Below are 72,089 nucleotides of genomic sequence, written 5' to 3'. Positions count from 1 at the left end.
CAACAAAACACAGTAAGTCCAAATGGAAAACAAATACACTTGCACTGATCTGAAACATTCTCTCCCAGTGAACTTGACTGACCAGGGAACAAAGACAGACTGGTGCCACTCATCAAGCAGAAGCCACTGATCAAAAGAAGGCACTAATTGACCACACCTGGCTTGGTGGCCTGAGTGGTGTAGTATAGTGTGTTGACAGCAAGGCTTATGCAGGCCAACCTACTCTGTCCCTGGCATGTGCGAGGTGCTTGTAGATCTGTGAGGTGCTTGTAGATCTGCTGTATTGGGTTTTTTAACTAGTTTGAAGTGTTGGTGCCGTGCTGTGACAGCTTGAAGCAGGGATGGCTCCCCACAAACCCAATTGTGATGAAAAATATTTATGAAATAAATAAATGAAATATATATATATATATATATATATATATATATATATATATATATATATATATGTGTATATATATATATATATATGTGTGTGTGTGTGTGTGTGTGTGTGTGTGTGTGTGTGTGTGAAAGACAACTGACTTTTATGTAAACCATACTATATGGACAGTTTGTTCTGCATGTCACTATGCTGGAAAGTGTCCTAATCGGGAGATAAGCCCTGGGGGTCCCTGGAGGGGTGGAGGTTGTGGATTGGCAGGCAAGGAGTGTGTGTGCAAAGTTTGGCATTGAGTAATATGCTGGCTGTGTACACATGTTCACAGCGGCGTCAGTTCAGGAAAGGCTAAGGTATGGCAACATGACTGGTGTCTTGCAAGACACCAATCATGTTGCCATACCTTAGCAACAGGCATGATGAAAAGTACATTTAATTATTTCCCCCCTGTAGCCAAGGTATGGCAGCTGCCATAGCTTGCCATACCCAATTGACGCCCCTGCATGTTCACCTCCAGTAGGTTGGGAAAGTAGCCTGCCACCCTGTGGAAATAGGCTTGAACTGCAAGATAGGACCCTAAAACAAATAAAATGGAATAAAAAAGCATCCGTAAGACGGATGGGCGAACAAGTGGTGTCCATACGTAGATGGGGTCCCAGAGGACATGTAGAGCCCACCCCCTTATTTTTCACGCCCCCAGGGAACACACAGCGGGGTTTGGAAATTTGTCGTGTACACCAGCCCTAGGACCTCGGCTTCGTGGACCGATTTAACGATAGGGGTAACAATAATAATAATAATAATAATAATGTGGGTAAACATACAGTGACAGGCAGGTACCATGTGTCTTTCTGTTCTGGACTTCCCAGGTTGGTGACAGCTCCCCCATACAACCCACACACCACTCCTAGCTGGGACACAGAGACCACAATGGTTTGATAATGACATGAACACAGTGAATGAACATCTGTGTGTGTGTGTGTGTGTGTGTGTGTGTGTGTGTGTGTGTGTGTGTGTGTGTGTGTGTGTGTGTGTGTGTGTGTGTGTGTGTGTGTGTGTGTGCTCGTGTGTGCGTACGTGGTGTGCGCGTTAAAGGTACACAGGTTTTCCTTTTGTCTTGCAGTGAAGGGAATTTGGACTGTGGACATTACAAAAGGACTTGGCAATCACTTTACATGATGACGAACATCATGACTGTTTGTTGTTGTGATTGGACTCGGAACATCTCAAATTTTACTCCTAAAGTATTGGAACTTTGCTTGGAAGAATTATAACAAATGCAAGTAATTGCAACTGTATTTACAAAAATTGTAACCGAATAGCATAGCAGTCCAATTAATTGAAGGACAGTAAGCGTTAAATATGTTTACAAAAGTTGCATCTGTATAAAAAAAAAACTGACCACTGTCTGTGAGTTGATTAACTTCATTCTGCTAAAAAGAGGTTCAGTTACACAGAAATGTGTTCATTGTTAAAGCAGAAATAGAATGCACCGAAAGACAGTGTTAAATCAGTAGGGCTTGGTGCTTAATACATAATGGTATGACAATCCTTCTGTCAAACTTTACCCCCTGCTCTGTGACCACTGGTCAATGACACTGATAATCAGCTGTTGACTGCAACCAGGTTGTTATCACTGTCTTTGGTCTAACCTATTGGAACCAATAAGAGGTTTGTTTGTACATTGGTGTTACATAAAAGATAGGAGTACGCACACAAATCCAAACCCCATAAGGGGCAGGTGCTGGGCCTTAAGGCCTCTCCATACTTCGACCGAAATGTTCAGTGAGTTGTGTTTTCCGACGTGCAAATTTCCGAACTCTCGTTCGGTCCAATGCTTTTCAGAAGTCCAGAGGGATATAATTTTATGGTAGAAAAGGACCTTATGACCGAAAACGGCGGTTTCGGACAAAGTATGGAGAGGCCTTTAAAAAATAAGTTGACACTGGAGCTCTGCAGTGTGTTGTTTTGTTTGTTTGTCTCGTACAGTGGTGTCATAGCCGGAACAAAACTATAACCAAAAGGTCCTAAGCTGAGGCTCAATCTATCCAGCAACAACTTGGATACAGTATCATAATGTCCTTGACAAAGGGAATGAACTCCTCATTATAAATCATTCTGGATTCTCACATAAAGTTAGGCAAATTGCATTTGCATTTAACCTTTGGCTGTGAAAATACACCCTGTCTTGACATGACACTATAGCTGTCGTCACACACTGCAGTGCACAAGAGAGATACATGTAACCAAATATAATAACCAAGGTAAACAAGTATCACTTGGACATTATGTAAATCAATGTTTGGTCAACAGATCCCTTATCTACCGTATATCTTGGTTTGTGGGTGTGGTTTGTCTGTGTGTGTGTGTGTGTGTGTGTGTGTGTGTGTGTGTGTGTGTGCGTGCGTGCGTGCGTGCGTGCGTGCGTGCGTGCGTGCGTGCGTGCGTGTGGGCGTGCACGTCGTACCTTCACCCCTGTGGCCAGGTCCGCGGAACATATGAGCTCTGTGAGGCTCATGCTTTTAGCTATGAAGCCTGGTTGTTTCTCTTTTACCTAGAAAGAAAGAAAGAAAGAAAGAAAGAAAGAAAGAAAGAAAGAAAGAAAGTAAAACATAGTACTAATCACCAGTTGGTTCCTTATTTTAAGCTCTTATAGCAGTTATGCAGACTGCAGACTTGCAGTCAATCTGAGTTTTTGTATTCCAAAATCTTGTGTCATCATCAATGATACCTACCTGGTTTTTGAGGTGCTGTCTCATTAGAGGGGACTGAATGAAATAACGAACTCTCTCCATCGTCAAGTCTCTGTTCTGGTCCAGTGTCAGGTCATAGCTATGGAAAATGGAATAATTAATGGCTTGTTTAATTAAAGTTTGGTGAACTGCTGATGTGTATTTTCTAAGCTGTCAATATCAAATAAGACTGTCAATATACTGTAAAGCTCAGAGAAAAGACAGAATTGGAGGCACAGGTCTGCTGGGATGAAAGTTATTTAACTTCTCGACAAAGTTAAAAATAGGAAATGGTTATTGTGTCTTTTAATCAATGACTCTTTTGACTGTCCAAATCGGTATTTAAAAAAATATATTTGGGGGATATTATTATTGGCTTAATGGACTGGAGCTTAGTAGTGTGATGCGTGCCAAGTAAGTAATGGATCCAGAAGATCCACCACCACAATTACAACACAACTGCTTGCATGCACATGATGTTTGTATAATGGAATATTCTTTTAAGGTTTAAAGCTAACTTAATTTTTTGATCAGTGGTGTAAAATAACTAAGTACATTTACTTTGTACTTAAGTACAATTTTGAGGTATTTGTACTTTACGTGATTATTTCCTATTTCCAATACTTTTAATTATAAACACTATAATTATTTGATAACTAGTTACTTTGCATATTTTGATTATTTTACAAAAACATATATTAACCACTTCAGCTCTTATATGGCTACATTTCGGCCATTTGAAAATAGCCGATCTACAAGCTCACAATTGTCACGATGCAATGCATTGTGAGCTTGCATATCTGCTATTTTAGATTTAGGCCTATTAGATTTATTATAACCTAAACCTATATACATATACACACACACACACACACACACACACACCCACACACACACACACACACACACACACACACATTTATTTATTTATTATTATTATTATTATTATTATTCATTTGAAAACTTGTGACATGGGACATACTGCATAATGAGTACTTTCTACTATACTGTTGTACTTTGTTTTAGCCAAGTACATTTTTAATACCAAATATCTACTTGTAACAGAGTAGGCCTACAGCTACATCTACATGCAGTATTTATTGATACTTTTACTTTTAAGTAAAATATTTTAGTACTTTTTCCACCACTGCAACACAGCTGCTTTGCATGCACATTATACGTTTGTCACCAGCATTTACTGATGGAATAGTAATAATACTTGAGCTAATTTAATTTTGCAATGCGTATCGGTGAACTGTACCGTCATGAAACTACCTTTTCCTATGCAAACTTCTAATAAAGTCTTCAATCAATCAATCAATCAATCAATCAAGGTACAGTAAAAGTACAGTAAGGAGCAAAGTACAGTAGAGTAAAGGTACAGTCAAGAGGAAGCATAATAATAACCTGCTGGTGTGAAACAGCTCACATCGTGAAATATCTTCACGTAGTTGATCTTTTTCTTGCCAGAATTCCCCATCCAGATATCTGGACAGAGTGGTGGAAGCCTCTGTTGTTGTTTCTGATGTCGTCATCATGCCAGTGTATTGTCAAAAAGTACAGTAGAAAGAAACAGCGAGACGGAATGTGAATAGCTGTTGCCTGTGGGCTGCTGCATGCGACGCTTCCGTATTGATGTGACGTAGTTATTACTGATAGTGCTCTGTTTACGCAGCTGAGTCTCATATAGGCCTACAGTCTGTGTCACACACATCTGGATTTTGTTTTTTACACGCTTCGCTTATCAAGTCGCACTTAAAAAGTAAAGCAATATTTTCTGTTTAGTGGACTTCAAAATAAGTTCACCAATATTGACGAATAATAGTATTTTCTTATTCATAACAAACAAATTGAAAAAGCACTATAAAATTGTCGCTTCACTGTCCTCTAGAGACCCCCCAAATAAAATAAAAAACACCCTGTTCCCGACCGACCCACAGGTTGAGAACCCAAGCAGTGCTAACCTAATACAGAGTTGCTCCTGGTGGGGGCGCTGCTGGCTCCAGGCTTGCTGTCGTTCTTCTGCGTAGCGGAAGAACCATAACGGCAGACCGTTTCCGTATCCGCTCTCGACCCGATCCTGGGATTGTGTAAGTGTCCTTCTCGTGACCCGCCACAGAGGGCGCCATATACTTGCTTACCAGATACTCAATTCGTTCACGAGTCTTCCCCCCTCCTTCTGTCATTTGCTGTCAGCAAGCATGGCTTCTGCAGCGGTAGCTCTCGTACAGGGGGCGAGCAGGGGCTTGGGACTTGAATTTTGTAAACACATTTTAAGAAACAAAAGTGCCGCTGCTGTCGTCGCGACGTGTCGGGCCCCAGAAGGAGCGACAGAGCTGCTGGGGTTGGCCGCCCAACACCCGCACAGGGTGACGGTTCTGAGAGTGGACGTGAACAGAGAGGAGGAGATCAGAGGCGCCGCAGAGGAGGTCAAGCAGAGGTTCGGTAAAGTGGATCTGATCATTAATGCCTCGGCGATGCTTCATCCCTCCGGTAAAGGAGAGACTAGTTTGAGAGATGTCTCTGCCCAGGTGAGATCAGTTTGGAGATATTTTACACATTGTTTTAACGGTGTTATTAACCCAGAGAGTGTGTACATAATAAGACTGACAGGATTTTACTGTAGACATTGATTGAGGATATAAAGCATGACAATCTGGTCTTCTGTCTAGCTCTATGGAAAATGTCTTCACTCAATTTAGTAGACCTTGTATCTGAAATGTAGACTACTGTCCTGTACTATTCTTATGCAATCTTCTAATAAAGTATTCAATCAATCAATCAATCAATCAATCAAGCTTGATTGGTTGACATCAGTCCTTTTCAGAACACCCAGCCATTCATTCATTTTAATGTATATATTGTCATTTATAAATTCATATCTTGTAAGTTAACTCTGCATTTAAATCTGATATACTGTAAGCTATTCTGATACATATTACTTGTGCATCTCCTCTGGCAGGGCATCATTTCCACTCTGACCACCAACACAGTGGGTCCACTGGTGATGGCCAAGTACTTCGCCCCCCTTCTCCAGAGAGGAGCAGGAGGGTTTGGTCTTCAACCTCCAGAGAAAGCCAAGCACCACAGCGGCATCATTGTCAACATCACAGCCAAAGTGGGCTCCATAGGTGATAATGGTACGGAACAGTCACAATGAAATAACTTGTTTAGTTCCTTTTAAAGAAGATTGGGCAATCCACCTCCTTTTTATGCGTTCTAGCGAAACAGACTTAGTGAAGATACAGAAAATACAACTTGGGGATTTGACCCTCGGCTAACAGAGATATGTAGGCTTCTGTTGGTCCAGAGATGAGGGGCCCTATCCCCTAATCATTTTTGCAATGTTTTACTATTTTGAAAAAAACGTTTTTAGTTAGTAGTTAAAACGTGTCGATGTGGATCGGCTATTTGAAGTATTAAAAATGTTATTCAAAATAGTAAATAGCTAACATGTTATGTTAAGTAACCACACAGCATGGATTTGAGTCATACTGTACATAATGTACCTGAAGTTGAAAAGGCCATGTTTATCTATATCTATATCTATATCACAACGCAATTGTTTGCTTCTCTATCTCTCAAAGTCCAAGGTCAGTGCCCAAAGATGCTAATATGTGCCCACTGCCCAAGCTATATACGGTACATTGTGTATAGATGTAATCAGTTACAGCTCCTCTCTTGTCCAGGTCTTGGTGGGTGGTACAGCTACAGAATGTCCAAAGCAGCTCTCAACATGGCCACCAGAAACCTGTCTATAGAGTTGGCACGCAGTCGACCAAAGGTAGTTTATCCAATCATCGTCTATCAAACATATCATTTTCCGAATGTCTGTCTGAGTGTCTGTCTGTCTGTCTGTCTGTCTGTCTGTCTGTCTGTCTGTCTGTCTGTCTGTCTGTCACAGCTTTTCTCCTCAGTGGCTGGAGCAATTGATCTGAAATCGCATCACCATTAGCATATGACCACACCTGACATAACTGTGAAGCCCGTTTGTCACTTTCACAAATCATATGCTGTATATTAGCTTTTTTTATGGTGTATCTACTATCTATTCTATCTATCTAGCATGAGGCAACATGTTGTGTGTGTGTGTGTGTGTGTGTGTGTGTGTGTGTGAGTGTGTGTGTGTGTGTGTGTGTGTGTGTGTGTGTGTGTGTGTGTGTGTGTGCAGGCGGGGTTGGGGGTTGTCTGGCCCTGTTACAGATGTTGTCCAAAAATCATGCAGATCGGTACACAGTATCTCTGTAACCATTAAACGAAACGGGTATTTCTTACATTGATGCTCCTACATACCGTATTATCATGCAAGCACCAGTTAAAGTTACTTTCCATCCCTCATATACTGTGTGCACAGTGCACATCATTTCGGATCTCATATCTTTGAACGGGTAAGGGCTAGTTATCATAAACATACACATTTGGGACTTGCTAAATTGAACACCAGCCTATCAGGCTACATTGAAAGCTACTTTCTATATGCAGTCTATATTGCCCTTGCTATTGGAGTGTTGGTGTGGTGATTATAATGGTTATAGTCGCTCAGTCAGTGGTTGACAGCTATGGGCCTTTCTGTATTGAGTTATGTTCTCCCCATGTTCAGTTGGGTTTCCTTCCACACCACAAGACAGGCATGTGAAGGACATACCAGCTTGTACTGGTTGGTCCCTTACTCCCTTGGGCTGCCCACTGCTCATAAAAGTTAGGATGGGCCCAACAAAGAGTCTGAATTATTGGCTCATATCTGGCTCATCAAAAATACACATAATTATAATTACAGATAGGATTTCTGATTGACTTGTTATCATTTGCCCTCATTTCTAGGTGGTGTGTGTGTCTTTACACCCGGGCACTGTCAACACAGACCTTTCCCGGCCGTACCACAGGAACGTTCCCAAGGACAAGCTCTTTAGCACCGAACACTCTGTTAACTTTCTGATGGGCATCATTGACACTCTGAACATAGAGAAGACGGGCAAGGCCTACAACTGGGATGGAACTGAACTGCCTTGGTAGATGGGTGGACAGACAGACAGACAGACAGACAGACAGGCAGAGAGATTGATGGATATTATGTCGATATTACATCATGGGAAATATATTTGATGTCTGGTGCTCTTTTGCTAAAAGTGATTTTATTATAATTTTTTGCTTCTAATCCTCAGTGCTTTAAGAACATGTTCTCAGCACTGTCAGGAATGTTCAATCTAGAAGCTGGTGCTGTAATGAGAAGTTGTGAAACACATAGACCGGGAGTGTCACTGCTACCTCACTATCAAATACCGGTAGGCATACAGATAGAAGAGATTGTTTTACTACCTCACACATAAACCCAGTGATTAGAATCATGTATAATTATGTGCAATTACAATTTCTATTAATTATACTTATACAATACACTGTTCCTTTGTACTGTGTGTGTGTGCTAATAGCATTCCTATTAAGTAAAAGCAAATATTGTTCCTTTGTGTAAGTGTGTCATATATAATCTGTGTCACTGCACTGAAGAGAACTTTTTACATTTCACTCATTAGTAGAAAGTTTTAATTGGTTGACAAACTCCAGGTGGGCCTCTTCCCCTGAAGCCATGGAGTTACCTGATCAGCTATTGGAGTGGTTCAATACTGTATGTTATGGAAATGCAGGACATTTATTAGAATGAATATTATATTAATAAAAGTGCCTTTTTCAGTAATAGTTTTGTCATGGAAATGGCAATGATATCCTATTTGAAACATTAAAATCAGTTAAATATATCTGATGCATTGACAAGGTGTCCATGTGCTATTCCTTATGGCATTGTGTTTGTGTGACTGTGTATAATGTGTTTAGGAGTACATGATAGTGACAAATACAAATTAAATTTCAATTCAATTCAAAGGTCCTACTTTTCAAGATTTTATAAATCCAACATTCTTACAGAACATAATATAAATCCCCCTTTTCTAGAGAATAATTAGCCCGGGAAAAATACCCACTTTTATCTGAAGTTGATGCCTCACACACCAGATACAAACATAAGAAACATACATACATCAATGCAGTAGCAGCACAAAGTGAAAAGGGTATCAGTTGTGTCACCAAGAAAGACAGCCTGCATTGGGGAGGAAAGAGTAGGATGGGTAGAGCAATGTACTAAAACAGCATGCTGCATGATGATTAGAGAGTCAGGTCCCTTCAGGACAATGTCAATTCAGTCCCAGACAGACGGTATCCTCAAATAGCATTCTTTATCTTCAACCAGCCTTAAAAATAGTGTGCTTCCTCAACAGTGTGTTTGGGAATTTGGACAGGGGTTGCAATGAGGTGTCTGTTGGGGGCTTCTAAGATCCAGGGACATGACACTGGTCCTGTATATGAATGGCACACCAATTGTGGGGAACTGCTAGGGTGAACATGCACACAGTCAATACTCATCACAAGACGAAAGAGCACAACACTCAGGAGAATATATCACACCTAACACATGCAAAATAAACTAGAAGGCAAAGCAGCAAACTAAAGACAAACATATATGGAAGCCAAAGGAGAATAACAAACAATCAACTAGAACTGTACTCTGACGAGGTGCTAATTTGGGCCTGGCCATGTATGGCCTACTTGTGCACCAGTATAGCGCGCCATGAGATGCGCTCACTACTGGCATCACCTGTGATTTGAGGTTTTGCAACAAGTCATATATAAGTTCCAAATGTCAGTGTGCCAACAATCTAGAGTTATGACAGTCCTGTAGAATATAATTAATTCAGTTTGTAAATTGAGCATCTGATAGGTTGAATGAATATGTCCATTATCTCTTTAAAATGCTTTGCAGTTCACAGCTGCAAAGTTAAGCCCATGGGATGCAACAAAAGGGAAGTGCTGTGATCACTTTCTTAAGAGCAAATGTATTTTTAACTGTAGGAATATATCTGTGGACTGTAGGTGCAATATGGATTCACAAAACATTCAGACCTTTCAATTTCTAACACATATTATTGTGTTAATATGCCAGTGGTTTCTGCTAACACTATACTGTTTGCTGCTGCTGCTGGACATGTATCGGCTCTATCATATATAGGCCTACCTAATAGTCAAGATTTACGGAAGGCCTATATGATTTGAGAAATGTACACTCACACTGGAAAAGCAAGCCCTGTGCCCAGTTTATTGTTCAAGATGATGATGTGACATCTAAAATGTAAATGGAAATAGACAACAAATAAATAGGCATAGATTGGTAACATGAATCAATGAACACTCGTTAAAGAACATTGACTTATCACAACAGACACCTAGTGGTCATGGAGGAAGCTGCCACCAGGTGAGGCAAAACACTGGTGAAATGTAGATGAACAATGCTTATATTATATTGTTGTATATTGTTGGGTGGAATTGGAGCATGCCGAAAATCCACACACTGATATTCCACAAATCGGTGCTGCATTTTTACAAGGCACTGGTCATGGCTTTTACCTGGTCTATGGGATCAAGTAGCAGCTTCTCTCAAAAGTGAGGGAAAGTACCATATCCAAACCTGAGGGTTATGCTTTGTACTCATTGTTTTTATAACAAAGGTACAGTACATACAGAATCCTAATAATTACACTTTGAACACACATATCTGTAGTAAGGCTTAATGTTTTCTTTTAGAATTTACCTTTGAGAGGAACTGCTAATGCATTCCATAGACAACCCGGAATTGAACTAGAGCTTGCAGATTGACTCCGGGTCAACAGGAAACATATCACAATTTCTCACAAAACAAACTATCCCTTTAACAGTACACCACATATCACTAAAATAAGCCTATAAAAATCTTAAAACAATCACTGACAACTTTGGTGTTTCCAGTAGTTTCGTTTTCACAGTTTAAACATAATTTCATGATATAATAAACCTTACATAATAATACTGCATATTATTAGTAGCAATAGCATGGCACTTTTCATAAAAGTAAAAGTCTTCCATAGAGGAGGAGAGCAGTACAGATACTTACATGGAGTCAATTACTTACGAATCATGTCTGAATGAAAATAGATCATCTCAAAAATAAAAAGAATAGGAAAATAGGAATAACAGTGAAAATTATTTGAGTGGGAACTTTAGCTGGAAAGAGTCTTATTATTTAGTGCATGCTCTCTCAAGTTTCCAAACATTATCACCCTTCAAATAAAACTTCTTCTATTTAGAAAGTATGCTGCACTTTGGTATTACAAACACATTCAAGACAAAAAAGGTGCCAGGCTCTAAGAATGGTCTGTCACTGTCAGTCGGTCGGTCTGTTTGTTGGTTGTTGGCCTGTCTGTTTCGTCCACCACTTTGGCCCCAAAAGAAGTTATCTGAAAAACTACTGTCTGGATTGCTATGGACTAATTTCTCTTTTGGGTCACAGTTTGGGAACCACTGGTGGAGGTCATATGGGGTGTAAGGAGCAGCTCAACCTCTAGGGGCTGCTAGTGGGGCTTGTAGACAGACTAGTAGTCTTGTTTCATACAATCATAATGTCATGTGGCACTTATTACATTAAAAGTAACACCTTTGTATGTTTTTCAATAAAAACCTGTTAACATTAACAAAAAAACTGTATGTGTTGTTATTAACCAAACACATAGACAGAGGTGCCTCCTGCAACTCTGGGCCTGCAATATTACAATCTATAGACCATGGTATATTTGACGAATAGCAACCCAGGATCCTCAAAGTGATTCACCCACAGAAAAAATAAGAATTACAAAAGCTCAAAGTCCCAGCATTGAATCTTTCAGGAAGGCACATTCTCCCTGAGTTTTAGCTCCTTGTCTGTCTGGCTGTTCGTCAAGGACGTGAACTTGGAGTCGGACTTAGCCCGCCAGCAGTTTCTGACCAGCATGCATGAGGCCAGGATGAAAGGGCTGGACATGAGGGACACACTGCTCAGCAAGAAGGCTGCCGTGTAGTCACCTGTTCTGTCCACTAACCAACCTAGAAGAGGGACAAAGGGTTTGGACAGGGAAGTGATGGAGAGAAGAGAGAGACAGAGGTTAGGTTAGGGTGAGAATGAACAAATTAAGAAAAAGAAGCAAGAAGAAGTGAGTGTTCTGTAACTTTCTGTCACTTTTATTGCTTTTTGACTAACAGTGAGGGTAGTCATTCACAAATGCACAGAACTGACCTCAAACATAATGAACTGCCCCCCCCCCCCCCCCCCCTAAAAAAGATACTTTTAAAAGTACCATAACAGCATCAATAGGCCTAGTGTAGATGTAATTTCATGAAGATGTCTATTCACAGCTATTCTATTCTATTCACATATATCGGACATACATAAATGGGAACATGTTTCTCATAAAGCCATATGTTTCGCATTTTCATTCAAAAGTTATTGAACTTCTGGAATAATTTAAGTCAATGTTGGCTAAACCTGTGCTGGTTGTAGGCCCAACTAAGTCATGGACGTTTGAATTTCATTTGTAAAATCAATGTTTTCAGATTTCAGCAGCACAGAGAAAAACAAGAACTCTGCAGGACAGACCTGTCAAAAAAACCTTACCTGCTATGGGAGGGCTGAGCAAGTAGGGGATGGCATGGAGGAAGTAGACCACACCCAGAGCAGAGGTCAGGTAGGTGGGACCCACCACATCAGAGGTCACCACGGGGATGAGGGCCACGTAGGCCCCGTCGAAGTAGCCATAGAGGACAGAGAAAGGCACCAGGAGAGAGAAAGAGCAGAGCAGAGGCATGAACAGGCAAGTCATTCCCTCCATGCCCACTGCCGCCATGTAGCTCACCACCCGATACTTCTGCAGACACCTATATGGAATGATTCAGAGTGAGAGGAATGTTTTAGAAGTGTGGTTTCAGAGATGGGTTCTTTTCTAGTGGCAATGATCACTGCACTGACTGCAGTATTTAAAGTAGGCAAAAAAAAACTTCTACCACTTTTTCGAGTCACGTGTTCAAATACTGGATTCTGATTGGCTAAATTCCGGAGGTTATGAGAGGACAACTGCCGCAAAGTTGTGTGCGGACTTGTCCGAGATCAATGCGCCTCAGTGTACATCCGGGGACTTCAGGAGGTAGTCGGAACACCTTTCCCCCAACCAACAAATGACGGTGGCAACGGTCCTATGTTTACTAACGTGCATGCTATAGTCGCCGATTTATTTGGATCCAATGCAATCCGCCAACTTTAAAGCCCCTTTTCTCTGAACCTATGCCTTTCTGGAAGCGAACAGCCTCTATTTACGGCCGGAACGGTACTTCTAACTGACGTTAGCTTAGCTGTAAGCTAAACGCATGGATTAGTATGGAGTTGGCGCCATCTGTTGGTGAGTAGAAGATGTTGTTTGTGGAACTATCTGCTGTCTCGCGGAAGTTTTATAGGCAATAATGATTGTAACTTAAGATCCTTGCAAGTTACAACTATGTGTTTTCTTTCATGTATACGGGAAAAAGTGGTAGAAAAGCTATTTACCACTCGGGGTCGGACATTATGCTCTCATAATGTCCTGAGTGAGGGTGTTATCGGACTCGGCTGCGCCTCGTCCGATAACACCCTCACTGCGGACATTATGAGAGCATAATGTCCTCTCACTCGGGGTAAATTGCTTACATAAAAGACATTACAAAATGTGATTGTTCTAATATAGTCAGACAACAACGAAGAATGACAGAATGGAAAATAGAAGCCCTGTGTGTTATTTGATACTGAGGGACTGAATTAAATTGTAAATGTAAATTAGAAAGTGAAGAAGCAATTGATTGCTACAGTATAAATTACAGTACAGTACGGACGTATGTCTGTATAACTGGAACTATCTGCATATTCAATAACTTCCCCTATGTGTAAACTCCCAACTCTTTTTAGACAATGCTAACCACTGGTTTAGACAGTTCTACTATATGGGACCCCCAAGCACCAGGAGATCAAAATAACCTCGAGAATGCATGAAAAGCTGCGAGACGATATTACATTTTCCATAATAAGAAAGGGCTTGTATAGTATATAGCATTACTTCTAACCTCAGTCAGTGCTGACCAATGTTCTGTTCAGCTTAAAGGAGTTCACCCCAAAATTACCTTTTTTTCTATTGATTACTCACGCCATGGAGACTTGAGTTCAATAATTAATATCTTTTTGTATTTGTCAAATTCAAAGACAAAAATGTGATTACAATAAACGTACCCCCATTGATTCCGGATGGGGACCCAAATGCAAAAAAAAAAGTTATTTTGGGGGTGAACTACTCCTTTAAGGTTCTGAAATGTGTGTTAGTGAGTGCAACACACAACATTGAACATGCATGCATGCATTACACGCGCACACACACATGTCGCGCGCACACGCGCGCGCGCACACACACACACACACACACACACACACACACACACACACACACACACACACACACACACACACACTCACACACACAGACACACACACACACACACACACACACACACACACACACACACACACACACACACACACACACACACACATGTAAGAGCAATGAGAACTACAAACACCCCCGTCTACATACTTCCTGTCTGCGATCCATCCAAAGGTGATATTTCCCACAATGCCACTGACTCCGAATATGGACATGAGGAAAGCAGCTTGCTGGTACTCTACCCCTACGCTCAGAGCATAAGGAACCAGGTAGACGATTGGAGCACTGCAGCCATACGCCAGGAACAGGAAGGACACCGACAGAAGCAGGAAGTCGGGCATTAGCAGAAAACCAAACTCTTCCATGGACCGTAGACTAAAACAGTCTCTTCTGCACAGAGCTTTTGTGTTCACTGAGGGCACGGGAGGAGCATCCGAGGTTAATTGTTTGACATTCATTAGTTTGGCTTCAGGAACTCTTGAGTCAGCTAGCTTAGTGTTGTTGATGTCGTCTGCTTGCATATTGTTCTCATTCATGCGTTCAACGACTTTCATGCCGTCATGCAAAGCGCTGTCTCCCAGTTTAGGCTCTGAGAGTTTGATCTCCGCTAAAAACCTCTCAGTTAGCTTGTTGTTGGTAAAGACCTCATTCTCTGCCAACAAAACCTCTGTTAGCTTTGGATCAGCTAGTTTTATGTTTGATAGCAGGGCCTCCGCTATCTTCACCTTAACCAGCTTGCTGTTTTTAAGCTTCCCGTTAGATACATGAAGCTTGGCAATCCCTGAGTTGTTAGTTTCCGTCTGTTTAGGTTCTGGCTGCTTACAACCAGCAGGTACTTTAGGATCCAGCGGTGCAGCAATGTAGCCCCCCTTCTCTACGTCTCCAACAGTCTCCTCTTGTTTCCTATTAGAATAGAATAGAATAGAATAGAATAGAATAGAATAGGTAAAGGTAGTATATGTCCAAATCATGGATTTTGACAAAAGATTTGAGTAATGTTCTGCAGTATTGTATTGTACTGTATAAAGCTGGTTGCACACTGCTGCATTTTTTTCTTTTTTTTTCCCGTTGCGTTTTGGAAATCCGAAATCCACAAAAAGGTTTTTCAGGCCAAGGAGAGAGAGAGAGAGCAAGGGACCGAGTGGCGACAGTTGCGAAAATCGGAATAAAACAACCCTGGTCCAAAAATAAATACGAAACGGGCGGCAGTGTGCAAACGTTATTGACATAACGTGAGGTAGATTTTTATTCATTTGCTTGCGCCGAAATTCGCTCCGATATTCGTCCGAAAAAAGGCAGCAGTGTGCAAAGACCTTTAATGTGTGAAACACAGACACCGCCATAGGACATATTTGCATCTGCCATATTGCTGATAAATTCTTTGTCCTGTGGGATTTACCTTTCTCCTCCTCCAGGACTCAGGGGCCTCATCAGAGCCCCACAGACACACAGGTTGGAGACGAAGCCCCCCAAGATGAGCAGTGCACCCCTCCAGGAGTACTGCTCTATCAGCAGCTGAACGGCAGGGGCCAAAATAAAAGTCCCAATGCCACTCCCTGGGTAGGAGATATGGAAGGAGAACATTTTGAGATAACATACAAAGGATCGACAGACTAATACGTTTATAATTATAAATGAACCAGGCCACAAGAAAATGTCAATAGAAGAATTGTTACCTGACATGGCAATGCCATATGCCACAGCTTTCCTCTCACTGAAGTACCTTCCTACCATGGCAATAGCTGGGGTGTAGCAGAGGGCAAAGCCCACACCTGTAAATGTTGGACAGACACGATGGTGATCCCAAAGGTGGGGGTTCCCTGCTTGCTCAACTGAAATGTATAGGGTTAAGTGTTATGTGTACCTGTAAGGACACCCAGGGAAACGTAGAGGTATTCTAGGCTGTTTGCAAATGAGCTGAGGACCAGGCCAGTTGAAGACAAAAGCCCTCCTAGGATCACCGTGGCTCTGCAGGACAGACGGTTTCCGATCATGCTGCCCAGCGGAGCTGGAATCACAGTAAGTATAGGTGGTTCCAGACAGCAAACAACAACACAGCTTCCCTCAACAACAACCTGTGAACATCTGGTTTACAACTGTTGCTCTGGGATACGACGTTAACTATCAGAGAAACAGCTGTTAGTTAGCTCGCTAGCTAGCTTGCATCCAAAACCATTTAGTCTAGCAAGCAGTGGGGCTCTAAGGATGGAATTATTATTCCATTCTTCCATCCAACACTTTGGTCCCAAACATTATATTTAGAATAATACTACCTGGGGTGACCTTTTGGATCCTATAGTGGAGTTTTTAGACACTATTAAGGCCTGTTCACACTTTTTCTGCCATCTCTTTTGGAAGTGTTGAAACAAAAAAATAAATAGCAGACAAATTTGGATTTTGATCACAATAAGCTGATAAATGGGCTCTCTCTCTTAATTGAATGAAATAGGTATCCCACCTGAACATTATTTCTGTTTTCTAAAGAGCTGGAGAGACGGGTATCCCAGTTACTGAACAAACATCTAATGATTACAAACAGAATGTGGAGCTTTCATGTTTTAATGAGAAAAGAAGAAAGGGTTTTGTTTTAAAATATCACTTAGGCTACAGCAACTTTAAATGACTTAATGCTATACAGCACAAATCCCCAAATAACTTCAAACAAGGTCCATAACCTCACCAAAATGTAGCTTGTTTGCAAAGGACTTATTTTTACTTTCAAGACAGCTGTTCCAAATTTACCCTCATAAGACATAACAAACCCATGTCTTTATACTCTGTCGTTGGGTAACACTTTATCCTTGTAATTGTAAATAGTTAATAGCTCATGAACAAAACCTGTTAACCATCCAAGGTCCCTCCCACAGAACCTCTGCCGCTTTGGCCTTTTTAAGACAAACAAACAAGTGAACAATTAATGACTTATTAAGCACTTTACCGTAAGTACGCTGGGATCAGCAGCATACAATGTATTAATATTGCTGCTATTGCTACTTTAATTTACTTTTAATTCCTTGTTATTGTTTATATGTTTATTATTACTGTTGCCACTATATACTGTATGTCTGAGGAACCATAACAAAATAATTGTACTCTAGGCCTACCTGTAAAGAAACCGTGACATTAAAGAAACGTTGAACCTTGAACCATGATGTGTTTAACATGACACTGTACATTCAAATAGATTTTGGTTGGATAGTCTATCAGTCTGCTCTGAAAAGTGATCACAAGCATATCCACCATGCACGTATTATATTTAAGTGCATATTAGACTAGACTATAGACTCAACCTTTATTTATCAATGTTTCCACACTGGACCATGATAGCTCAACCCAGGTAGATTGTTTGTTTACACTAATGGCAACAACGTGTCTAATGCCCCGTTTTCACTGAGTGTTGTAAAAAAACATCCGGATCAACTGAAAAAGCTGTGGGCTGAATACTGTAGTGTACAACTGTTACTTCAATGTGCAGCCCAGCCATAATAAATCCAACTGAATCAACGTAAGCTGATTATTTACAGTAACCAGAGTACAGTGTGCAGTAAACTCACACATTATCTTACAGTATACTTATCATAATTACATGTTACATAAAATAGAAGTCGTTTAAGGTTATTGATGATGTAATGGAACACAGGATGGATCATAGTCGAGGCTGTTGGTGATAAGGGAATGTGAGGCGTGAACTGTGAACATGTTTAACTGTGTGAAGATTATCATTTTTTGCTTTTTCTGCCTTTATTGATAGTCTGACAGGAAATGGGCGAGAGAGATGACACACAGCAAAGGCCGTCGTGATTGGGAGTCGAACCCGCAACACGCTGCCAGGCTGTAATAACCTAGTACTGCTATATTAGCCGTCCAGGCCGAATGGCAGTTACACTCTCCCCTACACTGGATATTGGAGACGGCAAATAGTGACCGAATTGTGGTGGCAGAAATGTATGGATCACCAAATATGTGTTTGGACCTCCATTCTACCTCATTTGAACTGGCTTTCACAGTGCACGCTAATTCAACTCAACTACAGCTGTCAATCTAACATGCTTACTTCTTAGTCTGTCAGCAAATCTGTATTTCTGTGACTGTTTCTATGTTGCCATTATCTTTAGTACATGTCCTTATAAGACCATGTTTAGAATAGCATCTCTGTTAGAAGAACTGTCTGAAAATGAGGCAGAGGAGGCTTGTGCCCCGAGCGGGCTGACTGGAGAGGCCAGGGGGCCTTCATGATCTGCAATGCTGAGACTCTTCATCCTATTCCTTGTGGAACATTATTTTTCCATCATAGAATCTGCATGGTTTAAAGCTGCCTTAACACGGTGTCCTACCTACCACAGAGCATGGTGGTACAGTCTACCAGACTGTGGATCCAGGCAGTCGTAGAGTAGTCTCTGTCAAAGTGCAGCTGGAACTCCACAAAGAAAATGGACACACATCTAGAAGGATGGAGAGAGAGGGACAGGGTGGCCTGGGGTTAAGACCTTTATTAATGCCATTGGGAATTCAGTTTCAGCTTCACCTCAGATGATAGGCCAATAGGCCCTCAAAGTGCAATGGGTTAAGATGTGTATGAGGATTAACTCATTCTCTATGATTTATACATTTTGGTAGCAAATTTGCAGACATGGTCAACGTGTCTGTTAGTGTTTTCAATGTATTTGCTATTACCTGTAATTATATATTTTTATTTTTATATACAGTACGGCCTGTTTCTGTACAGCACAACATAGAGAGAAAGAGTGCTGCCTGTGCGGCATGCAGTGGTGGGGTCTAACTGCTGATTGGGAAACCCGGTGAGAGAAACCATAGCATCATGAAACATTTTCTCATTCATAACGACGAATGGACTAATAATTCCATCCTTAGGCACATACTTAAGGTGACAGATGTCCCAGTTTGGTCGTGAATTGAATTCAAGTGTACTATAGTGTAGTATGTGACATACTACACTGTAGTACACTGCATTTTAATTGAACTACAAAAATGGATAAATGGAACACTGAGTATTTTACTGTGTACAGCATCTCCATCTGCCTCTGTGGTGCATGACAACTTTGTTTTTTTTACAACAAGGGTTCATATTTTAGATGTAATTAGAGTAAAGAAAAGATGAGAGTTAAAATGTTTTCATTTACTTCTTTCTAACGTTTTATCCATTTTAGAGAGTTTGATTTCAGTGTGTGGGGGCATGCGTGCAAGTGGCTAAATATGTATTTTTAGACACAGTAAACAAGCAAATTCTTTATTATTTACAGCAACACTACTAGCCCCCATAAGTCACACCTAACCATGAAAGGAAACCATGCAGTGCATGTTGGAGGGCTAATTGTGTCTAAAAATACATATTTGGCCACTTGTACGCATGCCCCCAACCACGGTAATCAACCTCGTTAAAATGGATAAAACGATAGAAAGAAGTAAATAAAACCATTTTAACACTCATCTTTTCTTTTCTCTATTTACAAAATATAAACCCTTGTTGTAAAAAAACAAAGTTGTCCTTTAAGTGGCTTCAGGGCTTCATGAAAGATTCATATACAGCAGACATGTGAAATACCATTCTTGTAAAACAGCCAGTGCTTTATCAATTTATGATGTCTGAGGATCTGCATATCCAACTGAAACAGAAACCTTGGACTCGCACATCATACCAATCTATGTACTTTGTTACCCAGATGGGGCATGATAATTACCTTTATGCCCCTGACCAAGAATTTCATGGTCAATTATGTAACACTACTAGAATATTTAACACTGCTAAGGCTTATGGCTTGTGTGACCAAAGCACATGTTGATGCTTAGGAATGCTAATTCTTTCACTTAAGCCAACCCAGAGTGAGAGAGAGCGAAAGAGCTAAATGATTTGTCAAGAAGGAACCAATACTGAATTGAAGAGCGTGCGTCATGCCAGGATTTATACATTCATGTAGCCGAACTCAGTATCATCTCCAAAGAAATCAGGCTTTGTTTGGGAAGAACAATGTGTAATTGCCAGCAGAGGCTGTTTGCTAGCGAGTACAGAGAGTGATATTTGGGGTAGCTTGAATGTTAGATAAGTGGCTTTGTGACGTTTGAAAGGTTGTTGGAGCAAATCCCCAGAACAGGGGGGAATTCCAGTGTGGAAGTGAAGGACAATTCATGCTTTTTCCTTGACAGCTGCATTTCAAAGTACCCTTTAGCACATCTCCAAAATAGGTGCTCAGAGGTGCAGTAACAAAACAGTGAGTTTGATACCGTAGCTCCCAGGTGTGACTGTATCTACTGAGGCAGAGAGAATTTACATTGGAAGTCACATTGCTACAAACATATTGTCCACTCACCTGGTAACGGCCCGTGTGCAGATGGTGACAAGGAAGCAGCCAGCTACGATCATCCATCCCCACCCTCCGTCTGGTGGGGCCACACCCCTCGAGGACCCTCTGTCTCCCTTCATCTTCTGCTCCATGGTAACCGCCATCACACCGACCAATCACAGGGCAGATCAGCATCAGTAGCTACACCCCTGGAAGCATAGAAACGTCAGGTCAGGGACTCAATCACTTCCTTCATTCCCGGTGCCAGACCAGACGTTCCTTGATAGTAACAGGGCTGTCTACTTAAGCCCCTTTTCCACTGGCCCAACACCACACCACTCCACACCACACCACCCACTTGTGCCAGGTTTTCCACTACAAGGACCTGGGTAGAGTGGTGTGAAAGTAGTACTAACCGTGGTACTAAAAAGTATCCAATCTAGAGTAGGTCTGAGCTAGGCCAAACAGGGCCAAACACTTCATAATGACTGATCACTCACTGACTTTTCATCACAGTTATAATCCATTATAGTGTATTATAATTTAGGATAGTTGTAATACAATTTTATATTGTATTATAATCACAGTTAAAAGGGTCAATTTGTTTCTTACCGATAGGGACTTTTGTGTATTGGAAAATGTAGATATTTTTTGTGGTGCGGTGTGGTGTGGTGTGGTGTAGTGTGGTGTGGTGTGGTGTGGTGTAGTGTGGTGTGGTGTGGTGCTAAAGCTGCAGTCGAAAAGGGGCTTTAGAATGTGCTATCCTCAAACTCACTCTAGCTCCTGCTATTTACCTAAAACACATTTAGCTGCAGTTGACAGTTTTTTGCCGCACAGCAACACCCCAGCATCCACCTGTTGGCTCTATTTCATGTTAGTTCCCTGGGAGGTTTGGAAATTGATCGCTCCCTGCTATTGGAAGTGATGGGAACTTAAATGCATCTCATAGATCATCTATAATATATTTCCTTAATGATGGTGTTGTGTTGTGTGACTGAAATGGCCATTTCACTCTAATGTGTGCCAGTGTGTTTGGATTTTGCCAGTACAATTTGGAGTCCCTAATTTAATCACACTGAATGCTTAAAGTGGACCATAACGGCATTGCCTTTGTTGACACGAGTTCCTAGATTTCTCCCATGTAAGTAATACAGTACTAAAACAATACTATTTCATACACTTTTTATAACCTGAGCATCATCACAGGTATATCTAATATCTATGTTTATACAGTATGTTTATCAATATAGATACATTATATTTTAGTGAAACACTTGATAGACTCCTCTTATTGTTACCATAATTTAACTTTACCATACCACTTGACAGTGAAATTAGTAAATGTGTGTGCATGTGTGGATTACATCATGTTGCTTTACTGAGGAAGCCATTTGTTATTTTGACAGCTCCTGCAGATCTGACACATAATAGTTTTGTTACTTAGTTTGGGATGTTTCTGTTAGTGCAGTAAAAATGTGCAGTAGAAATGTGTAGCAGGAGTCAGAATAACTGTACAATGTAACCTTGGAGTGGTGTTTACCGCCACACAATAAAAATCATAAAACAGGCCAGTCGGGTTACAAGGTGACACAGCAACTGGTTAGCACTTATCATCACATACGTAACCAACTACCGGTACATGTCTGAATCTGTCTCATCATAACCTGCGTTGCATGTTTAGACATGCATATATTGACTCAAAAAACAGTCAATTGGTCTCATCCAGTTCAAGTTCAAAGACTGTTGGCCCATTGTGCAGGGCTGTGACGATCATGACATTTTACTTGACGATTGTCATTCAAACAATTGAATCCTAGTGTTCGCACATAAATCCTTAGTCTAGTTGTGGGAAGAAAAGGATATCATCATCATCATGGCCCCAAATAACTTTTAAATATCTTGCAATTGGCGACGAGTCTCGACTCTTAATAAATCGGCAAGAGTGCCTCTCATTTTCAATACAAAGGCTAAGCTATATAAGCTCTCCATCATCAGCAATAGTAGTCAATGGTGCGTGTTCCCCACACTCCCAAGCCCCCACCGTTGCGCTTAGGTTCACCGGGAAAAACTCGGTCGCGAGAGGCGACATGGGTTCTGAAGGCAAAGGTGGAGTCAGTGACGTAGCGGCGGCTCCGGCAGAGAAGTATAGGTTCCACTTGCGCAAAGGCACGTCGCATCCGCATACGTCAGGGACGTTTACTTGAGAGACACGGAAGAAGGAGAGACTGTAAAGGATAAGTGATTGTCGTCTCAGGAAGGACAGACCTTTCAGGAAGAATGATATGTGACGTAGCACCGTTCGCGGCTGAGGCAGAAAAGCGGGGCAAAGAAGGTAAAAGAATGCATAAAGAGACAATAAATAGCGACGGTCCAAAAGCGAGAGGTATGATTGTGCTGTTGGTTAAATGGTTTTGGGAATTGGGCCGTGGGTCTGTGCTAACATAGCTGCAGTGTAGCAGCGGGATACAGTACACGGGGAGTGATTAACTTCTCAGGGAGTGGCTAACTTCTAAATTGTATATAAGGACAATTCAATTGTGTTTTTGACATTGAAACCGTAAACACAAATTGCACAGGGCAATGTACTATGGTCAAAACAGACTATATTTTTAATCATGTTATACTTCCCACTCAGTGGTATTGGTGTCTTAGGCTGCTCAACAGCGCCACTTGAAGGTATGTCACCCAGCGGTATTGCAGCTGTTGAGGCCAGGCCAGACAGACTCACTCGGTCAGATGTTGGAGTGGTAGGCACCGCTCAAAACATTTCACAAAGAGCAAAACTATCTCCACCATTTTTATGATTAGTTTTCTGAATATTTATAAAAAAAATTCAACAGATTCATTTATACAGATGAACGGAAACGATTCAGACGATTATGCAAAAATAACAGCGATTTAGACGATTATGTAATAAATAGTGACAGGCCTACCCATGTGGCACTGTTGTGTTGCCTCTGTAGTGTCAATAGCCTGAGCCAACGGAGGGCAGACAGCCTTCTAAGTAACAATAGAGCATGGCCCTTGGACCATCTGCTATGATAGCACTGGGTAAAGAAAAGACTTCTTGTTGGTGGTGGAAAGGGAACAAGTGTGTGTGTGTGTGTGTGTGTGTGTGTGTGTGTGTGTGTGTTTGTGTGTGTGTGTGTGTGTGTGTGTGTGTGTGTGTGTGTGTGAGTGTGTGTGTGTGTGTGTGTGTGTGTGTGTGTGGGTGTGTGTGTGTGTGTGCGCGCGCGCGCGCGCGTGTGTGTGTACAAGCGAGTGTGTGTGCGTGTGCATGCGTGTGTGTGTATATGTTAATGCTCGTATACATGCCTATGCCTATGTGTGTCTGGATCCTATCACCACAGATACACTATGTACAGAAAGCAAACAATGGCTGGGATTCACCAATCAGCACACAAGAGAGTTCTGGTGAGACAGCGGATGGATGCGGCCACTCAGCATGTTCAAACTACTTAGGGCACCTATGTCCATCAAAACATGCAGCAGTTATAACGTGTTGTTGTTCTGTTCATTTATTTATTAATTCATGAATTGAGTCAACAACTGGTGACACTTTTAAGATACACTTATTTTGATCCCATGCATATACTTTATTTATCCGATTGATCTCCTTGTTCAGTGTGGTAGACGTTGCAATAGTCCTCCATCCACTGCACATCCCTGACATTAGGCCTAACAAAAAAAAACTTTGGTTTCCGGTTGGCTGTCATTTTAGGGCTGAGTAGGTAGGGAATTTATTTTATTTTATTTTTTATTTTTATTTTTTTGTGGGCATGATGGATAGCAAGGAATTTTATTTTATTTCCTCATGGGAAGGATGGGTAGGTAGTTTTTTTTTTGTTTTGTTTTTCCCCTATGGTAATGATTGATATGCTAAATATTTAAAGTCGAACATGGCCAAAACAGACCCAGCCTGAGAGGCTAGAGGCTCGGTGGGCGTAGAGAGTATGTCGACTGAGATGTGGGTCCATGTATCCGCTCGGTCGTGTCTCCCTGCTGCAGATGAAAACTGACATCGGCACTGTTTCACCTCCTTAATTATGTCTGCAAACGTTTTAGTAGTCAATCGAATTATTTTAGGAGGTGGTTTGCACGGGCAGACGACAGACACTGTACACAGGTCCATGGCTGGAGGAGGACATGCATGTGCTGCTGTTGTTGTTGTGCGCCACCGTCTCCTCGCGATGACGCATGAATAGTAAAACAAAACATTTGCGCACATGATATTTTAGACAAAAGAAAACTTTGATTAAACTTCGTGAATGTGGTCGCACCAAATATATTTTTTGTAAGACGTTTTTGATCGACTCGTCGGATTTTGACTTAATTTTATTTATTTTTTTATTTTCACTCCAAATGCCAATAAAATCATCTGGGTCGCACGTATTTAATAGGGTCGGTCGCCAACCGGAAACCAACATATTATTTTGTTAGGCCTTAGTACTAGAAAGCAAGACAGTTCTTGTTGTGCAGGAATCCTCTAAAATGTATGAGCTCCTCTTGGGCAGTAGTAGCAGGAGGTAGCAAGTATGGAAAGTCAATGATTAGAGACATTGCTGACACCAAAATGTGGCTTAAAGAATTTAACCATTCTTTTTCACAAGCAAGGCCCATCCCCTTGTCCCCCATCATAGTATCCCTGGACCCAGACACTAATGTGATTTAAGCCTAACTGCAGAAATTGTGTTTGTTTCTGTTAGAAAGCACCTTGGATATGCATGATTAGCTAAAAGCTCACCTTTCACACCAGCTGTGCAATGTTTGCATTTCAGCAACTTGTCTAATAGCTATAAGCTCAGCAGAGCAATCAGCAGAATCAGAGTGTGGGGGACTAACAAAGCAAGGCTAATCAATGTTTTTCACTGAATTACAAAAAGTTTGAGAAATGAACACCATTAGGACTAAGGGGTCAAGGCAGTTCCAGATAATTGGTTCAAATGGGTTCACGATCTGAACTCTGTAACCATAACAATGCATAAGGACCCCTAATACATTACCTCACCAGCAGTGTTGCATTGGTCCGGTCACACGTTTACACGCCGTCCCGTATATATTTTCTGAGCAGTGTCACGCCTCCCACGTGCATGGACATGCAGAGATGCAAGACAACCCTCAAGTTACAATTGCGTCCACCCAAACATTCAATCACCAATGCAACACTGCTCACCAGTCACCATTGAGCAAGTGTATTCTTTCCTTGCACTTGTAAGCTGAATGAGAGAGGGTAATCTAAATACCTAAATGATAATGTTTAAGTAGGCAGCAATCAGATCTGTTCTGTGTCTATTCACAAAACCTTGAGGTTTGGAAAGGTTAAGTCATATGACATGACACAATTTACTATATCTTTCATGTTAATAGACAGACCAGGCTGCTTGTATGACTTGGTGAAGGCATCCAGAATCCACTGTAGGTCCTCTTCTGAAAGGGCCACAAAGGGCATTGTACTGCCGCACCATGATGGATATGGTGGTGGGTCGGCTTTTAGCTGTGGCAGCAGTCTCAGAATCTGGATGTAAGGCCAAAAGTTCTGCCCACCCTAAATGTATGTAGCAGAAACCTGTACCACATACAGATGGCACTGGCAAGCACTACTAGAGGCACATCATTAGAGGTGGATAGCCTCAGCTGGAAATATAGACCCGCCATTAGTCCTGGAGGTTAGCATCCCCACCATCACTGTCATCATCGGCCAACGCCAGGTCAGATGGACTGTGGCCATGTCATCCGTGGTAAGCCTGACTCTCACCTTCCAAAACAAGTCCTTCTGGCTTCTCATATGTCAGTGTGCCCCAGGAGGTCAAAAGAAAAGGCTTTTATGGACAAGAAAGCAAACATCAAAAAGTGCCACAAAGGAGGACAATCCTACTCGATGCCAAGTGACCGCCGATGATATTTTTCATAAACACCTTGTGTTTATACAAGGTTGATACATTTACTGTACATCTGTTTTTTAACAAGTCTTTCATTAGGACAAACGGTCAACTTAGTTAAGATAAGATAAACCTTTATTGATTGTAAAGAGTCAAGGACGAAACCAAGATAAACAACAATTAATTATTTATATAAATAAATAAATGCAATTAAAGAATAAATATATGCTGGGCCTGGCAATATGCACTGGACTTCTTAATGTACAGTCTATCTATAAATATAAATGTACAGTGAATACAGTATACGAATGAATATCTATCATATCTATCTCAATGAATAGTATATATGGATGTAGTTCATATGCCCCATGCCATGCAGTGGCTCATCTAGTATATGCCATACTGTACATTAAGGCTCAGTCCTTGCACAGCCGGCTCTTGTTCAAATTCAATCTGAGGCCCTTGCTGCATATCCTTCTGCATCTCTTTCCTGCTGATTCCTCTTCCTCTCCACTATCTCTATCACATAAAGGCATAAAGGCTGTAAAATGCAAAAAAAGGTATACAGTATATAGTATATGTGATCCTAGTATTATTATTATTGTGCCTTATTTTTTGCTGTTTCCTATTCCCCTCCACTGTCACATAAAGGTTTAAAATCACAGTACCACATGGGTCTATAACGCAAATCTTAATATGAATAATTAGATAGATATAAAACAATAAAATATATCATGTACAGTACATCATGTACAAAAGTACAATCAAGTTAATCAGTATACTCATAAAGTTAATCAGTGCAGTCATAAAGATCATCAACTATTTTTTGGCACAGCTTAAAGTGAGAAAGAAATATCTGTTTGCAAGTCTATTGGCTATAGTATTTTGAGTGACCTGTTGTGTATCATAATAACATACGGTAGTTTAATACAGGGGACAGCAACCTTTTGCCATGTCTTTATTTTCTAGAATCTAAATTTATTAGTCAGTCTGCCATGTCAACATACATTTTAATGACACACCATCAAACATTCAGACATGTTTTGATTGGCAGGACATTGTTATAACGATCATTAGACTCAATAATCAAAATAGTTTGAATGAATGTAGAATTATGTGCAGGATGCAATTTGCTGTAAATTAGCTGACTTCATTTTAACTGAAAACAAATATTTGATTTTAAAATAAAAATCCTCTCTCACATTTCTGCCAGTGTGACATGCCTGTTTTTTATGGTCTGTCAACATACATCAGTACTCATGAAGCATAGTTCTTTGTCCATACAAAAAATATGTTATAAAGTTTAATAGGCCTAAAAGTATTGCTCTCTCTCGCTCTTGCGACACTCCTGATTGGTACATTAAAACAGTATGGTCCTATAAAGCAACACGACAGAAAATCTAATAAAGAAATTGATAGAATATAAAACAATAAAATACATCTTGTACTGTACATCATGTACAAAAGTACAATCAAGTTAATCAGTGTACTCATAACATTAATCAGTGCAGTCATAAAGATCATCAATTAGTGTGGTTATCCCTATATAACCTGTAATTTAGTTATTATCTAGAACAAGTTTGACTAGACAAATAGGTTATAAGGTTTTGTACAGGTGTGCTCTGCGCTCTCTGTCTCTCTCTGTCTGCAAGTCTCTCTCATCTCTACTCTCTCTGAGTATGTGCTGTGCATTGATTGACCACAACACAACCACATCAATCAGCGTGAAGGATTTCCCTTCCTATTCTAAAGTAAACCACTCCAGCACATACTGTAACAGGGACCTGTTTTTGCCAAGAGGCCTAGGCCTACCTATTTGCTGAACGAATGAATTTATTTTGTGATAAAAGGAAAGAGTATACATCAGCACCTTCCACACATAGAGCAGACACAATATCACAGAGAATAAAAAACACAATAAAGCCCTAAGGCTTATTTCCATTATGGTCTTCTAATCTGATCTTCACTGTTGTCTACAGACTTTCGTTTAAACTAGGAGCCTGACTGTGTGTACTCCAAGCTAAATATTATAATAGCCTAGTCATAATATATTTTATTTGTATTGCTCATTTTTCACAAGGAATCTCAGAGTGCTACAAGCTGACAGTAACTCCACAAAATAAGTCACAAGCTCTATTTTAGCCAAGGGGTCAATAGAATCAGAATCATTAACTTTCAACACTTACCTGTACAACCATAAAGAATCTAAACATCTAACATCTTTTTTTTTTTTAAGAGTGACCAACACAGCATAGCCTATAGGTGCAACTGCAAAAGGTTACCATCAGAGTCCTAATAAAAGTGATGTTGTGCAGAAATGTTCAGACTTGCAATGACATGTCCTGTCCTGTCCAGTCCAGTCCAATCAGTTTAGTTTAGGCCTGGCAGCTGGCTGACTGTGTCACTATAGATTTCATATCCACATTCAGTGGGCAATGTCTGAGCTCCTTAGCCACCCACAGAATATAATTGGAATTAGAATTACCTTCTTAATATGTTGGGACACTGTTCCTTTTAAGACGATTCTAAGACATCTCCTAATTCTAAATGGGCCCCTGCATGGTTTGCAGCCTCTGCCTCTGCTCTGTTACTGGCCTATCAGAGCAGACCCACTGCTGAAAAGTGAAAACGCAGAGGATAACAAAGGAATGACAGACAAGACAAGAAGACATTGGGGAGTTAAGCCCAAAAAACTAGGCTATAGGGAACAAACAAAACACTGTATTTATTGACTCACATCAGCTTCCAGCAGCGCTCTCCACGTCCTTCTCAGCAGCCCGCAGTTAAACATTCAGGACGTAGAAGTTGCTCTGTTGTTGTTGTTGTTGTTGTTGTTGTTGTTGTTGTTGACGCTGTTGTCCTCACTGGCCCCATGCATCCTTGCGCGCTGTGAGAGTGAAGGCAGGGGAAGGAAGGGAACTCCACTCCACTTCACGCTCACGCCACAGCCTCCGGGCACAGAGAGAGAGAGAGAGAGAGAGAGAGGGAGGGAGTGAAGTGGAGGAGGAGAGAGAGAGAGAAGTGGAAGGATGACGAGAGGGGAATGGGGGTGGGCGCAAGGTTTTGCGTCGTTGACGCGCACCTGGTGACCCGAGCAGCCTGTCTATTGACAATGGGCAACATAACTTCGAGTTTCCACCGCATCCTGTCTCATAAAGGAAACATAAGGTGTTAATAACAGACAGTTGTAATAAATAACTGAACCAACAAGTCTGACTATAATTCTTCATTTGCAGCAATATAATAAGCTCAACACAACACTTCCTCCTCACAAGACTCCTAGTGAGCTTGTAGATCTGCTTTTTTTAATCTGTCACAATTAAACTATGGTGTCATTGTTGACGTTGCTATTTGCAGCCATAGCATATGCCATGATCCATATTATATTATAATTTTGTATTAGTCTATTATTGTTGTTATTAGATTATTAGCCTATTATTGATATTGTTTTTAGCCTATAATTATTCGGTGTAAAATCGCTTTCAAAGGTGGATATTGGAACAGCGCTTCAAACTGTCCAAACAAGCTCATGAAAGACATTCTTCTCATACCATCGGCCGCTCTCCACTGACTCTCTTCTCTTCCAAACACTTCTCCGAGCTATTTTCTATCTAACTTCTGTAGGTGTAGGCCTATGGTAGGCCTTCTATCTACCAATTAAATCAAATTCCATTTGTAATGTCGTTTGTTTCCTCTTGTGGGCCTGTCAAGCCCTTTGAGACTGTGTGATTAAAAGAGGGATGTACAAATACTTTGGAGTTGAGTTATTGTTGTCTGCAGCTGTCGTTTATCTTGATGCTTTTGGCATGCCTGCTGGGAATCCCTCTCTCCAGAGGTGCTTGGTCTCAGTGAGACATAATAATAGCCCTAATTATGTATATTAGCCTCAAACTATTTCCCAGTTACCCTATTGCTCCTCTGGATAACTTACCAACACAAGAACACAAAAACACAAAATCCATGCATACTCTCATTTGAACATTTTGGTTTTATTATTTTTTAGAAAAACAAAACAAAACCTTGTCACTTCAGTAGCCTACTGTACATACAAATTGCACTAGCCAGGCAGAAAGCCTTTAACAATCCATTCTTTTTTCAAGCCAGAGTTAAGCTGTAGCAGCACTGACAGTCACCGGCATTGGGTTTCCCAAAACTAACTTTCAGAGTACGATGCAATCTATAAAATCTACAAGCATATATGGATCTACAGTAGATATAATATTATAGAGAGGGGGAAAAAAACATTTGAATACCAGCGTATACATACTGTATGACATTAATTAGAAATACACCTGATTTCTAATGTGGAATTTACACCATAGATCCATTTTCATTCTACACTGGGATTGCATGATTTCACGAAAAAGTACGCAGAAAAATCTGAAGTTTTAATTTAACTCTTTTTTTTAGAGATGAATTAACACTACGGATTTACGATGTGTACTTTTCCTGACAAGTTGGTTGGGAAACCTGGCCGTGAATGGTTTTACAGCTTCAACAGACAGATTGCTGGTGTAGAATATATCATCTTATTTACATACAAAATCTCTGTACAATCAAATACACATAGAGATGAATGACTGTCTGCCATTTAAGCATTCCAGAATCGCTTCATGGAGGATGCGTGTTCACTACATGACTTTGACCAGTTTTAGCATGAGCAAGGCAATCTCACAAACAATTTACAACTTCAGGGTAAACGGTGAGACAGAACCACACGTGGAATCCCAAAACATCTGGATGAGATGCCCATTTTCAATGCTTTTACATGTGATCAATAAATCAATGTGTTCATCCTTAGAAGTCTCTGCATATTTGTTTTTTAAAACTTCACAACACAGTAAATAATTAGCATCCCACATTAGCTTTGTCAGTTTTGTTTGTGGAAGGTTGCTGAAACATCAACAAAAATAGTCAATGGAATTAAAAGTACTGCATAGACTGATCAAAATAGGGGATTATTATTAACTGGGAGAGAAAACATGCTTTTATCAACAGAGCTTCACAGGGCATTCATTTCCAATGTTGAATATCTCTACAGGAAATGAAACCCTCAACTCTGGCACTTAGTAACTCTACAGACTAAAATATACCATGACACCAACCCTAAGATCAAAGATTTGTCTTACATAAGTGAAGTAGAAGACGAGAGAAAAAGGGAGTTTGGGCCTATAGGAAGATGTCATAATTCTTCAACTGGTCAACATCCTGTTTGTCTGGTATAACAGGCTAATTGGGGGTGTATTTTAAGCTTAAGATCACAACACTTCAATCTTAAAATGGGCTTCAACACATTGGGATGAACTTTACAATCACAGCAATTAGTGTCCAAAAATACATTAATGTGAAAAATACACTTGCGACAGCGAGATAAAAGCCTATTAGTTTCTCAATACCTTCATGGTTAGCCTGATTCAGTGGTGTCAAACAAGATCAGCATAACCCATAAAAATTATAAAAATCCAGCTCAGCCAACAGTTGTACCAAAGGAGGGGTAACATGAACTACAACAATGACTATGGGAAGATTACTGGCCTTTGAAAAGAAAAACAGTACAGGAAAACATAAAAAAAAACATAAAAAAAAAAGATGGATAACTTTTTGGTGTTGCAATTGCTTCTTTCTCTTTTTAAGGCAGATCTAATTTAAGGTCAATGTTTGTTGAGCACCATGAGTGATCAGGACTGTAGCTTATTAATGCCCATAATATCCAGGTTTTAACATGTGTCTGAATTAGAGTGTACAAAATATTAGGGCTGCCTTCCCAACATTGCATTGCTTCACAGCTACTGTCCTCGGTAGGTGTGATCCATGGACAAGCATGCTCTACAGTTACAGAGAGAGGGAAAAAAAGGAAAACAAACTACTAGAATCTGAATCTTTTTGTACATATAAACACCATTTTACAAAAGCACATCAAGGATTTTGCAGGCAAGGAAAAAAATAAACATTTGAGTAGGCAGTAAATCCTAAATTTATACCCAGTTGTGATTAAAGTATAAACCAGGGTTAAAGGCAAACAAAGGGGGTTTTCAGACAAAGAGTGAAGTGGCATAAAGTCACCAATTATATCCTGGCTTTAAATCTACGTTTCACCCGATAGGTTGAGGCCATGTTATTGGGAAAGGTTGTGAAAGCTCCTCATTCCCATAGCAGAACAAATTAATTTCTAATTAAGTTTCACCACAGGTTCACAGGGAACACTTGCACACTGGTCTGTAGTTGGCATCTGGACAACCTACACTAACTAACCCAATAGGTAATACATGTAAAAGAGTGTATGAACTAGACAAACAACAAGAAAACCGTTCATACTCTATGTTAGTGTGCAATGGTGTTTAAGGCCTGCCATTTAAGCACTAAACAGTATATACTGTACCATTGTAATCTTTTATTACCCAATTCAGCCAATTGTATTGTATTTTGTACAATATATGTTGGACATTGCAGCAGTGGACTATGACATGTCAGACATATTAAAATGTAATTGAAACATTATTAAAACAACAGGGAGAGCCTGAAACCGTGCAGTAACCAATATTTTGCAAGTTTGAACCATGCAGCACTCAAACATGTAGCCAAAATATACAACTTAATCTCACATCAAAGTTTCCTTGGGCAAGATGCTGGACCCAACACCTCTGCACTTATTGTAAGCTGCTCTGAGTAACGAGCATCTACGACGACATGCCTAAGATGTAAAATGAACCAACAAAATACAACAAATTGAGAAATCCACATAGGGGAATTAATAAATGCAGAGTATTTTAAACCTGCTACCAAAGAGAAAAGAGGACATATTTGAGAGTCAGGCAGTGGTACATGGATGAGTGAGCACTTTGAACAGGGATTTATACTTGATCGCATGACAGTGTTGCACGTTGAAAATAGCTCATCTACTGTATAAGCTCACAAGCTTGTAGAGTATAATTTTCAGTGTGCAACACTGATGTACGACACATTGTAAAATAAGCATTATAGTTCAACTGTTGGGGGACAGTGTACACCACCACAGTGCAGAGATATAATAAAATGAATCACTAGTAGAAACCCAACAGCGGTTAAACTGAACGCTGCTTTTAGATCATTATCTCTTGAGGGATGAGTTTTTGACCTAAACCCTCTGTGGTCCCCATCGTCTTCCAACAGGAGGTGCCATTACACTGTTTGTATATAAAGTAAGGCGTTTAAACTTACTGAACAAATTAGAACAGGACTAGGCCCAAATAATCCCCTCTTATCTAAGCTCATGAAAACATGATGGTACTTGTGCATGCCTTTTTCTATTTTATTTTCTTCTTCTTCTATCCACAGTGCCTGGAGCTATTTTGGGGTCAGTTGTTTACTGGTCTAGTCTCAACATGGTCATAGCACCAGCAATTGGAAGACAATGAATTGGTCCCATAACTAAATGCAATATTTCACAGCCTGTGTGTGAGAGAGAGAGTACCGTTTGGCTGTTTGTTGTATTTTACATATCAGGGAGGGGAGGCAAACAAAGAGAAGGCCATTACGTTAGGAGGAGGGATAGCGAGAAAGACACAAATACCAAGTTTTTCCTCCTGACTGTGTTGAGGGAGGCAGGTATCAGAGGAATCTCTTGATGATTTGGCTTCAGTGCACACCTAAAAGCCACGCTGGCTGACTTTTAACAACGCTCTAGTTACTTATAATACAATCCTTGTGTAGTTATAACGTGGCAATTCCTTCAGAGACAGTGAACGTGTCGTCCTCACGTTATTTCTCACTGCCAGGATCCAGTTTGGAAGAACAGTGTTCCAGCAGGCCATAGACTTAAGGACCTGATGCTACAGTAGTTATTTACACAAACACACATGCACTCACACGCATCCACACATACAGTACACACAGTACCTATAAACTAAGACACAATGTCTCTCTGCCCGAGACGCTGAGTCGATTAAAGAACCATTCAACAAGTTGATTACAGGACGCCATAAATTAGTCATAACTATATTAAAAACTCTATTTTAGGGACAGTGGGGAAATTGTGGGAACGTAGTATATTAGAGATTCCTATTATTTACAATTCTTAAATTATTAAAATGGCTTTTCCCAGTTTCAGTGTTTCAGTGTTTTTCTCTTATGCGACCCCCAACCCTGCCTCAGTGTTCCTCTAGCAACTGTCCTAAAACGGACCAGGCAGCCGGATCGAGGGGTCGATAACGTTACAGCGCCAAGAGCCGACGACATAGCGGTTTTGATGGCCGATGACATCACAGCTCGCCAAGGGTTGATGACGTCATCGAGTAGTGTTTCCTTCACGGCTCCTCCGATGTCTTCAGCAGCTCCATCAACGCCCCCACTGCCCCAAAATAACCCTGAAGAGAACACACACACAGAGACAGTGTTTTCATGTCATTCAGCTGGTGAGAGCATGTATGATGCATGCTGTATATAATTCACTACTACTACTACTACTGCTACTACTACTAGTTTACTACAGTTTAGCAGAGTATAACACAGTCCCGTATTAGGAATGAGGTATTGTGCTGTCCTTTAGACCACTGTTTCACAAACACTGGGTCGGGACACATTTGTGGGTCACAGACCAACTTGTATGGGTCACGACTGGAGTAAAAATTCCATTTTCTTATAGATTTCAAAAGTTTTTTTTCTTTTATATAATTATTATTTAAAAAATAATATGGAAAAAGAAATACCATAAATAAAAAAGCTGATCTACAAGCTGATTAAGGTTATAATCTAGCCTGGTTTAGTATAATACAACCTAGTCCAACTCTAAATGTATATCCTCAGTACATGGATCGTATCCTTTTGAATAGTACTGTATTTTCCGGACTATAGGGCGCACCGGACTATAAGGCGCACTGTCAATGAATGGTCTATTTTCGAACAGTTTTCATATATAAGGCGCACATAATAGACGCTACCGTTGTGTTATGCATCCAACAGATGGAGCTGTGCAAAAGGGAATGTCAATGTCAATGAATGATCCATATATAAGGCGCACTGGACAATAAGGCGCACTGTCGTTTTTTGAGAAAATTAAAGGCTTTTAACACATTGGCTGCCCCTAGAAGGAGCCAGAGTTAGCCCCTCTGGATGCCCAGACCAGCCACCATTGTATTGCACACGGCCCTGCTGCGTCAATGCATGCGTCATGACGTCACTTGGTCACATGACCGCAGACAGGATGTTGTTGTGTAACATACTGTATAGGCCAGTGTTGATCATAGCTGTTGATTGCCGATCAAAAGTTGGTCATTTTGCCACAGTCTTCCACAGTTTTAGCCATAAAAAGAACATCAGAGATAAAGGGCGTTAAAGATGGGGAAATGCATTGGAGTATATGGAGAAAAACGGCTGCGCGATGCTCTCAGCGTCCATTCGAAGCAACCCGCGGTGAATGGGCTACATCCTGGCGTAGCCCCGACCTTACGGTGAGATTTAAAGTTGTTACTGTAAATACAGTAAACGCAGCAAACGCGTCGTGGGCCTCCAGCGACATCAAAGAGTTTGACGCGTGGGCACCCGCTGAGTTAAGTGCGCCTTATAGTCCGGAAAATACGGGTAGTCAAGATTTAGTGTAGTCTCTCCACAGAGTGTCAATTTATCTCTGACAGCGTGGTTACATTTGTACACTCTATAGCTTCCTTTCAAATCGAATACTAACCTCGTGTTCTAGGAAGAGGGCTCTGAGCTGTCCTTTGGACCAGAAGTCCATGGCATAGGCCAGTAGCTTGGTGGACACTGTGTTGATACGCAGGAAGTTCCCCACAAACACCACCCGCTCGATTTTCTGGTTGAAAGAGAGAGAGAAAAAAAAATTTCACACATACTGTATAACTATAATCCACGCTTTTTTCCCCCCAGGAAAGAAAAATAGATGAAAATGTCAATTATACACTTATATTTCAATGGGAAATATTCAGAACACACACACACACAACCAAAAAAGAAATAGGCAATCTAAAAGCTGGCAGATCTGCTATTTTTGCCGAATGCTCCCCCAGCACAAGGACGCTATGTAGTTAAATAAGCAATCTGAATACTTCTTCCACCACTGTTTCTGAAAGCTAAGCCCCGCAAAATCAACTTGAATGAAAACAAAACGTGCACAAAGGAATGCTCCGCTGGGATCAGCTCCAGGTCGCCAGTTGAGTTTTCAGAGCAATGTCGTAACGCAAGGCTAAATACAATGCTTAGGTTTGGAAACTATCAGCCCTTACTGCGTATTTACCATTTTGCTTCCCTCCCTCCACAATTCTACCACTGCATGACCTTAGTGCACTGTTTGGAAGGAGAAATTGGAATACTTCCACAAAACAATTAAGAGAAACGGAAAGATAAAGAGAAATTGAATGAAAAGTGTAGGAACTAACAAAAGCCTAGGATTAAATAAAATAAATAAACACATACAAATTTGATTATCACTATGAACATTTATTTTAAAATGTATTAACTCTTTGGTGCTGCAGAGGCGCTTTGAATAAAACCATCCTCTAAATGGTGGATACCATGTGAAACAAAGATCTGAGGCTGTGCTGATCACGCCATCATGGATAAGATGTAATACTCAATCACACCACAAGGTGGCAGTGGATTACCACTGAAAAGGTGACCACTGTGACACATACAGTCCAGGGTCACAATGTCCTTGAGAATTTAGTAGGAATCATATTGATATTAACTATCAATTTAATTTCAAAACGGTTTTGAGATCTATATACAATATCACTAGCTGATGGAGTGGTTCTGAACAGATTTTGGTGTAACTTTAGAGCTTGACTAGTGACAAGTTTTAGCTATCTTTTGGATAGTCAATGGCAGGGACCTTCAAAGGAGGTAATACAGAGGGGTCACCAAATTTCTATGTGATATGAACGTTTTTTTTTTTTTTTTTTTCTGTCAAACACGTCTATGAAGCTATATGATATCTATGAAGAAGTTTAATCAAAACATTTTACAAAATATATAGTGGGGGTCCCTGCTTCATCTCTCTCTCAGCTAATGGCCTGTAAAATGTTGAAGATCCATGGTCTATTGTATTCCAAAAATCTACTTAGCTGATGGAATAATCAGAGTAGCTGCAGAATGTTGTATAAACTACCACAAGAACCAAAAAGAAAATCTCTGCCTGTTTGACCATTGTTTAACAAACACATAGGGGACAACCGACAAAGAAACATCCAGCAGGAAAGGAACTATGTTAGCTAAGGACATGTATGTTATAGCTTGTAGTAACATGCACAGCCATTAAAGATCACAGTTTCACGGTGTACAGTTATAAAATAAAGAAGCACAGTTGTTAACACAAACTTTGATTGCGACATGTAAGTATATTTCTTGGGTGTGAGAGAAGGAGAGGTGTTAACAGAGAAGGTGAGAAAGTGAGGGGGAGAACTTAAACGTGAGTGTGCGACTGTGTGTGGATGGTTGCGCTCATCATCCACGGTGCAACTCTGCATGCTGTGATAGCCCTGTACAATGCTGCTTGATCGCCATGCCACAAGGCAACACTGTAAAGAAGCTCACAGCACACAGAAAGATTCCCGGGACTATAAACTAACCCTGGGGAGACATCAGCAACATGCAGATAAGACTGCCATCCGTCGAACATAGAATTGACTACCATCTAACAGTGAAAAGAAGGTACCACATGGGCACACATCTGTGTGTGTGACTTCACAGGATCAAATCTAAACAGGTGACAAGGTGGTCTAGGAGGGCACAGTATCATTTGGATTGCTAATTTAATTCAGAATTCCGCTGTGTAGTGACAGAGACAATCCTGTGATAGAGGGAATCTCAGGTTAACTTCAAATGACCCTGGGCAAGAGACAGAACTTCAACCTCAAGTCAGTGCAGGGACTACATTGCTAAAATGCAGGGAAGAAGCTCAAAGCATAAGAAGCTTGGTTGACAAGAGGACCTCCCCTTCCTCCAGGCTGTTTATGTACCTTTTAACAAAGCCAGAAACGTGCAGGGTTCCAGTTTGGCTTACGTCATCAATGACAAGCAAAACTAATTTGAAACAAAAGAAGGAGGAGTTGCTTCTTTGGTTTCAACTCAAATTCCTCAAGATTTGCATGAACTGATTATTAGAATTATTGTTAGACAAAGGTAAAAAATTCTAAATATAGATCAAAAGAGGAATGATACAGATCATAATCATTTGTGTGTGTGTGTGTAGGTGTGTGAGCCAGTACGTGAACAATATAAACAATATAAACATACAGGCTTGCTGATGTCTATGCTGTTAGTCACGCTTACTAGAAAGTCTCTATGGTATGTGCGGACCACACCGATTGCACATGAGTATTGTAAATCCTATATTAGTCATGCTGACAAGCCAAACATTTAGCCTGTGTGTGTGTGTGTGTGTGTGTGTGTGTGTGTGTGTGTGTGTGTGTGTGTGTGTGTGTTATATATCCCGCATCACTAGGACCCTTGTAGCTTGTGTGTGTGTCGATGCCTATTCAACCTGTCAAATTAGGGGTGATTACATTTGACAGCATTTGTCTTCACCTATACAGGTGTGTGTGTGTTTACCTCATTGACAGCACACATGCGTGCTATAGATCCTATGTTATTGGTGATGGTGACTAGCATCGCTCTGGCCAGGTCCTGTTTGCTGATGCTGTCTCTTTTCTCCTTACTCATCATGTGACCAAAGCTGTAAAACATCAAACACAACATCGACGTTGTCAACAAAGGTGGAGTCTTTTAATTTCAAAATAGGATAATTTGTTTTTACACTTACACTATCATTAAAGTATTATGACTGCTTACATAAATGTGTGTGTGTGTGTGTGTGTGTGTGTGTGTGTGTGTGTGTGTGTGTGTGTGTGTGCGTGTGTGTGTGTGTGTGTGATCTTATACTTTATATCATTGTATGTATTCATTGTGCATATAATACAGTAACATATTGCTAAGTGAGTTTCCATATGCCAATGATCAAATCATAAGTTTAACTATGATAATTGATAATTGAATGAATACATAAATACATACGTACATACCACAACGGGTACTGAAAATGCCAAAATGGAACGAAAGGACATGAGCCACGTGGCTTAACTATGCACCTCTCTCTAGGTAAAGCACAAGTATGTAAACTATTGTAATGAAGCACTGTGTGAGGCACAAAGGTGACAATAATAAGTGTATTGCATTCATAAACAAACCCTGTAATTCTACTGAATCTACTGGCACAGTGATTATCATCGCAACAATGTTGTTGTGTTCATTTTACTGGCAAACCTTTGGACAGAGTACCGAGACCATTGCATATTTACGGTATACACTGCAACATGCGATCGGATTAGCAGTTAGAGGGGTGTGTGTGTGTGTGTGTGTGTGTGTGTGTGTGTGTGTGTGTGTGTGTGTGTGTGTGTGTGTGTGTGTGCATGTGTGTGTGTGTGTGTGTGTGTGTGTGTGTGTGTGTGTGTGTGTGTGCGTGCGTGCGTGCGTGTGTTTGACCACATTAACAGTGAGCTCTCTTTTTTTCTTTTCTTTTTCTATTTGCACAAAGGTCTATGTTCTATTTCTCTTACTGTTCTATTGCTACACACATCTGCTGCTATTTTAAACCTCATGTACATAACTGCTACTATATTATTGATAGGTGACGTTTCATGCCTCATCGCGGAATGAAACCCGTCTCTTCTTTTCGGGCCCCCAGCTGAAAAATAACCAAGTGTTATTGTTGCTAACCTGGATGCTACTGCTGAGCCCTGCAGGCCGAAACGTTCGTAATCGCCGCCGTAGATGTCCTTGACCAGCTTGTCGACATTGGTGGAGTCGCCCATCTCAGCCATCTCCAACGCCTCCTCAAACGTTTCGCAGCCGGTCAGCAGGCAGCACAGGCCCAGGAACGTAGCACCGCCCAGACTAAACGGGGGGAAACAATGTACGAGTCAGTATTGTGCTAGCATTTTAATTAATTTGATAACCGTAACACACAAACAATGACCGTTTCTGTTCCATCCAAAATAATCTCTCTCTCTTCCCCTCTGGAACACTGTTGCCACAGGAACTGTTGGTGGACCAAAGCTACTTAAACCTTACACCTTAAGCAAATATCACCTTGATGTGACCTGACAGCACACACAATATTATTATGCTTGTTTACTTCTCCCAAAGGTAGTGTGACTTAAAGGCTAGTGTCACTCTGAGAGCAACCTTGGAACCCATCGGTAAAGAGTGAGAGAGAGGTTGAAAGAAGAGGCAGATACTGAGTGAGAATCTCACAGTCTCAGTCACGTTGTCTGTTTACAATAGAGGTTAAAGGTGAATACTTGTGTTTTGTAATAATACACACACACGCACGTGTGCGCACGCACACGCACACACACACACACACACACACACACACACACACACACACACACACACACACACACACACACACTCTATAAATATAACCAACAGGTTGTGTCACTTTGGCCATGTGCACTAGGGATCACGCCACCCTGGAATTCAGCTACATATTACAAGCCAGCATAGTGTATCTGTTTGGCTGTCTGTCTTATTTGTCAGCACTGTGTTGCTCTGACTGCCTGTCTTTCTGGTTGTCTGTCTGTTTTCTGTAGTGCCTGTCTCTCCTCCTGTCTGTCAGAATAGTAATGATAAGATAAAGGACACAGGGGTAATCCGAGATCATAAAAGATCATTGAGTTCAACAACCTGGTGTGACTGACTACCTGACTGGCATGATTACGTAATTACAAAACTAACAAGTATTACTAGCAATACAAACCAGGCATAGTATCCTGTCTGTTAGCCAGTCTTGGCTGGCTGACAGTCCAATCAGAGATCTGTCATCTCTATATTATACTATAATTTCACTGAATCTCTGCGTGTCACACAGAAATGTGTCCTTGGCTTAACTTGGAAAGCACCACCAAACTTGGCTGTGTGTCTCATATGACCCCAATGTGTGCAGTGCAGTGCATCCTGGCAATTCTGATGGACCAACGTTTCTGAGAACCAAAAAAACACAAATAGCTGTATGTCAGCTGCTCAGCTCGCAGGTGTGAGAATGAGGATTCCCAGTGTGTTCTGGAGACAGGAGCGTCGGCAGTGCTAAAATAGTGAGGGGACAATATTGTGACGTGGGCACTGGGCAGGGCTACCGCTGGACTTGCGGACAAATACAAATACTCTTATATCAATATTAAGTTGACATGCATGACCTAAAATAGGCCAGTGCCGACCTAGTGCAGCCAAGTATGAAATAACCACATGAATCCTCGAGTACATATTATGTCGTAATAGGAAAAGAGTCTGTGAAAATTGCAGCTCACAGCGTGTTATGAGCTTGTAGATTCTCGCTATTTAAGCCTTTTCAGTTATAGACTGCATACAGTCTTCTATATGTCCCTCAGGAACTATTCTAAAGTGTAAATGAAATACTGGTGTTGCATGTGGCTGTTTTGTTTTCAAGAGTGAACAGCTGACATTCCTGCTTGTATGATCTTTGGTCCTGGTTGAGCTCAAGACACACAAACATACACAACTATTGTGTATTCATGCAGTCATTCAGGGGGACACATGGAAATTGTGGTCATTTTATTTAAATCTGAAATTACTCTGAGGCCAATTTTAGTGCAAAAGCGTAAGATTTCAGAATCAAATTAACTCCCAGTTACAGTTAACGGTCCTCTTCATGTAAACAGGCTCACAAACCACTGGATGATCAGCACCCAATTTCCAGAAGGCCAAGGACGTTAAATCCCTGTCAACACACACACACACACACACACACACACACACACACACACACACACACACACACACACACACACACACACACACACACACACACACACACACACACACACACACACACACACACACACACACACACACACACACACACACACTCTCTCTCTCTCTTTCCTTACCTGGTCCCTGTGACTCGTTTATAGTTGTCCTGGGAGTAGACCGCCAGTATGGAGACCCCGGACCCTATGTTGACCAGCAGCATGGGGAAAGGGTTGTCCACCAGACTGCAGGGCCTCTTCACACAGGCCTGGGTGTCGGAGGGGTTCTCAAAGTAGTAGCACTCGGGATGTCCGTTGAAGCCGATGCGGTCGATGAATAGCAGTCCGTGGATCAGGCAGTCCAATTCATCCAGCTTCAACAGCTCCAGGTCAGCCATCTTGGAAGACAGGATTTACAGTGGCTACAATTAGCCAATAGCATATATGGATGTAATAACATGCATGCATGCATGTGTGCCATTTGAGAAACATTATTCGGGCTCTTACTCTAGGTAGACTTAACTGTAAAAAGTGCCTAAGTAGCTCGCATCTACACTTTTTCTCAGGTGAAGAAAGGTTAAAGACATGGCCAAGTGGGATTGGGCAATAGAAACTATGGTAATATAATATAACGGTTATCTCTAATGTATCAATCACCTGTAATATGTGCTCATTTATTTGGCTGCAGTGCCAATGATGATGAATATTAAATGTAAATGTAACTTATATACTGTGATCAGATTCACTTATCACTTTCATATACAGTAGCATAGGCCTACAGCTGTGTGGGTCATTATCTGCGTTAGTACTGAGACTGGTTAAAGCCATAAATCTGAAGAAATCAGGCAGTGGTCGATTGAGGCTGGTGCAGGCAATTAGATTAGGTTTGATAAATCGACTGCTGTCTGTGGTGCTATTACGGCTGGTCATTGTTTACAGGATGGGCGCTGACAGTCGCAATAGGCACTTTTTTAGAAACGTGTCATACTGTAGATGTTCATGTAAGCGTTGGGGGCCCCAAGAAAAATATTATAGTAATATAGTCATACTACGCTACCAACTGCACTGAAATAATGTTTCTTATTAAAACTCATTTAATGCCGTTGGACGAGTTCCCAGCTTGGCAGGGAATGACATACGTAAGTCAAAAAACAATGTTGGCAGTCAATGAGTTCGCAAGCAAAATACTGTACAATACATCATGCTGAAGATATTCCCTGTGTCTTTGGTTAAATAAAACGTGACATATGACATAGTAACTAGAAAGGCAGGTTTGCTGTATCGATAGACACATTGAGAGGTAGTGTTAGGTCGCTGAACTTAGATTCACAGACAGACAGAGAGATCCGTTCCCAGCTCAGAATTCACGTGAAGGTATTTCCACACAACCATTGGTACTAGTATGTACCAATGTTGCAGACGAGGCAAAAACGAATGTCGAAATACAATCTGGCTGAATGATTAATTCACATAGTCTGATCTTTGACATCATTTATAGAGCCAATAAACCTAGCAATGTGTAATGACCTTCTGTGGTTGTCACACTTGGAGGACAATTCCACTATTCAGAATAGGAAGTCGGTGAACACAAATGGCCTCAAATCACGTTCTGAAGACGGCCATGGTCGCTTAACAAATTGGCATGCACATAATATACATAGGTATGTAAGCTCTACCCCTGAGTCTCCCTTCTCTTTCCTGTCTTTAGTTGGATTTAAACACTATGTCACACATGCCTCAGGGGTCACTGTCTGAGAACCAGCCGGACATCCCTGGATGCGTGGGTTTGAGTTTGGCTCTATTCCCACTCATAGGACGTGTCTAAAATGATGTAACAACTGGATGGTTCAATAAAGTGTGCCAATGTCCCCTGCAGACAGTGCCCGGAGAACGACAATGAACTCTGACAAACTAGACTGACAGCCAGGTAGACAGAGAGGCAGGCAGGCAAACTGCCAGAGAGAAAATGAGACTGACTGAGAGTTGGACAGAACAGCCTGCAGGCAGAGAAAGAGACAAATACAGGATGGTAGACAGGCAATCAGAGACAGGGTGTGCTCAGTTTAAATCCAGTTCCCAGGACAGTACACGTGACATTCCATGCATGGCTTAACCATGCGTGGGGTGGCAGTGGCTCAGGGGTAGAGCGGCCGGATGAGAACCACAAGGTTCCCAGTTCGACCCCCCAGAGTTAAGTGTCGAAGTATCCTTGAGCAAGACTCCGAACCACTAATTGCTCCCGATGTGCAGGTTGGTGCCTTGCATGGTTTCCTCCGTCATCGGTGTATGAATGTGTGTGAATGGGTGAATGTAATGCACAATCGATGTAAAGTGCTTTGAATAAAAAGGGCTACATAAATGCACCATTTACCATTGATATAAATGCACCATTTATCTCAAGGTTTTTAAGTCTTATTTATACTCACTCACGCTTGAGACTGCATCTCCAAGAGAAGTCTTTTCACGTCTCAGAATGTTCACCCAGCTATCAGCTATATAAGAACCATTGGTTGCAATGGTACAATGTGTCACGATACTAAACAGACTATAAATTCAGCACTTTCATAATTGTCTGCAGTTCGACGAAGGGATCATTTGATCACCCCTCTACCACACACACAATCCCACACCCATCTACCCATCCCTCACCGCCAGGAAGTCGTTCTCGAACTTGTAGGCCCCTCCTCCGGTGGCGCAGAGCGTGGTGTGGAGGGAGGAGAAGTTCTTGTCGCGTCCCATCTGGATAAAGCGGTGCATGGCCTGTGTGGGGAAACGGATGAAATGGAGGTTCCCCGTCCGACCGCACATGGTCAGGTTCCTCAGCTCCAGGTGAACGTCACGGATCCCTGTCTTACCTGGGAGAGGGAGGGATGGGAGAGGATGGGAGGAAAGCATAAAGGAGTGAGGGAGGGAAGGGCAATAGGGAGAGAAGAAAGACAAAGAAAAAATGGGAGAAGAAAATGGTGGGGAGGGAAGTGAGGAAGAGAGTAGGGATGGAGAAAACGTGAGCAGGGGAGAAGGAGAATAATGTTGAGTGGAGGGAGGAGAGAGAGTAGGGAAGGAGTACGAGAAAGGAGAAAGAATGAGGAACAAGGATGGAAGGGAATCAAATTTCTTGTGTCCGTGGGTTGTGTGCACTTGACTTGACTGTATGTTGCGCGCGTGCGTGCGTGCGTGCGTGCGTGCGTGCGTGCGTGTGTTTGTGTGTGTGTGTGTGTACCATAAGCCACGTTGGAGGTGAGGTATTTGCGGATGGATTTGAGGTTCTCCACCTCCTCCTGCTCCTCCTCTGCTGTGATGTCCACAGGCTCGAAATACACCAGCTTCACCAGGGTACCACCGATGTCCATCCCAAACCAAGGGAAGGCTGGAGGGTGAGAGAGGGAAGAGGCAGAGATGGAGAGGGAGAAAGGTGAAAAGAGAAATTAGGAAAGAGAGGCAGGAAAAGAGAGGAAGATAACAAATAAATTAAGGAGATTAAATATAATGCCGGGTTTTCTTTTCTTCATACCTCTCCTGCTCTACCCTACATCTATCCTCTCTCTTCTCACGATAAACTACAAATTATGGAGCGGAAATGATATTCACCCACTTCTTTACACCTGTAAACTTGTGATGATGTGACAATAACGATTATAATTCTGAGGAGAAGCTAATGAATATGCAAGGAACAAAATACAACAATGCCCCATATAGTGTGGAATTGCTCATGCTCAGATTGAACTAGTCTTCATGGCACGTTCTTGTTCAACGTCTGTAAGACAATTAATTGTTGCAGAGTTACACAGATGTTTCAACTGAATCGTATTGTGACGTTAAGATCATCATTGCCACACACATTATTTTGTTGTCTAAATACATTTTTTTAAACATTTCTCCCAATTTACTCATTATGCCAATCACCCCAAGTGTGTCCCCTACTACTGTCACATTTGGGGACGCACCGCAGAGATGCACGCAGAGACATCTAACCCCAGTCTCCAACGGGGTTAGATGGGGCAGGAACTTTGCCCCTGCACCACCCGGACGCTATCTAACAAAACACATAACATTACCATGCAATTCGTGTGAACATCAATTTGTTCACTGTGTAGGACTATGCATTTGCAAACATACTCCATAATGTGATACACATCGATAGCCACAGTAAAACTATCCATATGATTATCATGATATTGTTTTCAGACATATCACCCCAGGTGGCGCAGATCCCCACGTTCCATGCTGGCATTGCTGCAGTCCAAATGGTAAGAGTGTGGAGAAGTTAGGATGTTGACAAGCTCGATCATAGACTCGCCAATTCAGCCTCTCTTGTACAGCACTTCAGGATAAACCACAGTGGCTGCCTAAATGATGGTAACTTTTGTCTGGGATCAATCAGTTTTAATGACCTTTGGTAGCAGTCACCCATCACGTTGTTATTTGTCTGGTGTCCTGAACCTTTGTTGTGTTAGCCCAACCTTTCACCTACTCCACTACCCCGGTTAGATTTATTTTTGGACTTTTCATTGATAGTGAAAGTTAGACAGGAAGTGGGGAGACAGAGATGGGGTTGTCAGGTGCAGCAAAGGCTGTCGGGATCGTGAACCCGCGTGCCTATATAAAGTGTATTTCCTGACCTGTCCAAGTGACCCTGCCCTAACCTCCACATAGAGTAGTAGGGTCATTTCTGCTTCGATGGGAATTTTACTTTCTTACTCAGAGGTAGACAATGTTTTTTTTTAATGGTTCTGTGTGCAGTTTAAAGGCATGTTGAACTGTGAGCTTAACAGACTGTACTTTAGCTCAATTCATGGATAGCTAGGATCAAGTGACAGGAAAACCCCCAAGTTGGCCTAGCGTTAACAATTTTTGTTTTAAACAAACGTAATCCTAACAAGGGCAGGCAACCTTAGGCACGGGTGCCAACATTGGCACAGGCGAGGGTGATCACTGGCACACTGGCATAAGTCGTTGTGAGAGAGAGGATTTTTATTTTATAATCACTTTTCTTCTTTTAATTAAATAAAGTCCCCTAATCCACAGCAAATTACATCCTGCACATAATTCAACATTCATCAAAACTCTGAACTCTGACTGGGGAGGGAGTCGGGGAGATACTGTAGGTGGATTATTGGAGTTATTAAAATGTATGTTGACATGGCACACTGAATATCTAGAAAATAAAAAACATGGCACTTCATTTCAAAAAGGTTGCAGACCCCTTTTTGCTAATAGTGAAATTAGAAACGTATAAATAGACCAGCCATCCATCTTGGTCAAACAAAAACCATCGATCTTTGGAGCGGTTTAAACGTGTATTTCCCTACTTTTGAGAGGACGTGACCCAAGAGCTGTGACAGGGAAACAGAGGGACAGACAGGGTCCATGTAGGTGAAAGGTCTTTGGCATAATGCCATGTGTCATGCTGCTCAACCACCACTAAGGGGCCACTTATGGTATTTTATATTTATATTTACAGTATACTTTTTGTATACACCAAGGCACACCAATGAGCAAAATCTCAAGGCACATCTGTATTCATGTCACTATAAAAAAAAGTTAAATCTTCACCATGAATAGGGAAGCCAGGTTGAAAGTGTCTGAAATATTAGCTTTTCAGCATACAATTTGCCTCTGTATTGTGAAACGTATTGGCTCAAAGTACTCATAGGGAAAAATATATAAATTAATTAATAATACAATTCTAAATGTTGTATAGTTATAATATATTTATTATAACTATACATTAACTTTCAATTCCTAGATCACTGATATTACAAAGGTCAAAACCATGGTAATCTGATAATAACATTAAGATAAAACGTTGTTGATCGGGAAATAGGTGAATAGGTGTCTGTCAGGTGTGTGTGAGCGAGAGAGAGAGAGAGAGAGAGAGAGAGAGAACAGCGAAGTCCTTGAATGCAAAAGATAGTCATATTTAAAGAAGCTACATCTGTGCACAAAATAATAAAAGGCTCTGAGAAGCTTGTAGTGATGCTATGATTTGATACACATCTCACACATGAGAGAGAGAAAAGAATAGAGAGTGTAAAATAGCTGAGCGAGTGAGCGTACCGAAAACAAGAAGGATAATATATTATTACTTCTACAACTTATTTGATAAGATTACCAACCACAAAATGAGAGACAATGGCTGAACACCATGTTATTGTGAATACTGTATGATGCATCCACATAGCTATCGCAACAAGTCTTCCTATCCCAGGACATTACAAAATACACCATTCAAAACCAAAGCACAAGTTAATCTCATATTGATTACACATGAAACTCTAATCCAAAACAAAAAGAAACATGTTCTGGTCTGTTCTTATCTCTATCTTCTACAATATTTCCTATTCAACAAACTTCACCAAAGTGTCCTTTCTTTTGACATTGTACTAAGATGCTGAAAAGTAGCCCGTTTAGTAAATGGCAAAGAGATGCAAATTTCGATATGGTTTCAGGTAAAGGAGTCATCCTGGGAAGCACTGGGGTACACCATACATCCCCTTAACATTTTAGCTTTCATATTACACCTTAGCTGACACCAACTTTCCACACCCACTAAATGGTATTGGGGTGTGCTCCCCCCCCCCCCCAAATCTGGGAAGTGATCTACATATTAAGTGGCCATCAACCACACACAAACATTCACCTCTGCCCTTGGTGAAACCTGCAGACCTGTTAGCACACCCTGTTAATAATATGTTGAAGAGCACCACATAGTAGAACATTGACTTGGCCCAGCCCAGAAACCTGCACCCCAGCAGGCCAGCACACTTGAGAATCTTCTTTTACAAATGTTATTCAGTGACTTAACACGAAGATGAACAAAACCATTTGTACAATTTGCCTGAAATTTTGTTCACCGTACTAGCCTGACTGTTGTGAATGTGAATAGTGAGATTGCTTACAAAATCTGATCAGGACAGAAAATTAAACGTTACATTCTGGCAAAATACCGAAATTCCCACGCAGAGGTTCTAGGTAAATTATGTTAGGGTCTCGCTCATTTCCTTATATCCTTTTGTCACTGTTCTATCAGTCAGTATCAGTAACAGGAAATTATAGCAATCACAACATTGTACACATTACACAATAATCTTCACATCCACATTCCTGTAAAAAAAATGGAAAAGTCCACAAAGCTAAATCCACACTAAGCACACATAACACCATTTTGTTAAATTAATACTCAAGAATTTGCTGTGGCTTTGAACAGAGATGATGAAAGAAGAATGACAGAAAATAAAGGGGAAGACGGATGCTATGCAGCATGTCTGCAGATTCTTCTGTCTTCAACACATTCTCTACTTGAACTCATTGCACCCCAAATGCGTCAAAACAAAGTTTCAACACTATTGTCCTCTGGCTGCTGTTAAGAGTTCATTCATAATGAACTGTTGCAATCTGGAACCTGACACAACTCTATTCATAAATGAGATTTCTTGAATTATGGGTCATCTCATATCTTAAGGACTCTCTTATCATAGGTGTGTACATAATAAAACATGTTGTGGTCATCAGCAGCACCAATACTTCCCATAGTTATATGTTGGATCAGTGGTTCTTGACTTTGGTCCTGGGGTCCCAGAATACTATTCTTCATTCTACCAGTCTAATCATGGAGTCCAATTTAGAACTGTGGTACCAGTTGAATAACAATTAACTACCTGGACCAGTTAACAAGGACATACTAGAACTAATGTATTTGATATTTTCTTTGTTCCTTTTAAAGTTGTGATTTTAGAGTATTGATTTTTGTCTAAATACTTTTTCCCACTGTTAACTTTGGAGCATCTGCTAAATGTCTGAACTATAAATGCCTAAATTGCAAATTGCAATCACAGTAGTATAGTATATGCTCAAAAACAAACAGACTGGGGTCAAAGACAGGACAACTAGAAGTTTAACGATTGGCATCTCCTCAATCCAATTCCAGTTCTGGCCAATCTGTTCTGTTCTATGACCTTATTGCGACACAACAGCGACTGTACAGTACAAGAGTATGTATTATAGGTCATTTTGCACCCCTCTAAACATTTGTCCATTCCCCCACCATATCTGAGCAGTGAGGTAACTCTAGGTTATCTTAAGATTAGATGCTGTTTTGAGACTTTGATCTGCTGTTGTTTTTGTTTTTTGTTATAGTTGTTTCAGTCATAATAGCCTAATACTGTACTTTATCAAAGTGCCATCTTGTCAGTTCCCTTGCATATCTCTCAGAGTGTGGGAAAGATATATAAAACTTCTTGCACTGTCCCTTGTGCACAGCTCACGTGTCAGATCCTGTTCTCCCTACTCGCTCCACAAAGAACTGAACGTCTGAAAATACTGTTATATTTAGTCATCAATCTGTTTTTACACCAACACAGAAAAAAGAAATCACATCCCTAACAGGTATTTGTCCAGATTATATTTGTTGAATTTCTGGGAATGCAGTATTTTCCAATTTTCCCTCTCACTTTAATTTCCCTCTCTGACCATTTCACTCCCGAGTCCCGACACCCTCCCTTTCTCTCCCTCTCTCTAACCTCCCTTTTCTCTCTCTCACCCTCATATTCATTTTCTCTCTCGAATCGATCCTATAATGCATCATTTATTCTCCATCGCATGCGTTCTGTGAGCTTGTACATCTGCTATTCTTGGTGCACATTTGCACAATACTGTCGTAAGGCCGAAGTACATATCAGGCTTTAACACAATTGGAGATGGATGTGAGGAATGCCAACAAGCCGGCTTAGCAACCAGACCACTGAACGTGTGGCAGCTCTCTGTACCAACAACACCAAAGGGAGACGGCGTGAGGTTTCACCACTGGTGGAAATGGTACTCAGTTATTTTACTCAAGTGAAAGTACCAATTCCACAATATAAAACTACTCTGTTACAAGTTAAAGGCCCATGTTCAAAATGTTACTTGAGTAAAAGTACAAAAGTATTGGCATAGAAATATACTTAAAGAACAAAAGTAAAAGTACCAAGATGTTTGAAAATAGGCAGCAGATCTACAAGCTCACAACGCGTTGTGAGCTTGTAGATCGGCTATTTTCAAATAGCCTATGTATACAATAGGGCTAAAGTGGTTAATGCATGTTTTATAATATAATAATTTAAATCTGAAAAGTAACTAGCAACTAAACCTTTCTAATAATTGTAGTGGAGTAAAAGTACAATATCTGTCTCCGACATGTAGTGGAGTAGAAGTAAAAGTATTGGAAACTGGAAATAAAGTAAAGTACAAATATATATATATATATATATATATATATATATATATACACACATTATATATATAAATATACTTAAGTACAGTACTTAAGTAAATGTACTTAGTTACTTTACACCACTGAGTTTCACCAGTAGTGGAAAAAGTACTAAAATGTTTTACTAACTAAGTAAAAGTATCAATACTGCAATGTAGAAAAACTCTTGTACAAGTAAAAGTCCAGAATTCAAAATGTACTTGATTAAAAGTAGAAAAGTATTGGTAGCAAAATGTACTTAAAGTATCAAAAGTAAAACTACTCATTAGGCAGAATGAGGCAGAAAGTTTTGAAAAGAAAAATAGTGTAAATAGCCCACAAATGAGCTTGTAGATCAGCTATTTCCACTTTTTTAAATGTTTGAAAATGTATTTTTTTATGTGCAAAATGTCTCAAACAAATTGCAATTGGGCAATTATGTAACAGGCCATAGGTAACATGAGGTTTCAACACCACAACATCTAGCAACAGTCAAACCATAACCACAGAATCACAGCGGCTACAATGAAAGGGGGAAAATTACGCAATCCTTGCCATCTATAACAGAACACTGTCTGGTGCCTGCAAGTGCATGCCTTCAGCAGCACAATGCAGAACAGCTAATAGCCTGTTGTGGTTTCTTATAAATCTCAAAAACACAATGTATTATTATTAGTTTTTGTTCTTTTATACTTTGTTCGCTACATCTTATACCCACAAATGAATGTTTTCCAACTAACCCAAAAAAAACAACAACAACATGATATTACCTATTAATGACAATCAACACATTAGGAAATGTATGGTAACATCAATTTCTCAGTGACCAAGACATTGGCCAAAACTTACCAGGTTTCTTCTCAGTTATCAGCCTCATGGTGATGAACAATCCCACCAGACAGGTGCACTCAAAACCTCCCACAAAAGGTCTCCAAAGGTATGGTTAGTTAGCAGGCTTAGGTCCTTAAGATGGTAAATATACTCTTTAAAAGAAAAGCCACTTTAAAACAAAACTATGTTACACGTTCCAACAATGCTGCTTAAAAAAAACTATTTTGTGACACACCATTTTTCGCATTCTTCTGTCTTTTAAACTCCCCAGGTTCTAAAATTCTTTCTCAAAGCATCCAATACATTGCGTACATATTGGGGGGCGGAGCACGGGCCCTTTAACCCCTTGCCTGCCTCCCCGAAGACAGAGCTCACGCGCTGATTGGCTGGCGCACGCCAAGCCCACTTATCAGGAGCTTCTTCACCACCGGGATTCCACCAATCACAGCAGACCAACTGCAGGCTGAGGTTCCATATAAACAAAAGGGGGGTCTCTCTCAGTCTCTACACCAGTGGTTCTAGAACTTTTCTCACGTCAAGGACCCCCACATTCACACTTATTAGCCCACGGACGGACCACCGTTTGAAAAGATATGCCAGGGACCCTCATATAGGAGAAGATTTGTTTAACAGCTCTAGCAAGTGATTCCCAACCATTTTAATTTCAAGGACCCCCAGTTTACTTTGACATGCATTAGGCAACGGATCTATCTCTTCAATCTCTGGGACCCCAATGTATATTGTAAAATCAATGTTAATTTTAACTCAGTGTATAAATAAATGGAGCCAAAAGGGTCCATTTATGTATACACTCTCCGAGTTACGTACCCATAAGGGTCCATTTGGTTCCTAACTATCACTTATCTGGGGACCCCCTGGAATTCCCCCAAGGACCCATGGGGGTCCGCGGACCCCACTTTGAGAAGCACTGCTCGTAAGCAAGTGCAGATCTGACAGCAGCTGGTCAATGGCTAGCAAAACCCTGTTTATTTAATGAAGATAAATTAGGCTAAATAATAATTATTACTACTAACAAATTGGTTACATTTGCACGCTCAGAGTCAATTAATGTCATTCATTGGGCGCGTTCCACTCTAGTCTACAGCACACATTGTAACACGACAACAGTAACACATGCCTGCTGCTTGTGCAAGGCAGCAGGGGCTGCAGCCGCATAACCTCTCTGTAAAACCCCCACACCCACCACACCATTATGTCATTCAACCACCACTGTCTGCTACGTTTATTTCAACAGCTTTCATTCAGTTTTGCGTGTCCCGTGTCGCCCCGGGTGACACACTTGACTTACGGGGTCTGTGTCTTTTCACCACCGACTCCGTCCTTCTCCGTAGCCTGCATCTCTTCGCCGGGGAGCCGCCGTTGCATTCGGCATCGTCGACGTGGTGGTGGTTGTTATGGTGGTGGTGCAAAACATGGACATTTTCAAAGCCGTTAGTGCTGGCTCCAGTGTTGCTGCTGTTGCAGCCGCCGTTCATAACGACACCGTGGCTGTGAAAAGAAGCGTGATGAAACGGAGCGGCGGATCCTTTCTTGTCCATCATGGACTTGGCTTTATCCATGGCTGCTGCCGCAGCGATCCTAGCCTCCTCAGCCTGTGTGTATGTGTGCCCCGAGACCCCTAGATCGCTACCAAACAGCCGTGTTGCAAGCAGCGGGGTGTGTAGAGCTAACGTTTAGCCTCGCCTTGCCACCAGTTTTTACCTCCTCGATCGATGTGTCGGTCGTGTGACAAGTGTGCGACAAGCAGCTCCTTGTAATCTGATCCCTATGAAGGAAGGCGTTTTTTCCCCCACCAACGACGGCAACCCAATCTAAAACAATCAATGCACCGAAATAATCTAACATGTATTAGGTTATGTTTGCATAGTGTGGCAAAAAAATTAAATGATGTCTAACCTTAATAAAACATAACCATTTGCTTTCGAGGTCACTCGCGGTCATTTCCACACACACACTCACAACATTGCTATCCTGGCCAACTGGCGCAGCGTGTGTGTTGGCTACGTCACACCACTGGTGACACCAGCACACGGCTCGTTTTCTGATTGAAGGCTCGACTCGAACCCGTTCACCTTTCCGGGAAAAGAAATATAGGCCTACAATGTCTAAATTAAGATCATATTTTCAGAAAATACAACTAAGATAGGCCTAATTAATGCCTTCTTAAATTTGACTTGATTTATATATTTAAAAAAAAATCACACCTAGTGTGAAGTGAGCAGGGGACAGATCTAGGCCAGATGTAGGCCACATTCAGTTGGAGCTGTTTGTGCCAAGATGTAGGCATATCTAGACCAGATGTAGCCAGGCCACGCTTCAGTTAAAGTAATTTTATTGTCTAATGATAATCAGGCTTTTATGAACACCCTGAACAGTTTTTAATTTGCTTGATTCAATATTTAGATAATTTGATGTAAATGTTACCAAACTTCATTTTAACCATGATAGTGTTTTAACCATAACTTTTTTCATTTATTTTTAATAATTATTTTTTGTATTTAATTTTTTCCATTTCCCCAAATAAATATTAAAAATAAATGAAAAAAGTTATGGATAAAACACAGCCTGCTCACGTATTAGGAGGGTAGTATGAGTCACCAGAAAAAATAATGGGTGTTTTTAATAAATCTATCATGGTTAAAATGAAGTTTGTTACAATGGGTGTGTATGTGGAGAAAAGCCCATAAGGTGCCAAATTGTAGGTAGGCCATCTAGGCCAGATCTTGGGAGGCAATGCTTCAGTTTAGACATTTTTTAACATTTTTTTTTTGGACAAAGCCAGCTGTTGGAGCTATAGCTCTGTTCCAGGTGCACCACTCAAAAAATAAAAACAACACAGCATAGTTACTTACAGTCCCCCTCATAGATCTATGTAAACACAAAACAAAGCTGAACACATGCACAGCACGCGTCCCTGGCTTTGTGTGTGCTTTATTTATAAGCGTGCTTGAATGGACTGAACGGAATTAGTCGGGGGTGGGTGTGTGTGGATGGGGGGGGGGGTTTAGTCCTAGCCTATGATTTATTGTGGATGAATGTGATTGTGACATGTCAATTATAGCCTATTTTCCAAGATTTATTAAGTTTGAGCTTGAAAAGGGCCTATAGATCCAATCGTCTGCTAAATCGGATCTAAATCCTTCAAAACGACCACAAACTTTTCGTTGTGTTCTGCCAAACACGAGATGTATTGATATAGCCTACATGCTTTTTTGTTAGGCTACAACAAAATCACAGAGGGGAGGGGGTATGGCATTGCAATGTTTTGCTGCCATCTTCTGGTAACAAAATAGCCTACTTTCAAGCTGAGTTCTGGGCTGTCTCCATATCCATAAAACATTTTAGTAAGTTGTAAATGTAAGGGGTAAAGCAAGACTTTGGAAAATGGTCCTAGTAGGCTAATAACCTACATAAAGTAGATTTATAGGCCTACACATGATTTGAACACGCATGAACATTTGACAATAGCCTAAAGGCACATTCCTACAATTCTAAATTCTTTATTTTTGTAGGCTATAAATTGTTGGGGGAGAAATAAACAATTTAACAATTAGGTGGCCACAACGGCCCGCTCGATCTACATCACTGCTTCTCGCATCGAAGCCACCATAGAGGAAGATTCGGTGCCTAGCAACCAGTTAAAGCGTCAAAGATTTCTCTGGACGCATCGAGGGAATACAAACTTCCGGCCTGGCAACTCTTCCTTCAAAATAAAGGTCAAATTTAAAAATATAGGTCTATACCAGTAAGACTTCCTAATCGGGAGATAAGCGACTGTCAGGTCGCAGCGTGATTTTAGGTCCAAAAATGTGTTAAAAAAAATCGGCTTGATGGTGGCGCTATATGGGACAGATCCATGTTGATGAGATGAGTGTAGACATACTGTGTAGCGATTTGTGTGATTTTGCGTGATTTTACAACGCGGTGAGCATTTGTATGTTATTTGCATAAAGGAAAACAATAATAAAAAGACCTTGATCAGAAAATGTTTCTATAGTTATTAATTAAAATGTAGGCCTATCTATCATTATATTCTGATCTGATGGCTGTCCAGTAATGGGTCTCTGCACGGGCCATCCCTTTACAGAAAATGCATTTCGAGATCAGGATACCAATACTGGAGATCAATAGCCATTAAAGTGTAATTTGTAAGTGACACATTTTGGAATTGGAACACTATATCGGAATATCGTTTTAATTAATATTTAAAACGTTTACATTTTTTAAAAATTAAACTGTTTACACTTTTAATGCGGAGAACATTTTCCTTTTGACCGGAAGCAAGTTTGCGCACTACTGCTGTCTTCACACTATTGTATTCATAGCAGAGCGGTCTGACTCTGACTGACATGCCATGTAGCTAGCCCTGCTTAGTCTTCACAAAAAATGGCACCAAAGACACTAACCAGAAGAAAGGGTCCTTTGCAGCTTGTCCAGAGAGAGATTGACGACATAAAAAGAAAGGTTTGTTGCTTATGCTGATGAGTAAAAACGGTCGGGTACGATCTATTTCAGAGCGTCAGCAAGAATTCCCTACCCGCTTTGGACCACAGCATTACTAACTAGTAACTATAGAGTAGTGTATTGGCGTTTATGGTGCGTTTAGCTGGTACGATTAGGGCAACATCAGTCAATAACGGTAGTCTATACAGTCAGGTACGTGTTGATGAAAATGGACTCCTATGCATATTAGCAACTGCTGTGCAAGTAGACTACTGTATATAAGTACAGTTTGAGGTACCTTTACTTGACTGGAGTATTGTTCATAACTTTGATTTCTACTCCACTACATCTTTGAGGAAAATATTGTACTATATAAATATTGTAATATTGTCCACTAACTATAATTATTTGAAAACTTTAGTTACTTGTTACTTTGCAGATATAAATCACTTTAACTTCAGCCCTATTTTATACATAGGCACTTTGGTACTTTTAAGTACATTTTGATGCCAATACATTTGTTGTCTACTTTTACTCAAGTAGCATTTTGAACACATGCCTTTTACTTGTAACAGAGTATTTCTAGATTGCAGTATTGTTACTTTTACTTAAGTAAACATTTGAGTATTCCACCACTGATATTAAAACCATAGCTCTAATCAAAAATCACACACTACAGTTAATTAAACATGTTTGTTTAACTGAATTGTCAATTATTCTCTGGCAAGATATTATACAGACACTACATGATATCTCAGTTTATTAGAGCCTGTCATCTGTTTTCCCCTCAAAGGTTGACAGCCTTGTGAAGGATCAGAATCAGACATTGAACCCAGAAGAGGAATACAAAAGGTAAAAAAGAACAAAACTACTATAGGGAGATTCAAACTACTGTAAGTGCATTTAATCTGATCTTGCATGGCAGGTAGACTTTAACATACTATTTTTCATGAGGACGTGTTCTCAAAACTTGATTTCAAACAGATGCCAAGAGGTGCAGAGCTCAGCTGAAAAGGCACTGGGAACACTCAAGAGGCTGACCAAAGTTAGTGTCTCAATTTTACCCTGTTTCTGTTTTGCATTTGGCAGTACAACAGATTCAAATTCAGATTTCGAAAACTATTCATTCTTTTTTTTTTTTTTTTACGTTCTGTTGTGTAGTTCAAGCACTGTGAGCTTCCATTGTAAATTGAACAGCATACTGTTTAGCTCTGGTCCATAGCGTTAGTGGAGTTCTCCCTAACACTATGTGCCTCTACCTCCGCTCTGGCTTGGCAAAACCAGAAAACCTGCCCGTCTGGTTTGGTTGATTGATTGAAGACTTTATTAGAAGTTTGCATAGGAAAAGGTCCGAAAATAACAAAAACTGAAAATAACAAAAACTGTTTCGCCCCTCACCAAACCAAAAGTATCAATGGGGAGCTAAAAGCTTACTCTACTTAATGGACACAGTCTGAGCCCCCCACCACACGCTTAAAATATATTTCTAGGGCAAAATGAAAAATATTCCATGGGATGGAGACTCCACTTCTATTTTTTAAATATTTGTCGTTGTCATTACGGCGCCAACTCACTACTGCCACGCAGGTCAGAGAACCGCATTAACAGAGCATTGGTCTTGTTGGGTGTTATTCAGCTCTGCGATGTTGGAAGCGCTGTTTCGTAAAAACAGTCTTCACCCAGGAAGAGTGTCTCCATGTGGTGGAATATTTTTCATTTCGCCCTAGAAATGTTTTTTAAGCGTGTGGTGGGGGGCTCAGACTGCGTCCACTAAGTAGAGTGTTATAAAGAATCTGTACTTTTGAATAGTTAAGTATTTCTTTTTAAAAAGTACTCCAGTGCTTTAACTCAAGTACCAAGTTGACAGAGAAACGTTTACTTATAGTTACTAGGGGGTTGAGTTACTTTGTCTTCCACTGGCTATCTTACTGAAAAACCATTCCCTTCTCCCTCTATTGCTGTTTCCAGACTGACGAGCCTGCCCCTGTAGGGAACTACGATCAGAGGAAACTGGAAGAGGAAAGACGACTGCAGACAATCATGGGGAGGCTGAACGCCCTCTCTCTGGAGCTATCGCCCCCAGGGCCAAGCTCTGCAGCAGGGTCAGTTAGATTAAACCTAGCCTCGCGTAGCCAGGCTTACTCATCTCCGAAGAGAAAAGCCTGGTGACAATAGAAGGCAGAAGACGTTCTGGGAGGGGGGGCTGAATTTTCCCGGAAGCTGTATTTTTTTTCACAGTGCGGTGTTCCTGCAAACGTATTCCCTGCACGAAAAAATCTGGTCTACGTCTCCTGCTACGTCGGTTACGCTCGCAATAAACAATATACAAACAAAAACATGATTCAAGCAATGTTACACCTATTAAGAGTGAGTTAAGAGCTACAATCTATTTTAGTTTTTTCGCTGGGGAATGTAAACAGACCCGCATCGCATGACGTAACGTCCGTTAAACGCAGCACTTCCGCTAGGAATTGTGGAACACACCGGAAGCCCTATTGTCTACAGGGTGGATTAAACCTGCTTTATACTTATACCATATGATGGTGTCACATGACGGAAATGATAAGCTCACAATGTGTTGTGATACGTTTTGAGATACTGTTGTACGATGAAGCCTAAATTAAGCATTAGATTCACTCCTCTGGGCCTGCGGTTTAGGAGTGTACTCCGTCCTGTCTGTCTGTCCATTCAAGATCTTGTCTGGAGCATATATCCTAGGCTAATAGCACTGCACATTTATGGCTAAAATGTATAACCCTGATTATTTCTCTTAATATTATTAACCACAATTATTGATGATTTTCTGGGGGGGCTTTTTGAATTTTCTTAACCACTTGAGCCCTAGCATCCCTATTCTGGGATGAATAGCAAAAAACAGAAGCAGATCTACAGTACAAGCTTGCCATGTTTAGATTGGCTATATTTGGGAGAGATTTGGTGTAGGGGGGGGGGGGGGCGCACCAAGTACTGTGCTGCCTGCCAACTCCGGTCCGTTTGACTAAGTATAGATAGAGGGTCTAAGGAGGTCTAAGGGGTTCATGCCTTGGTCGCTCATTGTGTGTGTTTATGACAAATGGTATGCAATGGCTCTGTGGTTTTATTGCTCCTTATGGATGGACAGATGGCTTTTACATTGTTTTAGTTACAGTATATGAAACATTGTCACCAAAGCACCATAACGATATAACTATTTTTTTTTTCTTTTTTTTTTTTTGCCATCCACTAAACTATGTCTAGTGGATGGCCCTTAATGGTGAAGCAGTTGCTGTCCAAATAAGATATTTTAATTAATCGCCAAGTTTCACACTTGTGTAATAGTGAAACCTAAAACCTTTCAATACATTTGGAAATTGTTCAGCCCTCTTCCTATACCACGAGACTTGGGTGGCCAAACTATATGGTTACATCAATAGTCAGTCAATTGCATACCCCAAGTAGGCTAATGTGACCTCAAAATGAATAACTTAATTGATACAATATTTTATTCACAGTGGAGACCAGAAGGAAGAAAGCGAGGGCGATGACGAAAAGGACGAGGATGATGATGAAGATGATAGCGATGAGGAAGTTGACAAATCCTTTTCTCAGTCAGACCCTCATGTCTACACGGTCCTCAGTGACTTCAAAGGAGAGCAGGACGGAGACCTCTATGTTAAGGTGAAGTACATCCTATTCCGTTACAGAACAGACTGCAGTCTGACATGCTAGATTGACTACTTTCAAGTACTATGTATTCTTGGGTAGAAAGGTAATTATTGGCAACATTTTCAACATACACCTAAACCTCAGTATCTGTTAGCTCTGGTCCATAGCGTTAGTGGAGTTCTCCCTAACGCTATGTTCTACCTCCGCGACCTCCTTGGCAAAACCATAAAACCTGCTTGTCTGGTCCGAAAACAACAAAAACTGTTGTTTTCTCTCCCCTCTCGCCCCTCGCCAAACCAAAGTTATCAGTGGGGAGCTGAAAGCTTACCCTACTTAGTGTCTGGGACCCCCACTACACACTTAAAATAAATTTATTGGGCGAAATGAAAAATATTCCACCGGATGGAGACTCCATTTCTTCTAGTCTTTTACTATTTGTCGTCGCAATCTCGGCGCCAACTCACTACTGCCGCGCAAGTCAGTCAGAAGACCACATTAACAGAGCATTTTGTCTCGTTGGGTGTTATTCAGCTCTGTGACGTTGGAAGTGCTGTTTCGTAAAAACAGTCTTCAACCAGGTGGATTATTTTTCATTATGCCCTAGAAATGTATTTTAAGCGTGTGGTGCCCCCGCCACACGCCTGCGTCCACTAACTAGAGTAAGCTTTCAACTGTCCACTGATACCTTTGTTTTTGTGAGAAACAGTGGGCGAAACAGTTTTAGTTATTTTCTGACAAGCGGGTTTTACGGTTTTGCCAAGGAGGTGCAGAGGTAGATGAACATAGCGTTACGGAGAACTCCACTAACGCTATGGACCAGAGCTAAGTGTCTGTATGCTGGGAAAACCATTGCAGAAAATAGCACATCGACAAGCACACAATGTGTCACAACGCCACAAATAAGTGTGACACAAGCAGTGCAGGTAGCTGGTCAGAGTTATATGGCAAGTGGAGAAGTACAAATAAGACACTGGAAGGCAGGTACTATGTGTCATTGTCACATGATTACAAAGGAAGATTCTATGATTTGTATTTTATGGGTGCATAAATTGCAACATTAATACTTACTTGCTTAAGCCCCTTGCTCCTCTAGGAGCAATGGCCTTTGACAAATGTCCTCCACTTCACTCAATATTATTATTGGCAGTCCGCCTTTACTTTGTCTCTCCATCAGATGTTTAGTGTTCTCCTGAGGCATGACTCTCTGATCCATACAGTCAGCATCACCTGTTTTCATTGGATTTGTATTTTGGTATTGGTTGGGATGTATGTTGTACTCCAGATCTTCCTAAGGATGTTAAACACCCCCAAATTGTAACATTTTGTGAAAAATGTGACCGCAACTTATGCTGCTTTTTCAGAGGGGTGAGAAATTGAGGATCATTAACAAAGCAGCGGACGGATGGTGGCTGGCCCTGGACACTAAAGGCAACAGGGGGGTGGTCCCCAAAACCTACCTGAAGGTACAACATACACACACACCGATGCATTTTGAGTTTGTATATCTGCTATATCTGCTATTTCGCCTGTCTGTCTGATGCTGTTGACAATTGTCATCTGTCTTGACAATTGTGAATGAGGTACCAACTGACAACACATTTCAGAGTGGTGATGGAGAGGATGATGAAGATGACAGCACAGATGATGATGATGACGATGACAACGATGATGATAAAGACTCTAATGTGAAGGACTCTAATGCTGATGGTGAGGAAGAGGAGGATGGGGATGAGCTTACCGAGGCCAAAGATGGTGAAGATAGAAAGAGGTGACTTTATGTTTTCAACTCTTGATGTTTTCTAAGCTCAATATTGTAGCTCAGGGGTCTTCAACAGGGGGTCCGGGACCCCTATGTCCTCCACATCTTTGTTTGATAGAACCTTTTTTTATATTAACCACTTGAACCATAGCGTCCATATTCAGATCTACAAGCTCACAACACCTCGCGCAACTTTATTTTATTTTAGTCATTCTAACTTGGATTTTATTGCCAAGAATGATTGTTGGTATTTGTTTTCCTAGGGCACATCAATAGTTGACCAACCAGATAGAATGTCAAGCACATAATTATCCTGTATTCAATCATGTTGTATCGAGTAACAGACAAACCAGTTCCTGACCTCTAAATAAGTACCATCTACAATTATACATACACTGATGAAGCCTTTATGCCGAAACGTATACGTTGTTCTAAAAGTGCCTTTCACACACACACAGAACTGTGTGAAATTGCTGTTCCGTGAGTGCTGGTGTTCTCTTATAGAGAATTATTATTGTATAAAATGACATAAGTAGCACATGAATGGCATACCAAGTCAGTTAAACGATGTTGGAAAGTCTGAGAAATGTTTATGAGTTGATGAGAACACATTTATGTCTAAATAAAACCAAACCTGCCCTAAAGAAGTATTTTTCACTGTATTTTGCTTTGACCATGTTCATGTTATCTTTCTTTGAATATTAATGGGAAGGTTATAAATACAGGTGAAAATGACAGAAAATAAAGGTAAAATTAAGAATAAAATTGCTGATGCCAAATTGATACTTCTGTCTAGTGTGTCAATGAATCAATCTATCTGTCGCTTCTTCAGGTCTTCAAGCTGGTCCACTGTTAGAAAGGCCCTCATTGAGGTAAGACTGCTACTTCGCTTAATTATAAATCGCTTTTCAAAACAACTTATATGATAGAACAAATAAAACAGTGAACATAAAAGTGTGCAAGGAAATAGATGTGGATGAGATCGGATTATAGTGGATTATAGTGGGTTTTGTGCGTCTCTTTGACAGATCGATTCGACTGATGTCCTCTCTGCCATGGGAGCCATCCCGTCAGGATTCAGACCATCAACCCTAAATAAGCTACTGGTGGATGAAGGTCAGCACTAGCTCTGATCCATAGCGTTAGTGGAGTTCTCTACCTTAGCAAGACGACTTAGCAAAACCGGAAAACCAGCTCGTCTGGTCCGAAAATAACAAAAACGGTTTCGCCCCTCACCAAACCAAAGGTATCAGTGGACAGTTGAAAGCTTACTCTACTTGGTGGACGCAGTCTGGGCCCCCCACCACATGCTTAAAATACATTTATAGGGCGAAATGAAAAATATTCCACCGGATGGAGACTCCCATTTCTTCTAGTTTTGTACTATTTGTCGTCTATAATTGTAAATCCCACACACAGATTGTAAAGGGTGTTCAATAACAGGAAAAATATAAATTTAAAAAATGGAGTTAGCTGGTTTCTGCCCGACAGTGACGATATGCAGCTTTGAAGACTACTAATACTGACTATTGAGTGTAGCAGAAGATTAAATCCATTTCATTGTCTAGGGATAACATACAGAGGAAGCCATCACATTCAGCCTGAGCTCAGCCAATCACAGCTTTCCTTTAAAGACCTCTTCCTGGACACAGACACTGGCAGGGTAAGACCACTCTCTTTTTGGCACGTCATTATAGGCAAAAACATTTTTACCATTTTTCCAAAATATTCGAAAATAGCAAATCTCCAAGCTCACAATGTGTCATGATACGAGGTGTTTTGAACTTTTGAGATCGTCAGTTTTCTCTGTTCATCATACGGCAAAGTATGATGAACATACTTGTACATTTACAAATATGTAGTGCTTAGTTATATATTTATTGCGACCGTAGGTCGCATTTACTATCAAACCCTGCACAAAGTGTAAGTCCGTCCGTCAGTCCGTCAGTCAGTCTGTCTGTCACACCTCACACGTCACACTCTTGCCCTGCTCATATCTCCGCAACCGTTGCCCCGATCCATGCCAAATTTTGCACACACGTTCCTTACCTGCCAAACTACAACCTCCAAGGACCCCCGGAGCTCCAGGGACCCCCAGGTCCCTGGGGGACCCCCAGATGTAAAAAATGACCAAATGTGCTAAACTGACCAAATGACCACCCCAACGGGGCTGCTCACGGGGAATTCCCGGGGACCACCCACTCCTGGTGCTCCAGAACGGATGCAAAAGTGGTGGCGCCCCCAGTGGAGGACCCCCTACACTGCAGCTCACATAAAATGCCGTAACTCCGGCTAGGAGCGACCAGGACAGCCGGGGCCGGTACCTATTCGTCCGCCTTGCCGGCGCGGAGACCCCACCCCTCATTTCTCACATGGCCCTCTTCTAGCGCCACCATGAGGCCGATTCTTGCAAAACACATTTTTGGACACTGCTCCTACAATTTTTGCCCTAAAATCACGCAAATCGGTACACAGTATGTCTACACTCATCCCATCAACATGAATCTCTCCCATATAGCGCCACCTCCAGGCCGATTTTTAAAAACACATTTTTGGACACTGCTCCTCCAGATCTTGCCCTAAAATCACGAAAATCACTACACAGTATGTCTACACTCATGTCATCAACATGGATCAGGAAGATTTTGGCAAAACACATTTTTGCCCTATTTGTGGAGATAAGTGACCTACGGTCGCTTATCTCCCGATTAGGGAGTCTTACTGGTATATATGTTATTTACTAGTGCATGATAGTCGTCTTGTGTCCTTTCCCCTCCTCTACAGGTTCGTTCTCGGTCAGTGAAGACCAGCATTTGCTTCACACTGTGGGGCTGCAGGATGATTCCTACCCCTGGAGTCGGAATTCAAGTCCTTAGTAGACACATCCGTCTATGTGCCTTCGACAGAACTCAGGTAATGGTTCATCTTGTCTTGCCCTCTGGCTCGATAGTCAAAGATTTACCATTTAGAAGATACAAATATTTTATTATAAATCTTTCCATGTTCTATGGCTTATTACAGTATGTGTGGGAAAGTATGTAGGGTAATTTAACTTTCAATTGGAATTAAATGTTTTTCATTGTTTGTTTAATGTAGCTTTTGGCAATGCTATAATTAGTCTTAAGTCTTTGAAATGAAAGTCATACTCCTTTAGAATACATACTAATTGGAAAAATTTATGGATTTTCTTTAGACAATCATTTATTCTGCAAAATCATAAAAACTGCACCAGGTGATGATACTGTAGCTGATACTACCAAAGATGACTATGTACTAACTGGCCTGGGCTGTGGTCCAGCGTTCCAGAAACCTAGGCCTAGTAGTGTAGTCTGACAGTCCATCGCGGGTTCGAGGCCCGTTCCCGACGATCTTTGCTGCATTTCTCTCCCCAATCTCTCTCTCCCTGTTTACAGTCTCTACTGTAAATCAATAAATAAAGCCCCAAAAACATATATAAAAAAGATGACTATGTACTGTGTCTGACAGGTATTGAGTAACATTCACACCGTGAGGGCAACCTATAATGACAAGAACCCCAAGACCTGGACGTTCTCTCCAAGGGTATGTAGTGTGTACTTTTGGAGCATGCACACTAGCCCTTATTTCACAGATTTTCAAAGTGGCGGCCAGGGCCACCAAAAAGAAGAGGATAAAAAGATGGTTGTTAATGCCAGTTTAACTACTTTGGAACTGCTATAACTATTTTGGGCATGTCATTATTGTAAAGATTTTTCTAAAAGTTTTAACATTAAAAAAAAGTTGAAAAGATTTTCAAAAATGACCATGACAGTTACATCTCTGGAGTAAATACTAAGAATATAAAACCGGCAACTTGGAAGGAACATGAGTCCATATTTCCTTAATAATTATGACTGTATGTGTGTTTACTAAAGATGACAGGTCTCCTGCCTACCCTGCTGGATGGAGAATGTTTTCTACGCTGCAGTTCTGACTCACCTGACCTAGGCATTCTCTTTGAACTGGGAGTTACCTTCATACGAAACGTAAGATGATGTCTCATTATGTACATCTGAACACAACCCACAACTACTCTGATCTTTTTAGGCATGTGCCTAAAAAAATAAAGTTTGTGTGTGTGTGTGTGTGTGTGTGTGTGTGTGTGTGTGTGTGTGTGTGTGTGTGTGTGTGTGTGTGTGTGTGTGTGTGTGTGTGTGTGTGTGTGTGTGTGTGTGTGTGTGTGTGTGTGTGTGTGTGTGTGTGTGTGTGTGTGTGTGTGTGTGTGTGTGTGTGGGTGGGTGGTGTTTCCAGTCTACAGGAGAGAGGGGGGACCTAAGCTGTGGTTGGGCCTTCCTCAAACTGACTGATGACACCGGAGCTCCTATCACTGCTAGGTACTGTATGTACAATTGTACATGCATGCATACAGCAAAAGAAAAGAAATGATTGTTCATACAAACACACTGATGCATGTACATATGCAAACGCATGCTCACACATTTAGCCTCTTCTTAAAAGTTTGGACATCTAAGCATGCACTACACAGACTTACAGTATGTGTGGAAGTTTATGGACAACATCACCACTCCCTCACTACCCACCGTTGATTTGACCAACTCTCCCTGTGTGTGTGTGTGTGTGTGTGTGTGTGTGTGTGTGTGTGTGTGTGTGTGTGTGCGTGTGCGTGTGCACGCGCGCGCGTAGGACTTATGAGCTGCCAGTGTATGGGGGAACTCCCTATGAGAGAGATGTAGCAATGGAATACACTGCATCAAGAGAAAGTAAGTCAATATACTGTACATTGTATTTGTTCTCTCGCAGATTGTAAACCCTATAAATCTCCTAATATTAAAACTACAGAAATCTCAAATCTAAATTATATAATCGTATCATATCATAAATATGTCATACATACAGCATACAGTATAACAATGACTAGCTCTGGTCCATAGCGTTAGTGGAGTTCTCCCTAACGCTATGTTAGTCTACTCCGCACCTCCTTGGCAAAACCGGAAAACCCACTTGTCTGGTCCGATAATAGCGAAATGAAAAATATTCCACCGGATGGAGACTACATTTCCTCTAGTTTTTTACTATTTGTCGTCGCCATCACGGTGCCAACTCACTACTGCCGTGCAGGTCAGAGGACCACATTAACAGAGCATTAGTCTCATTGGGTGTTATTCAGCTCTGTGATGTTGGAAGCGCTGTTTCGTAAAAACAGTCTTCAACCAGGAAGAGTGTCTCTGTCAGGTGGATTATTTTTCATTTCGCCCTAGAAATGTATTTTAAGCGTGTGGTGGGGGGCCCAGACTGTAGAGTAGTAGAGTAAGCTTTCAACTGTCCACTGATACCTTTGGTTTGGTGAGGGGCGAAACAGTTTTTGTTATTTTCGAACCAGACAAGCGGGTTTTCCGGTTTTGCCAAGGAGGTGCGGAGGTAGACGAACATAGCATTATGGAGACTCCGTAACGCGCACACACACACACACACACACACACACACACACACACACACACACACACACACACACAGTTGAACTCCACTAACACTATGGACCAGAGCTAAACAATGACCTACTGTATATTGTATATTGTAGTAGCCGAGCAAAACATTTATTGTACACTTATGAAACTGTACACAAAACATAACAATAAAGACCACCTCAAACCTCGATACAATATGCCGTCTATCCTCTCTCCTCCTCTCTTCTGAAGGCACCGTGTTCCATCAGATGCTACAGTCCAGGAGACAACCAAAACTCGTTGTGAAGTTGAAGTCGGCCAACAGCCGCACCAGAACTCAGCTCAGGTGAATGGACCAAGGGCAAAAAGATAATAACAAATATTTAGGTGATACTATTATTCAGGAAACCTTAAAATACATATACAGTATATCTGTATATAATATGTAAAAATAATTCTCATGAATAACCAGTTAAATTAACACAATGGTGTAGTATTTGTTTAGGTTGTATTTGTAATAATTGATTGATTATTGATTCGTTCAGTATTTTCTTAAAAAGTTAAAGCATTATAATTTATATTCTAATATAGTAGTCATTGCTATAAAGAGTGTTTTTTCAGTAATGCGTATCTCCAGTTGTTAAGTAAACTGAAAACACATTTTCAGGTGAGACACAAAAATGACACAAATTTGGACTGTTAAGTGATGACAAAGAATCAGCAGACAAAGGTTCTCTCTCCTGATTGGATTAAATTGGTATCCCGACCTTGAAAAAAGTATTTTAATACTTTGTATTCTCTGCCAGTGTCCTTCCAGACACGCTGTTGTTCTGTTTGAGTTCTGTCCACCTGCTGGCTCTGCACAGACAACTCTTAGCTGACGCTCTGCTGATGGACAGACCAACCATGCAAGACGCTGGTAACACACACACACACACACACACACACACACACACACACACACACACACACACACACACACACATACACACACACACACACACACACACACACACACACACACACACACACACACACACACACACTGTACATCAAGGGGTACCAACATTGGCACAGGGGAAGGTGATCACCGGCACACTGGCAGAAGTGTGAGAGAGAGGACTTTTTAAATGTGGTCAATTAAATGAAGTTAACTAATTTATTGCAAATTACATTGCACATTGCAAAATTCTACATTCATTAAAACTCTGAACTTTGACTGGGGAGGGAGTCGGGGAGATAGGCGGATTATTGCTCTGGGTCTAATGATCGTTATAACAATGTCCTGCCAATCAAAATATGTAAAAATATTTGTCATTAAAAAAATGTAACGTGGTCAATCCAATTAAGTTAGCTAATCTATAGCAAATTACATCTTGCACATAGTTCTACATTCATTAAAACTAATGATCGTTATAACAATGTCCTACCAATCAAAGTATTTGTCATTAAAATTTGTGTTGACATGGCACACGGACACTCTAGAAAATAAAAACATGGACTTCATTTAAAAAGGTTGCTGACCCCTGCTGTACATTCTCTGTCTGTCTGTCTCTCTCTCTCTCTCTCTCTCTCTCTCTCTCTCTCTCTCTCTCTCTCTCTCTCTCTCTCTCTCTCTCTCTGTGTCTCTCTCTCTCTGTATAGATCTAATGTGTAGTCCTATCCTGGCTACCTTCCCTGTGCTGCTGGACCAAACAGATCTGCTGGATGCCCTCAGGGTCAGTGGAACAGTCTATGGTTGCTTCAGTATATGGCCACGCCCCCTCTTGACTAAATATACATAAATGTTAATTTGACCCATTGGATACATTTGTACATTCTGAGTTAGGAATGGATAAATGAACACTTGAGGGTTTTACTGTGTACAGTATACAGTATTTATATTAATATGGTATAGTTCTATCATTTAACTAATTTGACAGTGGATTATTTAAGGCGACAGTTTTTGCAAATGGAAAAAAGAAAAGTTGTATTTATTTATTTTGTCCAGTGATCCAAACGCCATCTAGTGGTTACCTGTATGTTAACACAAAAATAATGAAATTGACCTGGGCTGCTACCTCACTGGTATGGATGTGTGTGACAGAAAACTGATGTCTAGGTGACTTTCTGACTGTTTTATTGGCTGTCCTCTCTTCAGAGTGCCTGGTTGGATGTTGAGAGCAACATGAGCAGAGCTCAGAGGGTAAGTGTGTGTGTGTGTGTGTGCGTGCGTGTGCGTGTGCGCGTGCGTGCGTGCCTGCGTGTGTGCCTGCGTGTGTGCGTGTGTGCCTGTTGGTTTATGGCCTATGTTCAAGTGTGCAGGTGTAATATTCATATTAACCCATAGATGGCGCTTAAAGTACACAGTAAAGAAAGTAACTCTGTTGGCCTCCAGCTTTCATAATTTGTTTAATGCAATTAGGATGTTCAAATTCCATTCCAATTACATTATTTATATATATATATATATATATATAAAGTTTGTTTTACATTTGTGCACACCTGCCAAATTCTATGAATTTGCCAAATCATTTGTGCATACAGTGTGTCTTTACAGTACTGTATATAGATACTGTCAATTCTTTCTAACTGGTGCTTATTTCCCTGCAGTTTCATAATGTGATGGTTATAGTTAGATCAGTTACGGTTGAGGTTAGGGTAAGGGGATATGGAATGAGTCCAAGTTTCCTTTTCACTATTTACATTCCTCTCTGCATAGTGCATACTTTATTACAAGGTTCTTCAACAGGGGGTCCGGGACCCCTAGGGGGTCCTCAGAATTACTACAAAGGGTCCTCCAAATCTTTGTTTTAGAAACCTTCTCCTTTTTTATATTAACCACTTGAACCGTGTCCATATTCTGAGAACTTTTGCCAAAAATAGCAGATCTACAAGCTCACAACACCTTGCGCTGCAGTGTGAGCTTGTAGATCGGCTATTTTTTTTGCTTTGGTGTAGAGGGGGAAAAGAACAGTAAAAGTGTGAAAGGTCAAGTATATTAAGTAATGACGGTTCAAGTGGTTAAATATTTGAAAACACAAATGTACATGAATCCAAAATACACTGATGATTGTGCTGTCAAACAATGAAACTATATGGAATCTATGAAAAGGTTGTGGGGGGTCCCTGCTTCATATCTCTCTCAACTAAGGGGTCCTTGGCCTGAAAACGTTGAAGACCACTGCATTATTATTTTGTAGTAAATTTGATTAAAAATGTTCATGTTCCTCTTTTCACAGAGAGACCTGGCCCATCTAAAGCAGGAGTTCACTAAAGTCTACCTCTCATCCGTTTACTACCTCCTGCACACCCCGTCGCTGCCATGCCAACGGTGGGCGGACCAGCCTTGCGAGGAGCAGCGCGCACGCGTTGCCTACGCCACCGTGAGTGCACTCAAAGACGCCCAGCATACCACTGGCCAATCGGGAAGCTCGCAGGTCTTCATTGACCCCGAGCATTGTCACCATGCTTTTGACATTGCAGAGTTGACCTATGACCTTTTGCGGGTGGCACGGTAATGACAGGTTGTTTTTTATGTATAGATTTTTTTTTTTGTCTTTTTATCTGATTTATTTTTAGATGTTTGATATTAGATGTTCTCTACTCTCCAAAGGTCCAGGTGAATGTACAGTACACAGTAAAATCCTCAGTGTTAATTACTCTACTAATGTACATTTGGTTACATTTGTACACTCTGAGTTAGCAAATGGATGGAATTAACACTGCAAGTTCTACTGTTTAGCTGCTATTTTGACTCCAAGATTGAGGTTTCTATCTACTGACCTTTGACTGTGTAGATTTCTGTGAATTTTGTTTATTTTATCTGCTGATGTTGAACTTCAAGGCAACATGTTTTATCTCTGCTGTGCCAAGAGGCACTTTTCATAGCAGCGACTTTGGTACACGCAGCTGAAGGTAAAGACGCGCTTCATTTAGGTGCGACTAGGTGTGCGAGCATGGACAGCTCCTGCATGGACAGTTAACTTCATGCTGCCTGACACACAGAAACATCTAGAAACACACCCACAATTAGTGTTATGTAATGCGACTGCAGCATTTACCTACCAAAGTGGCTGCTGTGGAAAAGGTTCATCAATGGAGATATGTTCCTCTCCTAAATAAGATACGGTGTAAACCTTTTTAAACATGACATACTCGAAATGTGTAGGTAAATGGTTTCTGGTATGAAAGCACAACACTGATTCCAGAACTCTGATGAGCTGGAATTGATACTGTTATTTATTTTTGCAACAATTTCATAATAAATATTTAATGGATAACTGTGGTTGATTTGTTCAAAGACAAAAGGATGGGACTCTTCTACAGACTGTATTTTTCAATCTCTTATGTTATCCGGAACCGAG

At 41.0% G+C, this 72,089-nt stretch overlaps 5 protein-coding genes across 7 annotated transcripts in view; 2 read left to right on the top strand and 3 right to left on the bottom strand.

Moving 5' to 3' along the window:
- The window catches only part of acoxl (acyl-CoA oxidase-like), a 53,468-nt gene extending 48,751 nt beyond the window's left edge, over positions 1 to 4,717 (bottom strand). Inside the window, exons 1-4 of the mRNA XM_080741005.1 lie at positions 4,519 to 4,717; positions 3,115 to 3,211; positions 2,847 to 2,933; positions 1,204 to 1,290 (exon numbers count right to left, since the gene is read on the bottom strand). Of these exons, the coding sequence (XP_080597131.1) occupies positions 1,204 to 1,290; positions 2,847 to 2,933; positions 3,115 to 3,211; positions 4,519 to 4,649 (402 nt within the window). The 5' untranslated portion in view covers positions 4,650 to 4,717. The remainder of the gene's footprint in view (positions 1 to 1,203; positions 1,291 to 2,846; positions 2,934 to 3,114; positions 3,212 to 4,518) is intronic.
- A 595-nt stretch (positions 4,718 to 5,312) lies between these two features.
- LOC308296545 (C-signal) lies at positions 5,313 to 8,781 on the top strand (the record flags this gene model as incomplete). The annotated part of the gene is made up of 4 exons (XM_080739840.1): positions 5,313 to 5,642; positions 6,074 to 6,251; positions 6,801 to 6,895; positions 7,933 to 8,781. 4 exons carry the CDS (start codon positions 5,313 to 5,315, stop codon positions 8,122 to 8,124), a joined length of 795 nt encoding a protein of 264 aa, XP_080595966.1. The 3' UTR covers positions 8,125 to 8,781.
- A 3,070-nt stretch (positions 8,782 to 11,851) lies between these two features.
- LOC308297167 (monocarboxylate transporter 12-B-like) lies at positions 11,852 to 20,925 on the bottom strand (the record flags this gene model as incomplete). Its single annotated transcript, XM_080740583.1, has 8 exons — positions 11,852 to 12,051; positions 12,620 to 12,879; positions 14,613 to 14,939; positions 15,862 to 16,018; positions 16,139 to 16,234; positions 16,327 to 16,470; positions 18,801 to 18,904; positions 20,789 to 20,925. The coding sequence occupies 8 exons, from the start codon at positions 20,923 to 20,925 to the stop codon at positions 11,852 to 11,854; spliced, it is 1,425 nt and encodes a 474-aa protein (XP_080596709.1).
- Positions 20,926 to 30,665: 9,740 nt separating this feature from the next.
- Positions 30,666 to 54,032, bottom strand: pank1a (pantothenate kinase 1a; the record flags this gene model as incomplete). 3 transcript variants are annotated; one of them, XM_080740322.1, is made up of 8 exons in its annotated part: positions 30,666 to 34,982; positions 36,299 to 36,424; positions 39,178 to 39,301; positions 40,342 to 40,518; positions 42,534 to 42,790; positions 45,042 to 45,247; positions 45,613 to 45,759; positions 53,762 to 54,032. In XM_080740322.1, the coding sequence occupies 8 exons, from the start codon at positions 54,030 to 54,032 to the stop codon at positions 34,923 to 34,925; spliced, it is 1,368 nt and encodes a 455-aa protein (XP_080596448.1). In that variant the 3' UTR covers positions 30,666 to 34,922. The 3 variants fall into 3 exon arrangements, with proteins under 3 accessions (XP_080596448.1, XP_080596450.1, XP_080596449.1); XM_080740324.1 differs by lacking the exon at positions 53,762 to 54,032 and adding an exon at positions 52,471 to 52,698; XM_080740323.1 differs by lacking the exon at positions 53,762 to 54,032 and adding an exon at positions 46,587 to 46,698.
- A 2,827-nt stretch (positions 54,033 to 56,859) lies between these two features.
- On the top strand, positions 56,860 to 71,243 carry nphp1 (nephronophthisis 1; the record flags this gene model as incomplete). The annotated part of the gene is made up of 20 exons (XM_080740582.1): positions 56,860 to 56,937; positions 57,710 to 57,768; positions 57,901 to 57,961; positions 58,885 to 59,018; positions 60,408 to 60,573; positions 61,923 to 62,024; positions 62,166 to 62,329; positions 63,153 to 63,192; positions 63,349 to 63,436; positions 63,889 to 63,983; positions 65,105 to 65,233; positions 65,807 to 65,881; positions 66,214 to 66,324; positions 66,590 to 66,672; positions 66,983 to 67,059; positions 67,996 to 68,089; positions 68,550 to 68,662; positions 69,388 to 69,461; positions 69,884 to 69,928; positions 70,965 to 71,243. 20 exons carry the CDS (start codon positions 56,860 to 56,862, stop codon positions 71,241 to 71,243), a joined length of 2,067 nt encoding a protein of 688 aa, XP_080596708.1.
- Positions 71,244 to 72,089: the final 846 nt, after the last annotated feature.

This window comes from Nannobrachium achirus, assembly GCF_963921795.1.
Source record: "Nannobrachium achirus genome assembly, chromosome: 13".
In the NCBI taxonomy this organism is placed as follows: domain Eukaryota; kingdom Metazoa; phylum Chordata; class Actinopteri; order Myctophiformes; family Myctophidae; genus Nannobrachium; species Nannobrachium achirus.
This window is presented reverse-complemented; position numbering and strand designations above follow the sequence as displayed.